At 39.6% G+C, this 71,251-nt stretch overlaps 2 protein-coding genes and 2 long non-coding RNA genes across 8 annotated transcripts in view; 2 read left to right on the forward strand and 2 right to left on the reverse strand.

Annotated features, from left to right (window-relative positions):
- The window catches only part of LOC107200570, a 3,038-nt gene extending 295 nt beyond the window's left edge, over positions 1-2,743 (forward strand). Inside the window, exons 1-2 of the long non-coding RNA XR_001519679.3 lie at positions 1-473; positions 1,905-2,743. The exon at positions 1-473 is cut by the window's left edge and continues 295 nt beyond it. This is a non-coding gene — a long non-coding RNA (uncharacterized LOC107200570). The remainder of the gene's footprint in view (positions 474-1,904) is intronic.
- A 10,205-nt stretch (positions 2,744-12,948) lies between these two features.
- STARD3NL (STARD3 N-terminal like) lies at positions 12,949-36,718 on the forward strand. Of its 4 annotated transcripts, none has more exons than XM_015618321.3 (9): positions 12,949-13,032; positions 25,170-25,466; positions 28,188-28,265; positions 30,027-30,104; positions 31,815-31,868; positions 31,966-32,083; positions 33,525-33,623; positions 35,615-35,684; positions 36,399-36,718. In XM_015618321.3, the coding sequence occupies exons 2-8, from the start codon at positions 25,242-25,244 to the stop codon at positions 35,665-35,667; spliced, it is 705 nt and encodes a 234-aa protein (XP_015473807.1). In that variant the 5' UTR covers positions 12,949-13,032; positions 25,170-25,241; the 3' UTR covers positions 35,668-35,684; positions 36,399-36,718. The 4 variants fall into 4 exon arrangements, with proteins under 4 accessions (XP_015473807.1, XP_015473809.1, XP_018861227.1 ...); XM_019005682.2 differs by lacking the exon at positions 12,949-13,032 and adding an exon at positions 13,372-13,501; XM_015618322.3 differs by lacking the exon at positions 12,949-13,032 and adding an exon at positions 13,614-13,880.
- A 2,704-nt stretch (positions 36,719-39,422) lies between these two features.
- Positions 39,423-56,967, reverse strand: MLH1 (mutL homolog 1). 2 transcript variants are annotated; one of them, XM_015618320.3, is made up of 19 exons: positions 56,807-56,967; positions 55,504-55,594; positions 55,278-55,376; positions 54,112-54,185; positions 52,947-53,019; positions 52,584-52,675; positions 51,162-51,204; positions 50,448-50,536; positions 48,133-48,245; positions 47,460-47,553; positions 46,777-46,930; positions 45,742-46,085; positions 44,842-44,990; positions 43,327-43,435; positions 42,433-42,496; positions 41,723-41,887; positions 40,744-40,836; positions 40,272-40,385; positions 39,423-39,745 (listed from the first exon to the last, which is right to left on the reverse strand). In XM_015618320.3, the coding sequence occupies exons 1-19, from the start codon at positions 56,911-56,913 to the stop codon at positions 39,578-39,580; spliced, it is 2,235 nt and encodes a 744-aa protein (XP_015473806.1). In that variant the 5' UTR covers positions 56,914-56,967; the 3' UTR covers positions 39,423-39,577. The 2 variants fall into 2 exon arrangements, with proteins under 2 accessions (XP_015473806.1, XP_033367852.1); XM_033511961.1 differs by lacking the exons at positions 47,460-47,553; positions 52,947-53,019; positions 54,112-54,185; ... (1 more) ...; positions 55,504-55,594; positions 56,807-56,967.
- An 8,855-nt stretch (positions 56,968-65,822) lies between these two features.
- LOC117243886 lies at positions 65,823-70,270 on the reverse strand. Its single transcript, XR_004495869.1, has 2 exons — positions 69,366-70,270; positions 65,823-67,523 (listed from the first exon to the last, which is right to left on the reverse strand). It is a non-coding gene; the product is annotated as an uncharacterized LOC117243886 (long non-coding RNA).
- Between the last annotated feature and the right edge of the window lie 981 nt (positions 70,271-71,251).

A 71,251-nucleotide genomic window follows, 5' to 3' on the forward strand; every position in this document is an offset into this window, starting at 1 on the left:
TGATTAAACAAAAACAGAGGAGAGGATGTTTTCCAAAGCTTCCCAAGACCTGAAATGAGCCGAGGATGGATGACACTGTAGGCTTGGTAGCAACATACCCAGGTGCTCACCACTCTTACAGGCAACATCTGGATCTGCTGCCACACGTGCTCAGACCCCAGCTTTTGGCAGAGCTGCTGCCTGGTGTGGGAAAGGCTTAAGTTGTCAAAGCCAAGTGCTGGCTTGGAGCTGAATGACCACCCATTAATTGCCTGCATGTTTCTTCCCCTCAAGCATAATCACAGAAAGAGAACAAGCCGATAATTCCCAGCAGTGAAGAATGTGAATGTGAGCACACTTGGGAAATGCACAATTGCATCATAATCCTAATACAAACAAGAGGAAAGGAGTCACTGAACCCAGGATGAAGACATCTTTTCCATCAGCCCTTGCTCTGTGAATGCCATGCCCATCACATCTTCCCTGGCCTACAGGTGTGTGGTAGGATGTAACCCTGCCCAAGACAGGAGGGCTTCAAGAGAAATTTGATGAGGTATTCCTGAGCAAAAGAGGCTGTTGTGAATGAAGCCACAACTCCAGGAACACCTCCAATCATTAATAAGGTACAAGTGCAAAATCAAAGCCTGTCCCCACAAGAGATGCAGTTTTGTGAGTTTAATACTCACAAAATGATGTTGAGATGACAATTCAAGAGTTTCTCCTGTGTGCTGGAAAGGGAATCAGCTGTGTTTCCTGAAATAACTACCAGTCAAAACATACCTCAAAAATCAAATCCAGCTCCCAGAGTCAATGATAAAGGTTGCAGCCCACAGCTACCTACACTGCTCTACACTCTTAACCTAACTTTTAGGATTTTCCACTATTATGAGGATAGTTTTTGGTTTCCATAACAGACAGAAAAAAATGAGCATTTCCTTCCCCATTTCTGTAGTACAGAGCAGAATTTGATACAGCATAGAAGAACAGCCTCTCTTCCTTTTTAAGTAGCTCTTCCAAGCACATGACTTTGCAACTGAAATAATTAGCTTTAACATAAAGCATCTCAAGCTGTCAACACTATGTTTTAGTGTTTATGTTTTAGTCTCTTTAAAATGAAAGTAGTTTCTTCTAGGAATTTAATTCATCAGGTTTAAAAATTCTTGGTTAAAAATTATTATCAAGATTTTCTTAAGCTATAGAAAAGCTTCATTATTTAAAGCTAAGGTTAAATTTTGGAATTAATGATTAATTACCTCTTTCACCTCTTTCATTTGCATTCTTTTGTCTATGCAGTGGCTATATAAATAGTGTTCTCTCACTTGTATTACTAACAATATGTGCCAGTAAAAGACTATACAAAATGCATCACTATGAGAATATGCATGATTTTAAAATTGCAGAACCATTTATTACAAATAAAATATGGTGGAATATAACCATAACATGAAAAGGAATAAAAAGGAATGTAGTCCTTACAATCACATACAAAGCATCTTTCAGTAATACATATGTGAAGAAAGATTATGCACTCAATGACTGTTTAGTTCATTTCTTTATCCAAATTAATCTGCATGAGTACAAATTATTGTGAAATGCAATTTTTCACTAACTTAAGAATTCTTTAATGTCTGTAGCACATGTGAATTTGACCAATTCCATACAGCCCTGTTTTCTGAAAATTGCAGTCCACTGTGACACAAATGATGACAATGCCTCCCCTAACAAAAAGATGGGTGTGTAACACTAAGAGTTTTCCATGTAGTGTGTTGTTTCCTGGAAACACTCCTGGACAAAAACCCAGAAATAATATTTCCTGGTCTTTTTTTAAAGTCTCTGCAAGAGGTTTTTGCTCAAATACAGCTGTTGTGGGTCAGACAATATTTTTTTTTAAATTTTCATGGATTTCTTTCTCCTTCTCTTTATAGCTCACTGTTTTGGGATTGCTAGACTGAACTCTAAGAGCAAGAGGAGCACAGTCTTTCATCTGGGATAACAACCAATCAAACACTGACAAGATATTCCACACATCTGAAGGCCTTTTGTCTGCGTGTGCTGTTCTTATGCATCGGCATCTCGCCTCCAGCATCCAGCTTCTGCATAAATTAATTTCTGACTCTCATCCTTTCTAGGATACCTTTTGCTTGCTTTATATGTGTGAAGCATAAACTTGAAAGAGTTAAAGATATTAGGAAAGCTAAGGCCTTAATTAAAATTAATTTTTGTTAAATCAAATTAAAAAAAAATAATCCTTGTTAAATTTAATAGAGAGGCACTACTAGAATTAGGAGCTAATCATTAGCCAATAACTAATTGTCTGTCAACCTTACGTTTGTTCAGCTGGGCTTGTAATGAGAAACGAGGAATCTTGTAAGGAACTTCAAGAGCATAAGACAATTGCAAACCAGAAACCAATTGGAAACATGAAACTAGGAACATGGCCAGGGGTTCATTTGTCACTTTGCATTGAAAAGGTAGAAAGGTCAGAATGTGGAAGAGCCATATCCCTTCCTCCCTTTTATGACCACTCCCCATAACGAGACCACCGACTCATTTCAAGGAACAAACTGCGCATGCTTAATTGCTTTTTCTTAATTAGCATAGGAAGAGGGGAGTGGGTGGTAACTGGGTTATGAATATGTATTTGTATTCAATATCTCGGTAAATAAAAAGTTCGTAATCGCCTGTATTCGGGGCTGTGTGTATTAAGGGGTGACCCTGCACATCTGCTCAGCGCTGCCAATAAACACACACTCTGTAACACCAATCGATTAAAGAGTCTTTGTCCGTTGTAGTTGGATACTGAGACTAGATCATACCCATATTTTGGTAAATCATGTGCTCATAAAGCACATAACCTGTTTTTGCCTGGGACAGAGTTAATTTTCCATCTTAGCTGGCACAGTGCTGCGTGTCCCGGCGTACGGCGAGGATGCTGCGGGGCAGCGCCGAGCCCGAGCTCCCCGAGTGCCCGCTGGGCTGCGGAGGCGGGAGGTGCAGCACGCCGGGCTGCCCAGGAGAGGGGGCTGGCTGCCCGAGCCGCCCGCGCTTCCACAGCCCTTCCCGGGAGAGGCCTGGAACCCGAGCTGCGGCTCCCGGGAATGACGCTGTGTGCTGTGGGATCGCCCTTTGGCCGGCTCGGGTCAGCTGTGCTGGCCCTGCTCCCTCCCACCTGCTCCCTGGCACAGCTGGAAAAGCCCTCGGCTCAGTGTAAGCGCTGCTCAGCAGCACCTAAAAAATCAGCGTTCTAATCAGCATTGCTGTCACGCTGAATCCAAACCGCAGCGCTGTACCAGTTACTAAGATAAAAATTAACTCTATCCCAGCCAAAAACAGTTTATGTGCTTTATATCCCACTCAAGCCAGATGGATCTTTACAAGGGATTGATCTGAAGAAATAGGTGCAGTGCCAGCTCCTGAATGGTAGCTTCAAAAAGAGCGTCTCGTTTTGGAGTGGCTCACATAACAAGATCCATCTGATGTGTCTGATATATCAATGAAGTCCATGTATATTATTTTAGAAAACAAATCTAAACTGCATAGGAATTGCACAAGAAAATGCCATGGAGGATCAAAACAGGAGGTGGAAGCATACATGAGGTCTTTCAGATAGGAGTTAAAAGAACAGAACACACAACCTTCCAAAAATTTGTTCACAGAAAATCAAAAGATGGATTCTGCAGTTTATTCTGGTGGTTTTGTGCATATTGTTTTGGCAGAAAGGCCTGTAGATATTTTAAAATCTGATACCAATCTGTGTGACCATGTGCTAAAGCATGGAATAAAACCTAAAAATAAAGGACATAGTTTAGTAATTTGAAATTTCCACTTTTCTTGCATAATTTTCTTTGTCCCATTTTTAATTTGCATGATTTAGTATTTTTTTCATCCACTCACTCAGAATTCCCCATCCATGTCTGGGTTTTTTTCAGAAAAACATTCGCCATTCAGACAGGAGCAATGTATTTTATAGTAGTGATGTTCCCTTTAGGTCACCTTTAAAGCAAAACAGAGAGGAGGAAGAGAGGAGAGGAAAGAAGGGCCTAAAACAATTTAGGATGAAAAGACTGGAGAGCAGATACTTCAGCACCACTTTAGATGGTTTTGAATGCCTATTGCCAACACACCCTTCAAAGTCATACTTTTGGTGAAGCAACATGTCAGCATTTTCAACCTTTCTATACCTGACACTGCTTTACACCTTATTTCCTTTCTTCAGTATATTTATGTTCAGAAAATGTTTTTGGACATAACTGGAGGCTGAAAACTTTGCACATATGCAATTTATTCATGAAACAGTTGGGGTTTTGTCAGTACTGCATCATTAGCCACCTAAATCTAAAATCTGAGAGGCATTGACTCTCTACTGAGGTGATGATGGTTGTATTGATAACACCATAGCTGCAAATCTGAAGGATGAAATGATACTTTGTTGGTCTGCTGGCTCAGGCTTTGCAGAATGAGCATTATAAATACACCCTGGGTAAAATCCAGTTTGGTGAAAATGTTGTCTTGCCTACAGTGCAGTTCTGTACAGTAATCTAGACAAGTTTCCTCTTCTAGCAGAATAAAATGTAACTAAGGGTCACACTTAAAATCTCTAGTCAAGGGTGGTAGGAGTTTTTTTCTTTTCCTAATTTTTACTTCTCATTTTTCAATTAAATATTTTAGTTTCAGTAGATTCTGTCACATGAATGGCAAAATAATGTCTCCCTTTTAAAGCTTCATGAAACTACCAGATGTTTATTTGGTCCTACAAGCATATGAACATATTCCTAAGGTTAACATTAGTAGATATATTTCCACACATTAAGAAATTTGTTTAGGTGGAAACCATGGACAGTTAAACACAGAAATACATTAAAAAAATACAAGAAAATAAAGAATATATAGGTGTTTATACATAAAAATATAGCTAAAAACGGGGCAACTATTGATGTATATAAGGATTGCAAATAGAAATTTTTCAGGAAAGACAGTTTTAGCTACAGGTTTATCATCATTTCTAGCAAAAATAAACTGTAGAAAAAGTCATTAAATGTCTGAAATTGCTTATTTTTTGCTCTCATTAAACTCACAGTCTTTAACTGTGAGTGAAAGCACTTTTCCTGAGACTAAGGAACTTGTTATGAAACAAAAAAGAAGCACAATCTGAAAAATTCATTTTTTATATATTGAACAGGTCATCTGTAGATGGGGCAGGGAGGAACTGATAAGGGGAAATTATTCAAAAATACTAATATTCATTAGAAAGATAAGGCAGTAGAGGTGGAAAAGAGAGTTTGCAGAGAGATAAATGTAAGTTTGAATGCCAAAAAAGTAAGAAATTTGCTCATAAATGGCCCAGAAGCATTCTGTGTGCTCAAATGACTTTGAAAAGCCAACAGATTCAAAATGGTCTTTTGTTTAAAAGTAAAGTACAAGCATTTCTTTCGTCTTCCCAAGTGAATAAGCTCTTATCTTTAAGACAGATTTTGTCTTGTGTTGATGACAGGCAAGAGCTCAGAGAAGAACGTTTCTGTCACTGAGCTCACTAGTGAACTGCTGTGAGTTACAGTCTAACAAAGTTCCCATTACCATCAGAGACAGCAGGATTTTTGGACTGTTCCTTTTCCAGGGACAGAGAAGTTCTCTTTAGAGCATAGGATCATAAAATAATGATTCATGTGCATGTCAGAAATTTGGATACTTTAATCATTTGATAAAACACATGTAGGAGGGAGTTAGCTAATTTCATGGAACAAAAATAATGCCTTCAGAAGCAGCATGTCAGCCTGTTAATATGGTTACTATGGTTGTTATGAAATACATTGAACAGCACTGTTCAGCTGCTGCAGTGAATATTAAACAGCAATTACTTCTTGCACTAACACCCTCACATTATCCTAAAAAAAAAAAAAAAAAAAAAAAGCCAACTCTAAAAAATAATGTGTTTTATTTCAATACCTGACAAATGTTTGTAGCTTGGCTGCTGATTTCACTTCATCATTTTCTTGCAGCAGGGTGAGCTTGAATTTCCTGCACTGGGGGTTCATTCACTTAAACTGAACCATGCCATGGAAGAAAGAATCAACAACAGGTTTAACACTGGAGTGGGATAGCTATGTGACAATTTTAATTGTAAACTTCCCTTGTAATTTCTTAGTCAAGTGATTTTTTTTCTTCCTGTCCTATTTTTGAAATACTTAATCACATCCTATCCAGATTATCCATTTGGGAAGCAATTTATTATCTATTTGGGAATCACCTGCAGTGCAACCTACTTCACTGTTCTTGCAGGAGAAATAGACATTAAGGACTTATGAGCTAGAGAAGCTGAGGTATTAGCTCAGCTAGCCAGGGATGTCATTGGTTGCGGGTTTGCAGCTTGAGAACTACTTGAGAACTACTCATGCACAGGAATATGAAACTCCATCTCATCCTGACATGTATTTAAGCAGTTCCTTTGATTTCAAAGGGGATCTGGGGGTGTAATGACTTTGCACATCTTAGTGTCTATCTTTAGGCACTAGATGTAACTACTGGAATGTGTGCATATATTCTGTTGCAGGAACCAACATACTCATTTTGGCTGTTTACCACAGCCTGAAAGGACAGGAAGAAATACTTGAGACACTTGTATCATAAAGTGGCTCACCTTACATCCAGCTACTGATGTAATGAGTCATGCTAGAGATAACTGTTGCACTGCCCACACTTACTACCTTACAGCAGTAGGTGCTGTGAGAGCAATTAGCTGATGTCCTAAAGCCAGAGCGGAGTCCTGTGACCTGCCTCAAGGGAGACACTCTGCCTTTAGACCTCCTCACTGTCTGGGTAAGGGATCACACTGAAACAATCACCCACATTTCAGCACTAGCACAGTTTGGGAAGCTCCGCATCACAGGCCGTCTGTTGGAAAAGCCAAGTGACGAGAAAGCCTTCTTGCTCCTTCCCAAACTCTCCTCCATATGTATTGCAGACTGACACATCCTTTTCCAAAGAATGGCATTAATAACCTCTCAGGTCCATTTGCCTCCATTTGGCATTCCTCTTTTCCTATTCCTGCCGCAGTATGAGGCTGAGGAGTCTTTAGAAAGTAATTTACATGTATATGATTTTACTTATTATCTGTCAAGTACCAATAGCATTTTTGAATAGGAAATTACATATCCTTCAGTCTCAAAGAAGTACTCATCTTCAAAATGAACCCTGATGGCTCTTCTCCAGAAAGAAAGAATATAAACCTAAAAATAAGCATATTCAGGACAACACTGAAATATTAACCTATATTGCTTGCTAGCTACTTGTTCTGCCAAAGAACCTATTATTGACACACATTTTTACAGAGGCAGCAGAGCTAAAGACTGAAAAACACAGACTTAAACATAAGCAGAGGAAAACCAAATGGGGGAGGGTTTCAGATATAGATTATGAGTACTGTTACTGTGCTTCTTTTTCCATTTTTCTTGCTCCAGAAGATTACAGGCAGTCTTTCCTTAATGCCCTGTAATAGGTACACGTGAACACAGACCAAGGTAACAATTTAAGTGGAATGCTGTCCGAAACCTAGGCACAACCTGCTCCACTCCTTTAGAAGGTGGAGCAGGCACTCCATTACCTGCACGTGAAACTCGGTTGCTCACATTTGAACTTCAGCATCAGGACAGAGAGACATGCCTCTGCTAGATAAGAAGTTGTGTTGGTTTTGGCTGGGGTAGAGTTAATTTTTTTCTTAGTAGCTGTGGTTTGGATTCAGTATGAGAATAATGTTGACAACAGACTGATGTTTTTGTTGTTGCCAAGCAGTGCTTACCCTGAGTCAAGGACTTTTCAGTATCTCAGGTGCACATGAAGCTAAGGGGGGAGCATGGCCAGGACAAATGACCTGAACTGGCCAAAGGGATATTCTATACTATAGAACATCATAGTCAATATTTAAACTCAGGGGAGTTAGCTGGGAGCTGCTGATTTCTGCTTAATGATGGGCTGGGCATTGGTCAGCGGATGGTGAGCAACTGAATTGAGCATCAGTGTTTTCTCTAGCTTTTCATTTATCCTTTTCCTTGTTCCTGTTACTAAACTGTCCTTGTCTCAGCCCATGGGCTTTGCATTTTTCCAGTTTTCCTCCCTATCTCACTGGTTTGGAGGGGCTAGTGAAGAAGCACCTGGGTGGTAGGAAGTTGCCAGCTGTAGCTAAACCACAACAGCAGTATTGAAGAAACTGCAGAGTCCTTCCTTACATGACCTAACCTTGTCTGTCCTTCCCTATGTTCAGATCCACTGATAGTGAAGGAAATACCTCTGCACAGACTGGAAAAGATAGTTCATTAGTCCATTCTTGTGGAGGCAGATAAGCTTGCCACAGCTTTATCCTGGAGGAATGTCCCTTGAATGAGCTGTGATAAGCTTATCTCAACCCTCTCCTGGAGAGATACCCTGAGATAGGACTATCCTCCCATGGTGAGGGCTCCAGCTATCCCACCATGCCTTGATGCCTATGTTGATTATTTGTAACCCATTGTTTTCCCCCCTTGGTATCACCCTTGCCTTCCCCTATAAAAACCTCCTCAGCTTCTTCCCAGTTCAGGAGGGAGCTATTGTTCCTGGCCACCATTTGCAGAGCTGCTGGACAATAAAGGCTACCTCTTAGGAATCACCATACAACACTCCTGTCTATCTCTGAATCGGCCTGGGATAACCTCTCAAGCAGAGCTGAAACCAGAGCTGAAATTCACTGAGCTGATCACTTGTTGCCACAGGCTGCCCCTTGCTGAGGTTACCTGGTAGCCAGATGACAGCCTGAGACCTCTAGAAATCTGTCTCCCAGGAGACCTGTCTCTGGGAAGGTCATGGTATCCCAGGTCCCAATGGGACCATCCCAGGGATCGATAGACCTGCCTGGCTACCACACATGCTCAGCTCACTTTTTTCAAGTCTGCACTGCTAAATGTCCTCTCTTTGGACAGCATCACAAACATAAGATTACCTGTGCAAATTTCTTCACAAGGACTTTCAAAGCCAACTTCTACATAATTTAAACTGCCTGAAGCCATGTCCTGCAGGGATGGTTACTGGCTGTAAATCCCCAAACCTCTCAATTCCCTATCCAAAAGCAGAAGATTATCAGCTTCCAAAATTAAGCTGCTGTTTAGCTCACTAATATGATCTGAAATTAGGGCACCCAGCAATAATACTCTGTGATACACAATGATATATTTTGACTCTTGAAATTCTCAGTAGATTAGAAAATGTAGCCTTAACATACTGTGCTAAGTACTTTAATTACTGGCAGGGTTTAGTACAGCTTAATAAAGCCTTCTCAGCAAACCCAACTTGAATTTCCTTGATTAATGCAAGATGTGATGCCATTGCAGTAGGAACTGAAACAGTTCTTCACCCACCAGGATCCCCTCTATACAGCCTGTAGAACAGGAAAAGCAGAACAAACACTTTTTTTTTCTCCCCAGGGAGATTCTGTAAGAGAGTATTTTGACAAAGCTAGCAGAGGAGAGGAGATAGGCCATGCAGAAGGAGGCAGAGACTCAAACATTTATCTGACAGGTCTTAAAATACCAGTTCTTTAACTGAAGATAGATATTTTTCATCTTTGCTAGATTTGACCCAGAATCCCTTTTCCCCCTCCCTTCCATAGTTTTGTCATGCCTTTCCCTTAAGGCCGATGGCTTCTTTTCCTAATATTTCACCTCTCCCAGGTCTCACCAGCATTCTAGAAGGGCTGTCAAGAGGACAAGAAGACTGAGGAGAGAGTCAAATTGCACAAGCAGACACAAATTACTTTTAAAAAGCATTTTTTCTATTAATTTCAGGGGTACTTCTGATGCTGAAAATTTTATATTATTTGAAAGTAGCAAAGTATTTATGGATGCTAAATTCTGACAGTGCCTGTACAGATTACAGGCCGCACAGCTTCTCAGGCTGGCCCTGAGAAAGTAGTCTGGGAAAGACATGAGAAAGAATTAAAACAATCCTCAGGAACACAAAACAACCTTGCAGGTGTTGTTTTGTGTTCCTTGTTTTCCTTGCAGGAGAAAGTCAGGGGGGTGGTGAGCCCCACTGACCAATGATGGTAATGTAGCAGTTTACTAACCAATGAGAGTTTCCTTTCTGTACTTTCCACGTATCTGTCTATAAAGCAGGCCTGCAAGTAATAAACTGGAGGATCCTCTTCTGTTCTCGAGTTCTGACTCCCTCGAGAGTCTGTGTCGTTCTATCCGGCCGTTCCCAATCGGAATGACAGTATTAGCTTGACATAACTAGAATTGTTATGCTGTGAGCAGAACTTTAGCTGAACTCTATGGCTATGTTGTATATTTCACAGATGTATTATGGTGAAACCTGGAGCTAACAGTCTGAACATTAATAATAGTAAGAACAGACAAAGCTGGAAGATTCATTATTATTTAAAAATTAGTAGCCAGAGTGGACAGCCCCTAAATTGTGGCATGTGAACTATAACAACGCTATTACATGAGCTACAGAACTGGCTGAATCCCCCCCACTGAAACCAGCCTAAGAGGATGTAAAAATGACCACATAGCAATCACTTGGTAAAAAAAATAACAAAGGGTGACAATACCACAGCCCCTAACATGGCTGCTGCTCCAAACTGCCTCATGACAGATGGGGATCTTGCATTTGTAAGGGTGTATTTTCCCAGGGATTTCTTTTTCCATGGTCCCTCTTTTCAGGCACTTGGCTGGAGCTACCAGGCATCATAACTGATTTGTGCCAATAAACCTATCTAATGGAGATAAGAGCTCAATGTCAAAAATTTCTGTAACACCTAAGTTTCAAGGAAATTAGGTTTGGGGATTTTTTTGTTCTTTTAATCCTGTGTCTATTGTATGATATAAACGGAACAGCCACAATCTAATTGCCTTTTCTTGCATTCAGATCCCCCTTTTCCCACTAAGCAGCAAGCTGGCTGGTTCTGTGAGCATATGTGGCTATCAGATCTGATAGCCACATTTTATAGCCTCAGCTAGTTATAACTATCAAATATAGAAATTTTTTTATTGGATTACAACAAATCATTCAGTCAGGAATATGCAGGAATGCTGAGGGTTCTGCTTTCTTCATGGTGTTAATGGTTACACACAACCTGCACAGGCTTCAGTTGTCTGAAATCCAGCCTCTATTTATTGGCTATATTTTCAAGACATAACATTCATCTTTTCATATCATTTCAGAACTACAGATGAGGCCTAAATAACAGTGGCTGTTCACATCTAATCACAAATTACGCTCCTAATCTGTTCAATTAAATTTCAACCACATTTTATTCCAAGCTATATTTATTTCAAAACATGCTTTGCCAGAGGATTGCTCCCTTTGCTTTGCAATGTGTTAAACATCTTGTATCAATCCTATTTGGTGACAGGTAATTCAAATACAGACTGCCAAATGAGATTCAATCTTTCTCTTTCCCTTTGCATGAAAAATAACAGTAATTTGTAAAAACAGTTACCTCGCTGAAAGCTTGAGGTGATATTTAGTACAATAACTGCAAAAAGCACAACAAAAAAACAAACATAGTCAAAATAAACAAACATGAGTAAAAAGCGTAAAAGTGATTGTATTTACCAAGTTAGATTAGGAAAAAATGATTAGCCAAAAAAATAAAATCTTGCATCTTGTAAGGTATTCCTCACACCTACAGAAATTCCTCTTCCTTCCCATTAATGAGAGGTAATCCTGAAAAGGACATTTTCTTGTGAATTCTGGGTTTGTGGAACAAGGATTAAGCAATTCATCATTCATATTCATAGCTCAGCTATCATTTACCATTATGTCTTTTTTAATAATAAATTCTTAGAGAGTACTTGTTTCCTGCAGTGTTCTAACTCCAGGCTGAGCACCCCAGTACCACCATGCTGCAGCTACTCTGCACAGATGAGCTACTCTGCTGGGCTCTAGTGGAGTGAGGAAGGCAGGATGGAGTGAGTAACCTTTATATTAATATTTCCTGGACCTATATTTCACCTTTCTTCCTCTGTTTCCCTGCTACACCTGTTTCTTATTAAAAGAGGTGGATTAAAGGAGGCCCGCAGCACTGAACTGCAGACTTTATGACGTATGGAAGCATTTGACAAGCTCTGGGCTTCAGCAAGTTTGGAGACCATGCTTCCCAAAGGAATGGATGGCTTTCTACAGTGGCTGGTTGATTGATTTTCTATTGTATTTTCACAATAACATCAATCATGCCTAGATCCCTTCTCTGTGGTGACCAGAGGCATGACCCAAGGGAATGACCTGACGTTTTGTTAGAGGAGGCTTAGGCTGGGTATAAGAAAAAGGTTCTTTACCCAGAGTCTGGGGCTGGGCACTGGAACAGGCTCTCCAGGGAAGTGGTCACAGCACCAGCCTGACAGAGTTCAAGAGGCATTTGACAACGCTCTTGGGCACATGGTGTGACTCTTGGGGGGTCCTGTGCAGGGCCGGGAGCTGGACTCGATTATCCTTCCAACTCATAATTCTGTGATTTTCTGGTGCTAATCCCTGCAAAATTAAGGACTGCGCTATGAAAAGACACAAGTGAAATCCGGGCGAACGACAGCCAACCAGTCCCTCTGCTCGTTCCGACGGCTCCAGTACAGCTTGGGAGTGTTGACGCTCAGAGACAAGAGCCTTATCTATGGGCCGCCCCCTCTGCCTCGGCCTGGGCTCAGCCCCCAGCACCGCCTGTGCCCCGAGCCCCCCAACAGCGGGGGCGGGCGGGGTGGCGGTGCGGGCCGCATCCCCGCTCCGTGAGGCAGCGGGGGCCGGGCCGGGCCCGCCGCATCCCCGCTCCGGGAGGGAGGGGAGGGAGGCCGGGCCGGGCCCGCCGCATCCCCGCTCCGGGAGGGAGGGGAGGCCGGGCCGGGCCCGCCGCATCCCCGCTCCGGGAGGGAGGGGAGGGAGGGCAGGCCGGGCCCGCCGCATCCCCGCTCCGGGAGGGAGGGGAGGCCGGGCCGGGCCCGCCCCCTGCGGCCGGGCCCCGCCCCGCCCGTCCCCGCGGCCTGCGGCGCTGCCCGGTGCGGCGGGGCCGTCTGAGGGGCCGGAGCGACGCGCCGGGTGAGCTCGCTGCCGCCTCGCCCGGAGCGGGGGGCCAGGGGAGCGCAGGGGGAACAGGCCGACAGGGATGCGGGGCGTGTTGCCGGCAGAGGGGCGGCGGGACCGCCGGTGTGGCCCGGCCCGGTCCTCCCTTCCTTTCTCTTCCCTTCTCTCCCTTCCCTTTCCCCACTTCCACCCCTGCCGGTGCCGCCGCTTTCTCCGGGGAGGGCGCGGGTTTGTCCCCCTCGGTACGCAGCCCTCTGACCCGGCTGGGGCGAGGGGGGGCCGGGAGAGGAAGAGGAAGAGGAGGAAGGAGGAGGAAGAAGGCGATCACGTGCGGGAGGCGGGCGGAGCGGGGCGGGGGTCTGTTTCTGGGAAGGGGATCTCTCTCCGGGAAGGAGGCGCCTACGGCGCTCGGGGATGCTCAGCGGGCAGGGCCGCCTCTCCCACATGCCCGGCGCCTCTCCTTTTGCTGGCGGGGCCGGAGGAGGTTTGCTTTTCTCTGTCTTTGCGATCCTAGCCCAGAAAATCCATCCTCACGGAGATACGGCGACCTGCTTGTTCTGCTGGTAACGGTGTGAGCGAGCCGGGCCCTGTGAACCCCCGGCTTCCATAGCGGGAAAATGTTAATTTTAGCGTCGGGCTGAATTTAGGCAGCTTCGGAGAGGCACTGCCTGTGTTCAGCATCCGAATTTAAAGTGGGTCATTCATTGCTGAGGTGCAGCGTTTTTGATCTGTGTTGAGGTTGTCGCCGGTACGTCTGCAGGGAGAGCTGGTTAAACCCTCAGCATTTGGTCTCCAGCAGCAGTTCAAGTTACTCATTGATGGAGTGCTAACACTCAGCAGTTCCCAATTCGCTGTAGTCAGGTGTAAGTAGACACAGTTGTCAACTTTAACCTGGAAAATATTCACCACAAATACTAAACTTGCTTAAAGTTTCTTTCTTTGTTTGTTTGTTTTTAAATTGTGTTAGTATGCTTAAAGGCATAAGACCGTCACTGTATTTTGCACAAAGTTGTCAATGCTTTTTACTGTGCACATTTGTCATTCTGGTTTACATAATATCTACATATTATTTCTATTGTGTTGAATATTAATTGCTGTGAAAGTTGTCATTTTGTGCTGGAAATCGTAGTGTTTTGGGGCATTATTAGTGAATCCAACATTTTGAGAAGGCTCATTTCTATTTATAAGTCCATAGTGGTGCTACTATTTTTAGTAGATGTTTTTCATCAGCTTTGCAGTTTTAAGTAGGCCAGATGCAAAGTGATTTAAGGCTTGTTTATTTGTTTGTTGATGGTGTTCAGGGACAGATACTTTTCATAAAATGCACCACTGATCCTCTTGTTGTGGCACAAATCCATAATTTTAAGTATTTTTTTGTTTGTTTTTCATGTGTTATTCATCATTTTTCAGGATGAATGTTGCTTTCTATAGACTTGGTATGTTGAGAAAGACATATATGACCTTTTAACCACACTGGAATTTGTGAAATACTAAACTTGGGTCAGATGGATTAGGCATTCTTTTGGGTGCATTTGGGCCTGAGTGTAGTTGTCTTGATGCAATGTGGTCTAATTTTCACAAATTCTCAAGTGTTTAGCCATTATTTTTTCAAAGTGAGTTTAGCGCAATTGTTCTAGGCCTTTATTCATGAGAAAGAACGGATTTAGACTTTAACATACTAATCTTTATCAGAGCATCAGAGCTTAATGTGCAGTTATTAAAACATCTTTGTTAAAATGTTTTACTGGGCCAAACAATTTCTAGTAAGCACAACTAATGTATTTCTCTCAGTGAATTAAGTCAGCATGAGCAATATTAACAGCGATTTTGCAGAAGGTATTGATGACATGGTAATGGTAAATCACACTTGTGATAACATGGACTCTGATTTCTCATGGTTAGGCAACAGCATCCAGGAACTCAGATGAGTCATTTTGAAGGATCACAGATTTGTTGCTTGTTAAACATTCTCTAATTTAACTGTATGTGCTAAATATCTGTTCTTAATTTGGAATCGTTAGCAACATTGTTAAAAGACAATTTGTACATTACCTCTCTGCCTTGCTGTCTTAAATTCAGCTAGGAGTAGAATTAAAAATGAAAAGTTGAAAAAAATAATCTTAGAATGAAAAAGAACCAGCTGGATATCTTCTAATGACATTATGCTTTTCATATTAAGTTCAGCTACTCAGTTATCAGCTGAAGCCCTAAAATAGCATTGCTTCAGACCTCAGGAGTTAATTTCTATCTTGCACTGACAGAAAAATTAGATAAATCATGTGAAGGTGTGTTAAAATTAGTATTTTCTTCTGAAGGTTCAGCTGTAAGTCTTTCTAGAACTTGTTGCTGCTTGGACTAGGTAATTGTTTTCTTACAATGTCCTCTAAGAAGAAAAATAGAGAGAATGCAAAACTTGAAACTTCCTTTTGTTTTGAAGCACCTTCAAGAGCTGTAAAAAAGGAGTTAAGAGTGAAAAAAAAAATCTTACAAAAGTTTATCCTGTTCTGAAATGGATGTCAGTTTCTTGAAATGCTCTTTTCTTTAAGAACTCTGAAGAATTTTCAGGGGTTGTTCACCTGGAATAAATTTCTGCACCATTTTGTGGAATAGTTTTTGAGGGAGTGACAGAATCTTAAGTGTTTCTCACTAATACATTAAATGCCTGAGCTATTTCAGGGAGAGTCCCACAATTCTGTGCTAGCAAAGGAATAGCTTTTCTTGTCCAAGTAGTATCTGGCTAGCAGCCTTGGGACATGTTTTTGTTGTTGATTTGGGAAAAAAACCAAATAAACTTGTAGGAATAGTCAGTATTATAAACCAGTATCATGCTTGATGTTTGAGGCAATCATTGAGCTGTTTGGCATCTTTAAAAAATTGTGTTTTATACTTAGAGAAATGCAGATGTGATAAAACAGATAAAACAGCTTTTGATATCTAAATGTGTTTTTTTACCCAGAATTAACTCTGAGAAACTGAATGAGTTAAGCCCTTATTGCTTATTTGGTATTTAATGGAGAAAGTTTGCTATGAAATCTTGATTCTGTGATGTAGGGTGGGCTACAAAGTCAGCTTCAGAGAGCAGGTAACAGATGTGAAGAAGAGTTTGTACCAGATTCGTTGGAGGTTTTTTAACTGTCTTTCCCTTATTTTTGTATCACTTCCCTTTTATGCTGACCTTTCCCTCCCTGCTTTTGCAAGAAATCATTAGCATCTTATTTTTTCTTTATATCTTTTATTGCATACAGGTATTGCTTGTGACTGTATGTGTATGTATACATAAAACATACAAAAATACTACATACATGCATTATAGCTGTGACGAGCTGACTGTATTAAACCTTAAAATCTTGATGTAGTTTCAGGTCTTTGGCAAGATTAGTCCAGAATGTTTAAACCAAAAGAAAGGGTTAATTTATTTTTAAGAAAACTTTAGTTTTGATAATTAATTAAATAAGAGTTAGGATTGAATGATCTTCCATGTCCATTCCAATCCACAGCATTTTCTGATTCTATGAAGTGTCTACTATCAGTTGGAATGTATAGGTTGTAAATAGGATGATACATTGCCAGTTCTATAACTCTCTCTGTGTTCGAAGGACCTGATAGTGATAACATGCACAGAATTCAGTTTTGTAGTTGCAATGCTTAAGTATGTTGACTGCCCCTGAAATCTGAGGCAGACCTTTGGAACATGTTATGATGCTTCCTTTTTGTTAGCTTTTAGTATTTTCTTAAAATAGAATAGAGTTGCATGTTAGCTCAGTTGTTCAAAGCATGGTTCTAATAATGCCAGGGCACAGGTTTGATCCCTGTACGGGCCATTCATTCTGGTTTGAGCTAATTTTGAATGTAAAAGTCTGAGATATGCTGTTAAGAAGGAGTCCAGAGGGGAGGAGATGATGGAGTTGAAAGGAAGGATTCTGATTTATGATTATGATAATTCTGATGCCAAATTTACAATCTGTTTACTCTGCCATTTTTCTCAGCTCTTGTAGAATAAGAAATGAAGTGTTTGGAAAAGGACAATAGTGTTTTGCAGGACATGGCTCAGTAGCAGGGATTCTTCAGCTTCAGGCAAAACTAGTCCAAGGTTGGAACATTTCAATTTGACTTTCTGAATCTATGAGCCTCACTCTTGGGATGGAGAAAGGTGACACTGCTGTTTCCTCAGATATTCTACTAACCTAAAAACTGTATTTACTTTTTTTTTTTTTTCTCCTTTTGACCTCCTTACAATGGTCTGAGAGAAATATTATTCAGTATAAATGTGTGCAATTGTCCTGTTACTTTTGCTAGGTCACCGTTGGAGCATAGGAAATTGGGGAAACATTTTTCTCAAGGAAACTGAGGGTTTGTTGTTTTGGTTTTGTTTTTACATGGACAAGTTACCCATGGTAGGAACTGCTACTTCAGGGTGAAGCAGAGCTAGTCTAGTTCTGAACACTCAGATAAAGCCAAATTCTTTGTAAGGAGCTCTCTTCTGTATGCTGGTAATCGTGCCCTGCCCCTCCAGTGGGAAACTTTCCCAGTCTTTAAATGTGTTACATATTTGTAACTTGTAATTCCTGCTGTGTTGCCTAATTGAAAAGCTAGGATATTGCCAAGCACTCTGCAGTATCTTCTGCTTATGTTCGGGGAATTTTGTGGGTGTGCATCAGTTTGAATTTTTCAGTCTTACTTTGATTAAAGTATCTGGCCCAGGTTTGGGGTTCTTTTGGTGGTGGTGCTTTGGTTTGTTGGTTTGGTGTTTTTTAAATATCCCTTCGTATTTACTCGGGAACATTTGTTTTGAACAGAACAGTACTTCAGACCATGTTTTTAAAGGCTTTAAAACATTAAAATGTTTCTGAGGCAATGATGTGTTACAGCTAGAGACAGAATGGGTGCAGCTTGGAAGAGATTTAAGTGCCCTACAGGAGCAGTGACTATCAGGAGGTCACTAGTAATGTATCCACTACAAGCGGATTTCAGGAAAATTAGTTCTTGCAGTTATATAAACAGAAGAGGAGCAGAGTGTGTCAGCAGAGTGGGTTTCTTCATTTATAGTGGAAAATTGTAAAAAATGTGTGCAGGTAAGCTTTGGAGGCAGTTTCCAGCTCTTTGGGATTTTTTTCCCTCCGATTTATAATCAGCATTACTTTATCTTCATAGGAATTAGTTTTATCTGTGTTGGCTCTTAATCGGGGTGTGTGCTGGTACTGTCAGAAAACACACTGAGAGAATTCTGCTAACACTCCTGAAGGTTAATACAGCTTCATAGAGAAATTGTCAGTTTCTTGGGCTTCCAGTATGGAGTCTTTACAGATAATTGTATATTCTGTCCACATGTTGGCTAGGGCAATTTGTGTCTATGCCTAGATAAAGCGTGAAGTTGGGCTTCATGATGGTGACAGAGAAAACAGAGGTTCAAGACCGTTTTTCTTTAGGTATGTTAAAATTGTCTGAAACTGTCTTTAAGTATAACTTCAAAATTTGAATGTTATATAGTGTATGTATGAACTGTTCTTATGAGAAATTTGTGCCATGTAGTGTGTTGCTACAGAATAACGGGTAATGTAAGCAGCAATGTCAGCCCTTTAATCAGAAAATAACTCCTTTGGTGAGGAACTGTCATGTTTTATTTGTCTCCCTATGAGGAAAGGTTTTAGCAAGGAAATGTTGGGGGTTTTTTGTCTTGTTTTGTTTTGTTTTGTTGGGTTTTTTTTCTTTTTGCTATGAGTGAAAATAGCTGTTTTTTCAGTGTCAGGTTTTCTACTACCCATAGTTTTCACAGTACTTGACCACTATATTGGCCATGTCAGCCTATTTTACTCATTGGGAGAAGAAGAAATATTTTCATGTTATTTTTTTAACATTCACAGAAAAGCTGTTTATGTTAGGAATTTTTGGACCCTATTTGGCGTTGTCAGGGCACATAAAATAAGTATCCTAGGTGTTCAGTATGTTGCAACAGCAGCTGTGACACAATGTTACATTATGTGCCTAGTTACTTTATGCAAACTTCTCTGATACTTTAGCCTAAATTGGCATTGCCTTTTCCAAATTGCCTCCATGTGACACTTTAAGTTTTGATTTTGCTGAGCTGCTGATAGCTTTTGAGTAAGCCTTTTTTTTTAATCACATCTGTTATCTCTTCTCAGTTAAATTCTGCTCTGTGGTTTGGTTTTTTTATTGGTAAGAAAAACGTATCATATATAGTGCTGCTGCCCATTTATGATACAGAAATTTAGTAAACAAAAATAGTTTAAACCAGGGACAATAAACTGGAAGAATATGGGTAGAATAATGGTAGAAAAGAGAAGTAGCATTCTCATGTTGTGTGTCTAAGATATGTGTAAAATTGACACACACAGTGTGTGCCATCTGCTTCTGTCAGTATGAATGAAAATTATATTAATTGTAAATGTAGCTTGAAATCATGGGCAAGCTCTCACTATGTATTGCTTAAGTCCTTATTAGAGTTTGAGGGAAGGACTGCAGTCCTAATCTTGATAATTTTAATTCCTTTGCTTTTCGCTTATTATACTAGCTAATACTATTAATAAGTGTAAAATCTGCATTTCACCAGAAATTTTGAGAATTTAATTCTCTGGAAGTTTGAGTTATAGCCATAATAATTAAGTGGTTAATAAAAAAGGCAAAAAAAGCAAACCACGCCTTTCATTTAAATAGATACAAACTCTGGGGGCTTTCTTTCCAGGAAAAATATGCCACTGTTGTCTATGACTTTGAATAGGTCAGCATAACAAACTTACTTAGCTAAATATTTTAGTGATAGATGAGTGAATATGTGCAGTTATGAAGAAAACAAAAAAACAAAACAAAAATCTTACATCTTTTGAAATCAGGGGAGGCAAGAAGAAAGTATATCACAAATAGACTAATATGGATTCTTATTTCAGAACTTTTATTTCCCTCTTAAATGTTTTGACACTTCAATAAGCTTGTGGATTCTGCCATTTCACCTGCCTAGGAGATGAAGGGAAAGTGGTGAATATCGTTTTCCTGGATTTTATTAAGGCATTTGATACTGTACCTCCCACATCCTTCTGAAGATGTCTGACTGTGAAGTGAGCAGGCAGATGGTGTGCTGGAAGAACTGGCTGAAGGGCAGGGCTCAAAGGGCTATAGGGAATGGGGCTACAGCTGGCTGGAGACCAGTCACCAGTGGTGTTCCTCAGGGCTCAATCCCGAGGCTAGTTCTGTTCAAAGTTTTTCTCAGTGATCTGGAGGCAGGAGTCAAATTCACTGTTAGCAAGTTTGCTGATGGTGCTAAAGTGGGAGGTGCTGTTGCCTGTCAAGGGACAAGAGGCCTTGCAGAGGGGAATGGATGGATTGGAGTGCTGATAGTGTGAAACTGAACAAGAACAAATGCCAGACTCTGCACCTGGGATTGATCAATACCTTCCACAAGTACAAATTTGAAGAGGAGTGGCTAGGGAGCAGCACCACAGAAATGAGTCTGGGGATGCTGTCTGACAGCAGGCTCAAAGTCAGCAGTGGCAAACCTTCAAATACAGCACAACCAGCTGGTCAAAAGGAGTGATCATCCCACTCTATTTAGCACTGCTGCCTTTCTCTGTGCCTTTCTGGGCCCCAAATTTAAAAGGGATGTGAAGGTCCTTAAATGTGTGCAAGAGGAGGGCACTGAAGCTGAAGAGCTAGAAGTAATGCACTGTGAGAAGCAGCTGACGAAAGAAGGCTGAGGGGTGACCACACTGTTGTCTGCAGCTTCCTGAGAAGGCAAAGTGGAGAGGGAGGTTGCTGATCTCTTCTCAGTAGCACCCAGTACAAAGGCATGTGGGAATGGCTGAAAGCTGCTTCAATAAGGGCAGGTTCAGACTTCACATGAGGAAGCATTTCTTTATCAAAAGTGTTGTCAAACCATGGAAGAGTTTTCTTTGAGAAGGGGTTGATGCCTCAAGCCTGTCAGCATTTAAGAGGCATTTGGGCATTGGCCCTAATGCCATACTTAAATCTTTGGTCAGCCCTGAAGCGGTGAGGCAGTTGGATAAGGTGACTGTTTTCTGTCCTTTTCAGCTGAATACTCTATTCTATTCTGCACTCATGATGAGTCAAATAACAATAAGACTGTTATTTGCTGAAATGCCAGGGATTTTTTTAGCTTTGAAAACACTTTCAAAAACAAGTAACACAAGAGATATAGTGGAAACAGGATTTTATTTTTCTGACTCTTTCAGAACAGATGTTCACAAGCATTATCACAATGTCAGGTGTAGCCAAGAGCAGGCTTGTTGCTGCTGAAGATGAATACATCACACGGACACAGGTCGAGGTGTGGTGAAAAGAAGAGAAAGTTTATTTTTCCTCCCAGGATTTATGGGCTTCTGACCACGGCCAGGGATTGGATGGTCAGGATAACACTTTCCCACTGCATTGGCCATAAGAAATGCCCATCAGAAGACATGTAACAGAAAGAATGTACACATATCTATGTTTGCAGTTACTGTCCTGGGAAAATCTTTAGAAAACCATGTCAGCAAGCTCAGAAGCTGAGTTTTCAGGGTGACACAGGCTAATTCAATCCTCAGTTTAGCTTGAAAAACCATCACTTGAAGTCTGGCAAAAGAAAGAGAGCTACAGAACATTTGCAAATCCCCTACATCTTGTGGAGAGCCATTTGCTAGTGGGACTGCATGAGGAAAGCAGATTTCTGTCTCACTCATGTGTCTCTTGTGACAAGGAGTTAATGGCACAATTTGTGTCCCACACATTTGCTATGAGCTCCACCTCTCCAGGCAAGTTTGCCCATAGAGTTTCTTGGAATATTCTGAATTACGGGCTGTTTATCTTCCTGATGAGTGTCCTTCACCCAGGCTCTACAGAAAATGAACATGCTGATCTCTAAACATCACTTCTTCATAGGACATATTTGTTTTGACCACACATCCTTCCTGAACCCTGCCATATAGAATAGCCCAAACAATGGAACTGCCTGGAGCCAAAAGAAGTTGTGCCAGGTGAACCCAGCCTCCTTCAAATCAGAGGCAGACACTGGGTCAAGCCACAGCAGTCTTGAAAATATGTTAGTGATATTGTAAAAGCACCCTGAAAATTATCTAAAATATTAACCTTTACCAGAAACAGAAAAGTTGATAACTGACTGGTGCACAAAGAAGGCTCTTTTTAGGAAAAAAAAAACCCTCGAAGTTGTAGGAATGACTTTCTCTTTTTATTTGATAATGAATTTTTTTCAGGCTGAATTAGCATTTGGCTTTCAAACACCCAAACCCCAAACATTCTCACACCTGGTTTATATTTTTTTTTTCTCTAATTCTCAATGACTTTGGTTTTTATAAAGAACAATAGCCAACATCATGTATCACTTTGTATGCAAAAACACAAATAATGTGGCAGCATGAATTGAAGCCAAGCAGTTCCTGCTTCCTGAAGAGCAAGAATAAGGATCAGTATCAGTCACATGCAAAGGAATTGTGTGGTATTTTCAAAAGTATGACACATCTTAATGACACGCCTCTTTTGCCCTCCTAAGCTTGTTCCTCCACATGGCCAGGGATGCATGAAAAGCACTCCTGTGCCTGCCTGGTGCTTGTATTGCCCACATGGAGTGCTGAAAAGTGGCAGCTCCTCATGGGGCTGCAAGCCTGGAACCTTTCCAAGCACAGGCTGTTTTGCACAAGCAAGAACCCCGGAGAAATGGAGCCATGGGGAGAGCAGAGCTCACTCCCACTGCAAACTTGCCATAGACAAGAGAGCCAGGGCATGATTGGTGCTTTGGAAGTGCAAGGGAGGAGAAATATTGCTGCTGGTAATGTTGAGATGGGTATGAAAGTGTCTGGCCTTTCCAGTCACTGTACAACACTAAAAGGGAAGTGTTGTATTTTAATAGTCCCCACATGCCTATAAGACAGCTGCCAAAAAGGATTTAAGATTTTTTTTTTGTGCACCCACCTGAAACCATCTGAGAATGTTGCTGTGATGAAATGACTGATTATGTAGTTCAGGTATAAAGGAACTTTTTATTTTAATTAATGAAAGAAACTTTGGGAAACAATCCTCTAGCACACAGTGATTAATTCAGTTTTCAGAGCTCTTGCAGAAAGCAACTATGTCTGTTCAGTTAAAGAATCACAACATTTTGATGCTAGTTTAGTTTGACAAGAGAGGCCCTGCCACGTACCAAACATGGATCTCACAGTCAGCAGGAAGAACAAGACTAGGGACAAATTCCTTTGCTGTGAGTATCCAGTCTAGAGGTCTTTGAGGCAAAAAACAGTCTGTCAGTAGCAAGGATTTCAGAGTACACGGAATTTATAAGCTGAATCTGACATTTTGAGTCATGCTTGAACACAAACTGGTAGCCAGTGCATTTAAGACCATGCTTTTCTCTTTGCAGAGGGCCCCACAAATGGATGCTGAACTAGCACATTCTGAAACAGTTCACTCTGGCTGTACTAATTGCATTCCCATACTGTACTCTATTTAGTAGTAATCCAGACTGGAAGTAACAGCTTCCTATATAATTGGCACTGAGAGCCACATCAAAATAAATATTTTTGCCAATGTAGATGGAAATTTCTTTGGAGGTTCAGGTGTTACTTGTAATATTTTTTTTTGTTTTTATTTTTAAGTATGGCCACTGATGGCCTTGAGGTTTGTGTCTCGTCCCAGATGTTTTAATATGGGCTGCTGTTACGTAGCAGAACACTTTAGTGTGAGGGTTTTCAGTACAAAGCAAGTGCTGTTTACAGCACTGGAGTGCAGCGATTGTGCTCACACCCTCGGGTTCAGGTGGCCCAAAGTTCACTGTGGTGCTCAAGGCACCTGACCAAACACACACCCATACATCTTCCTCCTCTACAGCCCTTTGCCAGCCATGTTTTAGGCAGCTGCTGTGGAAACAAAGAAGGAAGATTTAAAAGTGCATTGTGCTTGTCCACCCTTGCCTGGTGCTTTGAGTTCCCTAAAGGCTGTTCTGTGTGACTTGACCTTAGGCACTGATCATCCCTGACTGGCCTGTGTCTTCCTCAGCTGGGGGATGTGTGTTCTGGCAGCTCCCAGCACCACCTTTACTTTTCCTCTGTGTCCTTGTATCCTCCCTTGTGTTTGCTTAGTGGTATGTTACAGGGCCCCTGTAACACAAAGCCTGTTGGGCTTTGACTGATGGTGTTCTTGCATCCTTGGAGTTGAAACGCTGTTGAAAGACAGGAGTGGGAAGAATTTCTCTATCTCTTGCCATTTACGGAAACACAATCCACCCAGGAGGAGGCAGACTTTTGTTCTTGAATTTGAAAAAGCTCTTCCCCTCGGTGTTACAAAAACTTGTCTGATGTGGTTTGTACTGCAGGATATATAGCTTAATCATCTGAGCATTTTGAATAAAATTAAATTTTCTATGTGTTTCCATTAAACTTTTGTGACCTTCTGAGTCCACCCTTTCTAGAAGCTTTAATTGGAAAAATATTCTCATGGAGGATTTGGGTGAATCATGCATCAAACTGCTCCAGTTTTATAGGAAATTCAGCCTGAAAAATCTTTTAAAAGCCTTGTAGTCAGAAGAGACTTAGGGTAATTGCATTACCTTTAACCATTAGTTACACAAACTTTTTTCACGGAGAAACTGTCTGGAAATGTAAGTTGCTATAGCAGCTGAATCTACAGAGCAAATATCAGTGTATATCTTTTATAGAATGATTACTACACTGTTCAGGGATTTTAATGGACTTTTAATCTTTTGTTACTGTCAGCTCTGGATGAGCTATTAGCTAACACTACCATTTTTCAGGAAGTGTATGTGGAAGGTCCTTTAAGTTGTCTTCCTATTTATTGGGAGCATTTAAATCAGTATTGAAAATCTTAAGGGATGCATAACATCATTCTTTTTGTTCATTCTATTCAATGATCTCACTCTAACAGCATGGAGAAACAATCCTTCTAAATCTAGACAGTGCTCTCTTATTTCAAATGGCCTTATTGAACATTAATTCTCTTGCTTCACAAATCCTCTGAGATGAAGAGGAACTCGAGTCTGTGTCAGAAACAATTTTGGGGGCCTACTTGCCTAATTCTCTTAGTCATCAGTTTAGCAAAAAGAGAACTGACCTTGTAAGGTGAAAGTATCTCTCGGAATTATGGAGGTTTGGTGACTAATTTTTTGTTTGTTTGTTTAGAAATTCTTCCTGTATGGATCAGCTTTCTAGTGATGGTGAAACTGGGAGAAGACCACTCTAAGCAAACGCAGGATGAATCGGGTCCCAGCTGATACAGAAAATGCTCACAGTAGCAGTGTGGAATCTTGTCCTTCCTTGCGGGATGTCCACTCCATCAACCCAACGCAGCTGATGGCAAGGATTGAGTCATATGAAGGCAGGGAGAAGAAAGGCATATCAGATGTCAGAAGGACTTTCTGTTTGTTTGTTACATTTGATCTTTTATTCATAACCTTACTGTGGATAATAGAATTAAATGTGAGTGTCATTTCAGTACCTACCCTTAGACACTATATTAAGTACTTATTCACTTCAGAGATGGTTAAAAAGTTGCTCCTTTCTATCCAAAATTATGTTATTTGTATCTGTTTAAGTTTTAGCAGCTTATTACTTTAAGCTTCCATGAATACAGTACCTACTCAACTGCATCTACTTTTATTCATTAGCATACATGTTTATCTTATTATGAAACCTTTAGATATTCCTGTAGTCTGTGAACCATGCTGAAAAAAACATTGGAAATCCAGTACAGTCATCAGGCATCAAATAAACAAAAATGTTAGTGTATGTCTTTGAATTTAGTAAGAAGTGTGAATTCTAACAGGATTGAAGGCTCTGCCTTCTGAGTAACTTTAAGTCAGTGATATTTCACTGAGTTGTTAGTCCCTTTTTATGGCCAAAATTTTCTTTTGTTCTGATGTATTTTCTTTGATGTAAACTTGGTGTGTTATACATTATGGATGTCAGGGTATATTTAAACAACAGAAACTCCCACAGTTGCCACCTTTTAACTCCAGCATTTGTAATCTGGAAAATGAGGCTGTTCTCCTAAAATTTCCAGAATGCAACAGGATAGATCATTTGTTATTTCATAAGTAGCATCCTAGTTCTTGAGCTGAGTTTTAAGCTATAATCTAGTTTGCATTTAAGAAAGGACATACTAAGGAGGAATTCCTTTTTGAGAAAGAAAGTTCTTGAGTAAATGTTTTTTATCAGCATTTCTTTACGATATGAATAACCTTGGTTATTAATTTACATTATGACACTTCAGGAGCTGTCTGTTTAATAGTGTACCGATACAATGAAAAATACTCATTCTGATTTAATTTGAGAAAGCAGATTTTGCTTGCCTGAATGATGTAATTTTGGGACTAGATTTTCTGTTTTCTCTCTAGGTGGAAATATGGTTGTAGCTTAGTGTTCTGATGCAGTTCTTTTTTAGGCCAGTTTCTCAACAGCTTGCACTACCAAGAGGAGTAGAGTGGGTTTATCTCTCTTGTTGAAGTTTCAGAGTACAGATTTTCACTTGAGTGCTCTTAGAATATTGAAGACTGAATAGAAAATGCTACCAATTCATGATACCATGTTGTTTAATTTTGAATGCTGCAGTATTAAGGGACCTCAAGATCACAGCAATTGTAAAGAGCTCTATTTTCAGGACAACGTATTATGAACTGGTGTCCTATACTGCTACATGTCAGCAAGAATAAAAACAAGGATTTTGTCATTGAAAGCCAATGATATTAGAAGCTAAAATTTGATATCTGGGATCTGACATGTGCTTAGGTTTTTTGTTCTGTTTTTCTTTTAATTGCTTTGTTTGCTGGGAAGTTAAGTAGTATTGTGTTAGGACTGTAATTGGTACATAAATAAAGGGTCAGAATTGCTATGAGAGTTCCTGTAAACACTTTGTTTCCACTTTGTTGCCATTATCCAGTTTCCTTAGGTGTAGTGTAGTTTATCATTAAATGCTTCAGGGAATAGTTCCATGGCATTTTGAGGAAAAATCAAGGCTTTCATGGTTCTCTGTTTGTCCTTATGTTAACATGGTGCTCACACAGTCACACAGTGATGAACAGCTTGCAGTGGGAGAAGTTGATCTTCCTTATTTATGCTGGAAACAGATAATCACACTTGATGCAGCAGAGCAACCAAGGGAAAGCTGTATTTAGAAAGTGGTTTGTTAGGTAGCCATAGAAGGGAGGGAGAGGAGAAGAAATAGAAGAAATTCTGAGTTGGAGTTACTAGTCTAAGGAAAACTGTCCAGCCGTATAGTTGGAAAAGTATGGAAGTGTGTAGAATTGTATTGCTTTGAGATAGTGAGCATATGTTGTTGGTGTTCTTTGGTAGCTCCTTTCCTTAAAAAGATGAAAGTAGTCAAACTCAATATTAAAGCCTTCTGTTGGTGTTGTTATACATAACTATTTCAAGCAGTGCCTAATTATGGAATTTCATATTAAATACAATGGGAGATGGACACTGAGGTTTTTCATTATCGAATAAGATAGATACTCCTCTTGTTCTCTGAGCCAATACACCTTAAATTATTTTCTTACAAGGTCAGTTTGACAGTAGAATCCTTCTACTGGAAAGAAACATGGTGGCTAAGGAAGATGTAGTTTTAAATCTCATCAGGAAATGGAAGAATTAAACTTGAATATTAGTTATTTGTGTGAGATTAATAGTTGCAGCTTTTGCATTTTTTACTGTGGATCTTTTGGCTCAGCTTTCTTAACAAATCATGTGAGGGCTGATAAGGAAGAGATCTGAAGTATGAATTCAGTTTCTGTTCTGTTTCCCATTTGCTAACACATGACTAACTAGAGCTGGGTTATGGTTGGCTTTTTGATCAGCTGGTTTGATCCTCCTTATAAGAGGTAAACTGTTTTGTGAGTTTGTGTAACAGAACTTAACATTTAATCATTTATTCCTCCCTCAATAACTTGTTTGCTTTTATTTTGGGACAGCCTTAAATGTAGCTTGCCTAGATCAGATGATAATCCTAGATGTTTTCACTCAGAAAAGTCTATGTAAACTTGAAAAACAACAGTAGTTTTGACATTATCATTTTTGACAGACTTCTCTTCTGTATTTAGTTTAATTATCTTTTTGTATAGCAGCAGGGAATTATTAGTTTTACTCTTGGTATTTGTGCATATTTTGTTTTCTGAAGCTGTATGTATTGTTGTTCCTTTATAGGTAAAAGGAGGCATTGAGACTACCTTAGAGAAAGAAGTTCTACATTATGACTACTCTTCATCATATTTTGATATATTTGTAAGTGTTCTCAAAAAAAGAAAAAGGAGCAGCAAAAGTATAGTTTTCTCATTCCTCCTTTCACAGATGTTCCTAGTTTCAGTCTTGTGAAAGGGTTGATCTTTTGATTATTTAAACCAGGAGGGGAAAGTTTCACCCATCTAGGGGTTGCCCAGTCCTGCTCTGGCTCACGGAGCCTGTGGATAGAAATACTTATGGCTAATCAATTTGCATCTTTAGCTTTGGGGTGCATGGAAAAGCAGATGGAAAACCCAGTGAAGAATGTGACTTTGATGTGACATAAGGTCATCTCTAGCTCTAAAATAGTTTTGATTAAACTGAAGTTTTTGTCCTTCCTTGGGCAGAAGGTGGCTGCAGTGAGGAGAGACTTGTTCCCAGGGTGGCCTGCATAGGGCAGGTTTTTCAGAGTTCTGTGTTTTAACTCAAAAAGTAAAAAGAGCTGACATGAAGTATGATTCTCCTTTGCTATGTAAAAGTACCTTAAGCACATAAGAGGAACTCTATTGCATTAGAAAAGTTTTTCTTTAAGCAAAGCTGTAGCTCCGTAGTTGCAATGCATTTTGCACTGCACAGCCCAAGTAAAAGCTGTTTCTTTACAGTTCTTCTAAAGGGCAAGATTCTTGACCTACCAGATCTTCTTTGCCTTGCAGAGATGGTTTGGTATCAGCCATCTTATGCTGATGACCATATCCAGAATCCATCTTTGAAACTGGTATAAAACCCATCCTTCTGCATTGGACATCTGCTGTGTCAAATGAACTTATGCACTAGATTCAAAAATTTTATAAGCCAGCAAACTGTGCTCCTCCTCCCTTTCTCATTGTTTTGCTGGCAGGTTCTCTGTGATATACCATATTGCAGAAGGCAAAAAATGTTATCTGTAAATGTTTATGCTCTGGAAATTATTTTACCCTGTAGGTGAACCAAGGCTTAAGAACATGTAATGGAAAATAATGGACTTTAATGATATTATATTCCTTGGGAAGGGACTAGAACTTTAAATTTTGCAGAATTATTTGTGGGTTTTTATAGGATTTCCTCTGTTTATACAATATGTTTGCATAAGATTAAATGGGTTTATCATACTTCTGGCCATGGCTGTCTTTGATTTATCTTCATTTTTAAGCATTTGTTTCACACTTTTTCAGTTCTGAACACATCTTTTAAAACAAGTTGGAGACAATCTACTATCAAAAAATAAACAGGGAAATTGAAGCCTGATTTAGAGATCTTGTCTGTCTGCTATTGATTTAATTTTTTGGCCTACAAATACCATAACTTACTTTTCTCTACTGCCAGATCTGCTATTGTAGGCAGCTACATAAAGAATAATTGATGCAATGTTAATATTTCACAAAATACTGGAAGTATAGTATCACACCGCTAAGATCAATAAGATGCACAGTGATGCGCAAGGTATTTGCTGGATTAACTGCATCCAGATTTAACTATTTAGATTCCAGTCAGGTAAAATGATCATGAGCACACTTTGTGTATAGCTTTCTTATGTTTCTAACTTATTTGTGGAGTGGCACATGCTTGCATATTTGAGCCTGTGTAGGCATGTGGATGTTGCCATTTGCTTTACAAATGAGAAATTACCTTCTGTTTCTGTTTTGTAAGGACACATTCAAATTTGTTTCTTGGTAACTTATGCTGTCCTGTTTTTTTACAAGTAGTCAGTATTTTCAGTGAGCTGAGAATATTGTGGTTCTTCTGTGTTCTGAATTAACCAACCAATATTTTTTCCTCTCTCTATAGCTACTGGCAGTCTTTCGGTTTAAGGTGTTAATACTTGCATATGCAATGTGCAGACTGCGCCATTGGTGGGCAATAGCTGTGAGTAGTAGCCAAGCATAATGGAGTTTTTCCTAGAATGGATCAAGCAGACAAAAGTTTAGATGCCTCTTAACACTTGTATGTTAAGAATCATCTTGATGGTGTATATATAAAAATTTGTTGTACAGTAACAAATTAAAAAATTGTTTTCTGGAAGATTTTCAGCCTAAAGGCAAGATTTTAATAGCACAGTGGGTGTGGTTCTTATTAGGTATCATGTTAATACAAATTGAAGATTTATTTTTCCAGTATGTATGACTAGTCATAACTGCTTGTTACCTCTGAGACTTGTTAATTAATGTTGGAAATATATTTGCATTTGTAATAGTGAACCTTCTTCAAAAACAAGAATTAGCATTATTGTGCCAGAGATCCAGGTGTCCATTAAGTCCCACATTCTTTAGAAAGTTTTAGGTGCCACCCATTGAACACTAGCACCTGCATTGCTTCATGCTCCAATAAGAAATGCTGAATATGCATCCCTTCTTAAAAAGGAAGGTCTCAAGAACTGTAGGCAACCACAGCAGGTTTTGGAGCCAGTATCTTTAATGCAGCTGTACAGTGTGGATGACAAAGAATGCAAAATTTGGTGAAAAATGTATGCTTCATCAATACTATAGGTTGTAATACAATAGGTTTATTCCTGGCTTAGTGCTTTGTAAATCAGACTTTTTTTTTTCTCCTTACACTGTAGTAGGTGCATTTAGAACATGTTCATGTGTAACTTTCTTCAAGTGAGTAGCATGCAGTTTGCTTAATTCTCTGAGACTACATCCCAAGATTTTTGTAGAATGTGTTACTAGCATGGCACAAACACATTTATAATGGTAGCCGCCGCTCTGATTGTGCTTATATTTAAATGCATGCCTCTTAAAAGTCCTTGCTCTTAGTTGTGTAGTTCTAGAGTATTTCTTAATCCTCCACCTTGATGTCTTTGTTTGTGAGGTGGTGAGAGTGAGCCCATCATGGTAGCAAGTATTTAGATACATAAAGCTTCACTGAGGGTTTTGCCAAAGCCTTGAATCTTAACATCCTACCTGTGATTGACAGAAGTTGGTTCTGCGGTTTTTCTAAGAATTGCTGGACCCAAATGCACTACAAGATATAGAGGCCTTGCTTATATGAACAGTACTTGTTCACTGCTTTTTCAGATTTTGGGGATTTTTAGGTATTTTATCCAGCATGATAATTCTTTAAAATATATCAGGGAGTATCAAGTCTTCAAAAAAAATACATTTTTCAAAATACCACTTCATGAATTAAAATATTTATTCCAATTTACTCCCACAAGGATGTTTTGTTGTTTAAAATGGATATTTTGATTTGGATGGTAGTGAAAAGCATTTGGAACAAGTGCTGTTTGCTTTTTTCCCAAAATACAGAAATAGTTGGGGTTTTTTTAAGGGACTTGATGAATAAAGTACACTATCTTCATTATACAGTAAGATCACAATTTACATAACTCAGGCAGTTTAGTTTCTACACAAACTTTATCTGCTATGTGGAAATCAATGGAGGTGTTTGTAATAAAAGTTATCTTTTATAAGGTTATTTTAATAGCACTTTAAGTTGATTGTATCATGTTTGTTACATTTTATTAATCTGTGTGATCTTGCTGTTGCCAGTAAATATTTAAAGTTGCAACTAATAGATAATGGCAGAAATAAAAAACTAAATCCATTTATTGGTTTTTCTGTCTGTCTTTTTCAGTTTACAACAGCAGTGACCAGTGCCTTTTTATTAGCAAAAGTAATTATTTCACAGGTATATATTCTAATCAAATATCTGTTTTACTTTTTTTTTTTTTTCTTAAAAGCAAGATTCTTCAGAGTAATTTTTGTAATGTTTTCTTTTTTTCTAGCTGTTCTCACAGGGTGCTTTTGGCTATGTGCTGCCCATCATATCCTTCATACTTGCCTGGATTGAAACTTGGTTCCTGGACTTTAAAGTGTTACCACAAGAAGCTGAAGAAGAAAATAGTAAGCTTGTGATATTTCCCATCAATCACTGCAGTTGGCAACATTTGATCCCGTTTTAACTGGCATAAGAATGCTTTAAGCTTCTCAAATTATATCAAATAACATGATTTTTTCCTCTTTGGGAAAGGAACATATGCCTTCAAAGAAGTCAGGTTTTAATTAATTCAGGGGAGCAAAGTTAAAAGTTAGAAGGGCCAGATCAGCAATTTATGAAGCACTTGGGAATGTGTTTAACTTTGTATGCTTGAGATATGAAAATTTAACTGGCTTGGGCTTGTAAAACTTTATTTTTTGGGTCTATAAGTATCTGGCTTCTCTTTTAGGAAGAGTAGGCACAAAAACTAATTCAATGTCACTAACTCTTCTTTTGAGGTGGAAAGGGAAAAGCAAAGAAGTGTTGTGGACAGTCTGTTTCATGCCTAGGCAGAATGAGACCAGAACAAGTATGAATTTCAACCTTTGAGATGAGGCACCAGGTCATCTGACACTCAATATATTCAGCTAAATGGAAGAAATCCACTGTTTCGGTTGAAAGAGTACTTACAGATGTTTGTGAGTTTCAACAGCAGGAGAGTAATTATACAGCCAACCTGTTATTTATGCATCATTACCTGAAATACAGTCTGAAACTCTTGGAAAGGCATGTTTATCTGTTAAGTAAATCAAAAAACTTTACATGGGCATGGATGCCTCCACTTTTTGTGCTCTGAATTCAGTCTTTCTACTTTGATCCCTTCCCTCTTCTTTTTAATTGGTCTGAGCAAGAAGTTGGTTAAATGAGAACAGTGGATTTTGCCTGGAGAAAAAGAAATCTGGAGTAACGTTTTTTGTCTTATGAGGGGATGAGAAAATGCAGCTGCATCACAGAGTTATCACAATAGATAAGAAATATAACCAGTTCAGAGACTTGAATTTTCTCATATTGAATATTCATAGACAAAATATTCCATACATACACATGCAAATAGTTCATGAAGGTTGCAGAAGGTGAGTATGGTGAGACAGACAGGTGAAAGTAAAAAAAGCAGGCCATTAGTGAAGGGTCATAGTAGCAAAGAGAGAAAATAATTCATTTGGTTATGCATGGCATCTCACTGATCATTAAAAATATATTTCAGAAGTCTTAGGCAGTGAATATTGATGAATATGACAACCTAACCATGTAAGTGCACATAGTAGAAGGAAAGATTCCTTAATTCATGTGTGCAATATCTCTGTTTTGCTGGAATATGTCACCTTAGTTGCCAGCATTTAAATAGAAGATATAAATTGATTGTTGATGATCTTTTAAAATATATTTATTTAAAGAAGTAACTGGTTAGGAATGCTAATATAATACATCAGTCTTAAAGATTCTTCATCAGTATTTGATCTTTAAGATTTTATATGCCAGCATCGAGGAATTATTTTTGGTTTTCTTGTTTGTTTGTTTGTTTTTTAGGATTTTTGATAGCACAGGATGCTTCAGAACGAGCAGCTCTTCTTCACCCAGGAGTCCTCTCTGATGGGCAGTTCTATTCTCCTCCTGAGTCTGTAGCAGGTAGTTACATTTGCTTAGAAAAAGATTTTCATATTCACTTTACACTCCTGCGTATTTCACACCCTTCAAGAGGGGAAGGGAAAAAATACATTTTTGTTTTTAAATAAAAATTGTGTTTATCATCCTAAAATGCAAGATTCTTTTTTGCTGAGTAATTCAGTTTCATTACTACCTCTCAGATGAGTTACAATACACATGATTAGTATATATTCTGACTAAAATCAAGGTAAACCTGAAATAACCACAACTGAAAGGAGACAGTTATGGTTTGCTTCTGCTATTGATGATCCTTATGGGTCCCTTTCAGCTTGAAATGTTCTGTGATCTCTTACTTCCCTGCAATAGCACTATTGAATCTAGCCTAAACATGGAGCTTTATACTGTCTTAGGATAGACAATGAATCTGAAACTTCTATAAGTCAAACTGAAATTTCAATCAGAGCTTTTTTTCTTTCCTCTTAACCAAAAGAAAAAGCCTTCTATCTATAAAAAGGCTCACCTATCTGGTTAAATCAAATCAGTGGGTAATGTAAAGTGCATCTTAACTCTGCATATCATGTGCTTTGTCTAGTTGAGATATGAGCTGCTTAAATCAAAAATAAATGTAAATACTGCAAGATTCAAGAATATGTCTCCAGCATTTCAAGGAAATAAGTAGTTTCTTAATGGATTGAATCAATTTGAGTCACCTGAGAATGCACTGGGAACCCTGAAATCCTGTATCAGTGTTTCTGCCCTAAAATGTAAACCTCCTTTGCAAAGCTATGCTGTATATTGCCATATAATTAAAATAATACTTTCTAGTTGCTACAGGTAAGTTTGTCTATCTTGCATTATAGTTACACATGTTGGTGATACTTTACATTTTAATATCTGCCTCTGGTTTCTAAACTGTGCCGAGTATCTTGGTTCAGTGAATGACTTCGAGCTCCATCTAGGGGTCACAGAGCATTAGTGTCGAGTATAGCCAATGATTCAGAGTGAAAATGAATTTTAGCTAAAACTATGGGTCTGCTTTAAGGAATAATGGAAGTATTGTACTGGGCTCAGCTGTTCAGCCTGGGTTTTGTGAGGTTTTTTATCAACAGAATACAGAGTGTGAGAGGAAGTGTAAGTGGAGCTACCATGTTTTTCTAGACATTGTGGCTGGGTCAGTGTTGTTTGTGCAGTGAGGTGTTGTGTGTCAGCATGCACGTGTTGACTGTAGGTGTGCCATTAGTTTCAGCTTTCTCCAGGTCTGCCCTGACTGCCAAGTATATTTTAAGCACCCTTTATGGGTATGAGACGCAAAAGAAGCAATCAGATTAATATATTTGGGCTAAGACACACTGGTAGTCACCAAGTGAACCAAGTGAAATATAGATATTGGATAATGTAGAGTAAAAATATCTAATAATTAAAATTTTTCTTCAAAAATCTGCATTTCTTTCTGAGAAGACAAACTGTAAATTGTTCTAAGAGAGCAATTTTTGGTCACTTTGCCCATACATATTGATTTGACAAATATTTAGAGATAAACTATCCCCTGTGATCATGCAGCAGGGAATAAACCTCTCTGCTGACATGGCAACATTTCTAAAATCTTTGCTTTTAGGAGGTGATGTTTAAAATCAGCTCTGTTGGAATTTTCGGTGTATTTATCTCTTTCTTTAATTTCTTGAAGCTATAGGTATCTGGGGATATACCCTGGAGCCATTTCTTTATATGGGGTGACCCTTCATCTTTGACGTTGGTTACTTGGTAACCAAGTAACCAAGTCAATTCTGGACAAATTGAGGTAACCAAGTCAATTCTGGAGGTAGCAAGTGAAAAATCAGGCTGGAAAGAGTAAATTTATTCAGTTTCTGTATAATTTGAGCTTCAAAATGTGGCAGATACGCTATTCCAAGAAATGAAAGGCATTAAGATTAATTTTTCCAAAAAAAAATAAACACTTTTGTATCTTTTAACTCTCCTCAACTAATCTACAGCGTTCTTGTCTTCCTTTTCAGGTTCTGATGAAGATTCTGAAGAAAAGCAAGACAGTGAAAAGCCAATTGTATAGCAAATAAGAAAAAGCAGGTAAGTTCCTTTGTGTAAAACCTGAATATTGCTAAAGATAGGGTTTTTTCTTCCTGGTTCCTTTCCAAACAAATTAAATGGTGTGTTAACTCTTAAGAGTTCATAATTTTTGAACTCAGTCTGTCTCTCATAACAGCGTTCAAGAAGGAATCCTGCCAAGCTCTTGAGAGTCTGGAGTTGGGCTCTACATTTATTTTCTGGTTGTCCTGGAAAGAACATTGGTGGACCAAATGTGTAAAAGCTCCTTTTCTTGGCAGCAGAGAGATATACTTCTTTGGAGATGAAAGCACATAATCCTAGGAAGAGGTTTTCTTTGGTTTAAATCTAGGACAAGTATGCCTGAAGATTTAATAGGCAAGCGTGCTTAGATATTCTCAGTCTGTTTAATACTACAAATGGGTTACACTGCAGCAGCCTCATAAGATTTTTGTAGTGTACTTTGTTTAAATATGAGATTATTTCCTTATTTTGGAAATCACTTAATTTACTTCTGGAATTAAAATGAAAGCCCCATGCTTTCACTTCACTACTCACAGCAAAGCTCAAGCTAGGGGAGGTATTAAATGTTCTTGAGAAGCTGAAATTTCTGATTTGAAGCCTTCTAGTGCTCACCTGGAAGAGTGAGAACACCTTTTCTTTTCAGCCTCCCTGTTTATAGTATCTGTTTTCTTTACTCCCATCTTCATTCATCCTAATTTATGTGATCTGTTGCAGAAAGAAAATCTGCAGAAAGTTGCAGTGTGGAAACTGGCAACAGAGTCTGTGGCTGACTTGCTGGTAGAGCTGCTGACAGGAGTATATACTTGTTAGAAAGTAAAGGGAATGGTTCCCATGTACTGTAATACCTCATGAAGATGTACCTTGTTGACATATGTATATTAGGTTGCCTCCCAGGTGGTATGAAAGTATTTGTCCACAATGTATTTTATTATTCAGTGATTCCTGAAGTTGATCTTCTAATGACTAGGTAATTACTGCAAAGTGTTGTCTTGTGTACCTAATCAAGAGACTGGTAATATAATGAAGTAAAACTTCTCTGTGGTGGAAGTATATTTAATAATTGTTGGGTCTCACTAGATAAAATTATTTTATGTTATTGCAATTTGCCATTAGTTTATGTTTACTTTTTTTAACTCCATGCATTTTTTTTTAATGGATATGTTCACTTTCTAAAATAAAAATGTTAAAACATGAGAAATGCATTATGATATTTCATCGCTTTGTCATTGGAAAAATCTGCATTTACCACTCCTGTATATGTGGGGCAATAAGGACTCCGGTTTGCATAGATTTTGTGCAAAATGTGTTACAGTATAGTTTGCCTGTAGGGAGGTTATGTTAGTGATAATGGCACATCACTTCTTTCTTGCATTGGCTTCAGCATACTCTTCCTAAAGTTCTCTTCTCTAATTGCTGAATGAAAATATAAGCCAGGACCAAGTTTATCCCTTACATCACTTCAGACTAGGCAAGACCTGTTTCAGGGGATGCAGGTAAGAATAAACTATCAGAAGAAAGAGAAATTCAAGCTGTCATTGTCAGTGTTGGAACATTCCTAACCAAGGATGTGGAGCATCTCTTATGAGGAGTGACTGCAGGCACTGGGCCTGTTTAGTCTAGGGAAGAGAAGACTGAGAGGGGATCTCGTTAAAGCAGATAAAATATCTCCAAGGCAGGTGCTAAGAGGATGGTGCCACTCTTTTTGGTTGTGCCCAGAGATCAGACAAGGAGCAGTGACTATATTAAAACACCAGAAGTTTCAGCTCACCATGAGGAAGAATTTCTTTCCATTGAGGGTGGCAGAGCACTGGATCAGGCTGCCCAGGGAGTTCACGGAGTCTCCCTCTCTGGAAACATTCCAATCCCACCTGGATGTGCTCCTGAGTAACCTGCTCTAGGTGACCCTACCTTGGCAGGGGTGTTGGACCAGAACATCTCCAGATGCCCAATCCAACCCTAATGATTCTGTGATTAAATTCAGTGAGAAAAAAACATCTGAGATAGGAGGTCAAAGTTCCATTAAACCTATGAACTTTGTGTAGGTGCATAACTCATGACTTTACTTGAACGTCTTCTTCAATCTGCAATATGAAATTCCTCTACATATCTAAGAAATTCAACCTATTCTCAGTGCCTGCTTCCTCCTGCAGTTCAGTACTTAGGAAAAAGGGAATACAAAAACTGCAAAGCTGAACAAGCCTTATGCATTGGTGACAGGAAATCCTTGGGGTGGTGGGTATTTTGGTACTACACATGAAGTTATATTTGGTAGATGTCAGGTAAGAATTTTGCAAGCCTCTCCTAAACAAACATGTTTCTTCCTGTGGTGTATAGCTTGGATGCTCTGCGCAGTGAGTTAACTGAGATGCCATGTTTTCATACATGGATAGTTTGCCAAGGAAGTTGGAATCCTGCTTGTTATGTATCTGTGACAGGAATGTTTTGATTGATGATTTATTGCAATCTTGACTTCAAAGTATACTTTGCAAAAAAAGACTTCCTGGATTTTTTTATGCAAAGGAAATCAGTTAAGCTGTATCAGATTGCTTAATGCTCTGGAATTATATACAGATTAGAAGAAAAAAAAACCTATTTGAGCTTTATTATGAGAATTTTTCATATTGTGACTGAAATTTTGCACTATGTAATCAAGGTTTCTATTAAACACCAAAAACAAGAAATGAGCGTAACTCAGAATATAGTTAGAGTTTTGGGAGTTGTTAGTTTTGTGGGGGTTCAGGAACACACACAGCATTGTGATGAGGAGCTGACATTTGTTACATGGCATAAGAGCAGACTGCTGCCACACTTAACATGTAAAGTAAGCACGCCTGTGGTGATCTAGAGACGTTTCTCACGTATACATATCAGAGTCCAGGTTCTTTTGAATGTTCCAGAGAGGGAGCTTTTAATGTTAAATATCAAATTTACTTACTTATTAGGCATTACATGTGAAGAGTGATACAGTGGTATGCTGAAATCACAAGACTAGACTCATATCAAACTGCTGCCCTTCATGAGTATTTCTCAGAGGCAGGGTTTGTGACCTCAGCAGTCCAAGAGGATTAATGCTTCTGCTTGTACCAGCTGCTTTCAAACGAAACAGAAATCTTTACAGTGCAAAAATGAAGCTTGCTTTCTCTTTTGGTTTGGATGTTAGATGCCTCTTGGACTTAGAAAAACACTTTCCCTGTGGGGACACAACCTTGAAAGTACATTTCCCAAGCCCTACTCATTAAATTCAAGACAATGAATATTATTGTCTGCATGCTCATTTACTATCTGCCAGCACATTCCTGTTTTTATTCTCTTGACTCCTTGATTAAAAAGGACAGGATTGGCTTTATTTCAGCAAGGGCTCTGAAATATTGCAAGACTAACACTTGCAGTAACATGATTTTAAGTGCTTTGCAGGTACACTCACATTGCAGGTACTGTCAGACAGCTGTCATGCTTAAAACAAGAGAATGCAGGTAACCTAGCTAGATTTCTATAGGCAACTGAAGTTAAAGCATTCACATTTCAACTAAATTAAGCTCCATCTTCTTCCACAATCACTTCACAATCACAAACCCAGTATATTTTCTTCAGCAGCAGTGTATTCTGTTAGCAGATTGGTTAATAGGGAAACTCAGAGTCTAAGTGGAGATTTTATTTTAGGGATTTTCATTGGGTTTAGACACAGCAAAAAGGATTTTTTTTATACTTTGATCAAGAGAAGGAAAATAGACAATTTACTGTGGTGTTAGCAGTTTAGTAGGGTACTAAATCCCCTCTTTCTTTCCTCCATCAAGATTCCAGTTTTACCTTCAACTAAGTAAAACTCAAGGTAACATGAATGAAAACGGAAGGTGCCCATCTAAAAAAAAAAACAGTCTTTAATAACTACTTGCTCAACATCTTTCAAAAACTTTATACAGGTCAGGCAGGTTAGCAAGCTGCAAAATGTTGCCATCTTCTGCAAAGTGTTTAGGAGGTAAAAGATGAGTCCTAAAAGCTTTGTAAAGCACATGTTCCACAGTCCACTTCCATGTTATTGACCCAGAGTCAGAATCTTCATTCTGAAATACAGGAAAACAAGAACAAACAAACTGAGGTTCTGTTTAACTAGAGGAGAGTGTGCCTTAAAAACTTTACTATGTAAGACTACAGCAATTGTAAAATTCTGCTAGTATTAAAAGAGTTCATTCTATACAGTCAGTTCTAAGCTCTGTAAAGTCACTTGCAGAATGGGTGAGCTTAGCTGATCAATTAGGCAGATATTTAGACACAATCAGGTTGTACTTTTAATTTATATGCATCCTTATTCTTCTATAAAAATATAGCATAAAAAATACATTCCTAACTCAGAGGCCAAGGAGGCTTGTAATAATATTAAGTACACTGCAATGCCCAAGGTTAAAAGGTTCCCTCAATACCTATAATACTTCAGAAAATTTAAGCCACACACTTTCAGAATCTTGCCACACTGCTACTTGATTCAGTTCACTGAAAGAGCTGGGATTAGAAGTCCATATGTGAAAGAGCAGAAGTTTCCTGTATGTTGTTACTTATCTGGTCACAGGACTAGTTACAGTATTCTCATACCTGAGAGTTTGTTGGGTTAGATTCCTCTATTATATACTGCTTTCTGATGGAGTAGAACATGGCTAGTTCTTTACTCAAGCTTTCAAAACACTCCTTTTCTTCATCCCAGTTTACCTGTTTAAAAAAAAAAAAAAAGTAATTTTATAGAATCTGGGTAGCAGAGAGACTCCATAGAGATTCTTAATATGGAAAATTTATATTAATGTATTGGCCATTTTTGTCCTGGTAAAGTAAAGGTACAGAATGAAAAACAGGGTAGGAATGCAGGCTTTTAAGTCAAAATAGATGCTCAGACCATCAGTAGTTATGAATACAAAACCAAAGAATAACTAATCAGTAATCACAGAACAGCATCTGGAACACATAACAGCACATTTAAGCTGCACCAGAAACTGCAAAAGCAGACTGGAATTACTTAAAGTAAAAAAAAAGTAATTATGCATCAATACAAAATAAATTTGAGAGACTATACCTCTGTGGCCAAGCGCAGGATAAACATAGGCAGTCCTTCCAATGGTGGGACATAGTTGTCTATCAGAAGTGGTAACCCAGTTAGATTTCCTTCCTGCAAGGCAACACTGCTGCTTCAGTAAAAAAAAAATTTCTTTCTTGCAGTAAATGCACCAAAACTCTTACATATTTTAAGACTGATTCTTACCAAACTCAGTGAGCCTTACAAGTTTTTAAAGCCCAATGCCAGACAGACATTGCATGAAGTGATTTATTGGTGTTTGCTTTCACAAGGTGTGTATTAAGCCACTTAGCTCAGGGAGTGGCTGAATTCAACCTTCTCCTCTAGCTCCAGGTTATATAGATACCAATTCCCAGGCAAATATCCAAATGAAGTGCTTGAGCTTGATATAGCTGTTCACTTTTGTATAAAGAAAGGGTTGCCTTAAGACACATTGAGAGCCACAGTGGTGCTGCAGCCCTGTCTGACTTAAGACTTGGTTAAGATGCACACCTTGCTGGTTAAGAGATCTGCATTCTAGTTATAGAAGCAATGACTTAATTATGGATTGCCCAGAGAGGCAGGGGGTTCTTGAATATCTCCCTCACTGGAGACAATCAAGAACCATCTGCACATGATCCGATGCTATGTGCTCCAGGACGACCCTGCCTGAGCAAGGAGATTGGAACAGATGACCCACTGTGGTCCCTGCCAACCCAACCCAACCCATCCTGTGACTGTAGCACCCTTCTTAAAGGCAGCCTAAGTCCTGAGAGTTTTAAATGAAAGGGTTATGCTACCTAAAATCTTACTGGAATTAGTTCTTAGTGAGAGTAAGCACTGCAAGCAAGGTGCTGCAGTTATCTGTCACCAAAATATACATAACGTATATATTACGGAATCATTTAGAGGAAAAGACCTTTAAGATCTAATCCAACCATAAACCTAACATTGCCAAGTCCACCATTCATTTACTGTCAGAAGTAATAGCTGCAGTCACCTCATCAATTTCAAGAGAGAAATAATCTTTCAACATTTCAGTCTTCTTTTTCAAAAACTCTACAATGTATTCAGCAAGCCCTTCTTTTGGGCCATCTTCTTCTGTCCAGCCACTTTCAGGATCCTCTAAAGCAAGCATTGAAAGCTCATATAAAGGAGCCGGCTCCTAAAAATGAAGAAGGCAAAACTTTGGTTAATGATCAGCACACTCTATAGGAAATCTGTAACTTCTTCCTTCACATACTAATTAATTCTAATACACTATTTCTGGCCTGCAGAACTAACAGTTCTGTTTATCAAAACCAAGCTCAAAAGGTATGAATTTCTTTCTTCCTTCTCTGCAGCCCACAATCCCACTGAGCACTGTGATACTTTACAGGATAGACACTGGCAATCAACACCGTATTTCTGCAGACTGTATATTCCAAGTAATTATTTGTCCCAATGAGCAACAGCAAAACTTGGTAAATAACTACAACTGACACTAATAACAAGCAGCCAGGATGACAATTTAACAGTAGCAGCTACAAAAGTACTAAGTTTGCTTGTTTACTGTTCTTACTGAAAAACACAACAACATTCCTATAGTGGACAAAAGACAACCTGAACGTGCAACCAAAACTATGCATATATCTGAAAGGGCAGACCTACTGTAAATACATTTTCTAAAAAAATCTTTTTCTATAGGATATAATGTAAAATTATACTTACAGACAACCTTAAGACTCCAAAGTTTGCAAAGTCATAAATAAGTATCTGGTAGAAGAGTTCTTGGCTAAATTGAAGCACAAAAATTAATTATATGGACAGGATTGCATATCTACAAATTACCATAATTAAGAGGGGAAAGTAAGGAACATCAGACATATATATCCAGTCCTATTACTAAGGATCTTACTTTAACTCAAGAGTTCAAGGGTTCACCTGCATTATCTAGATATTTACAATTAAAGGTATTTCTTGGTTTCTGACATCATCAGCCACACTGGTGCAGAAATGTTACATACTCAAGTATCCAACTGCTATCAATTTAATCCTTGATAATTTATATTTCAACTTCTTTATTCCTTTACTGCACTGTAAGAAATGCAAAGAAACTGGGAAATTAATAGATGTCTATCTTAAGTCTAATCTCTGAATTCTTAGAAAAATTTAAGTAGCTGGCCCTGTAAATCTGCACAGGTAAAATTACAAATTTAATGTTACAATCATGTCCTGCAGATACACTTAACCCAAGTGGATACAATGTTTTCCAGAACTTTTCTGAAGCCTCTGCTTTATACCATCATCCTGAAGTGAATCATAATGATGATCATAGATCATCTAGATCATCATGAAGCAAGAGAAAGTCTTTCCCTTTCCACAGAGTGTGAGTACACAATACAGTAGTTGGTATTTTAATTACACTGATTTCCAGCAACTTTTCCCAAGTGTGCCAGACTTGTTTCCACTGTTCTGAATGAAGTGCTTAATCTTTAGCCCCATGACTTTTCAGACAGACAACAAGAGAACAATGTTGTTTTCCATGTCATTTCCTTCCTTCTTCTAATTAGCTTCACAATTGGTACTTATTTCAGCTGCCAACAGGTCTAACAACTCCTTTACCTGAGTTTTGTTGTATTGAGAAGGTACAGCTTTGTCTGGTACTGGGCCAGAGCCCACTGAGGACTGACACAACCAACAAATGAGTGCTCATGTAGCATCTCCTGAAGTTCTGAAACAACAGAGAGGTGGGGAAGAAACAAAAGAATGTCATTTCATAGTTGCAACCCTGCCCTCATTTATTTAGTTGAGTGGTTTGTGTATTTTTAGCATGAAAGTCTCAGGTTACTGTTCAGTCACTCCTACACCCCTGCTTGATCTTATATCCTTGTATGACCAATTATTCACAAGTTTTGAAATATTAATAACCTTTCTGCATACTCATACTATTAAAGCATAAAGGAGAATAGTTATTTAACATTTAAACTACAAGTGCAAATTAGAAAAAAATAAAAGTAAAGTCCCTGTGTATGAATAGCCTTTCAAAATTAATTTCCAGCCACAGGAGATTGGTGAGGAGTGCATACATACTTCAAAAACTGCAGGTGTAAACCAGCTTTGCAACACAATCTGGGTATTATCAAACTGAATTCCAGAGGTGTGATAGAACAGGTCCATAATTATGTTTTTCATAATTTCTTTACTTTTCTCTCACAAAGTAACCTTTATTTAAAATATCTATTTATATGAGTGAGAAGGCTGGGAAAGGTATGAGAAGTCAGATTTCATAAAAGAGTTCATTTTAGGCATTCCACAAAAAAAATTCACTAGTTGCCATACATGGGAGCAGCTTTGTTACTGATGTTTGGCACTTCAGTCACGGCATGAACAAAGCACTAAGCTACTCTAATTCCACTGTTATGCTTTCTAAAGGAATATAACAGACTGAGAAAAGATTTCTCTCTTTCCAAAGTCTCTTTTAGGCACTTCTTACAGAGGTGATGATGAGACACAACCTGAGGCAGCTTCACAAGTATTATCATGCATTTTGAGAGATTCAGGGACAACCCTTTGATTTCAGTATTTAATCACTGACAGACAGATATGGAATTATTGGGTCAGAATTACCAGTCTTCTGCAAAACATTTATTGGAGCACAAGTAAAGTAAAAGTTCATGCTTTCTAAAGTTTAAGATTCTTATCAATTTATAGAAAAGTTATTTATTACAGATGTCTGTGTGGAGCGTCCCAAATTCTTACAACCAGAAAAATCAAAATAAATCCAACAAAACCTCCAGGATGTGAGATTCCTAGCATTTAGACATGTGAATAATAAGGGTATGAGTCAGTGTAAGTTGCATTCAGACACTGAGTTAAGAGGGAAACACCCTAGAAAGAATCACAAACCTTTTATCTTTGTCTAGAACAACTCTTAAAAAAGAGAGTATTTTACAAGTCTCACCATTTCATGTAAGTGGGACAGATACAAATAAAAATTAAAAGCAAAAGCTTTTGTTAAAAACTTGCTTAGCAGCACAGTAAGTTCACTGGGCCTCCTTTTAAATACCTTTTCCCATTTCAAACAGTCATATTTAGCTGGTAGAATAATGGTAATTTTGAGAAACAGGTCTTGCTTACTTGCATGTGCCTGGTTACTAATTTCCTCCTGGAGAGTCAACACACTGGTCAAGTTGATAATTCTTCTTCTAGGGGTGCAGGCAGCAGTCATATCCTTTCTGGTATCATCTTTCTCCAATTCCACGTCCATGTGTTCCCGTGGTCTCTTCCTGCAATACCAAAACAAAAGGAATTATGTTCAATTCTCCTATCACTTAGACCAAACACAGCAACAGATGAGATGCTCAATTCACATGCTGTATGTTAACACAGGAAATGCAGTTTCCCAGAAAGACAGTTTTATTTTTGCTTCTGAGGAATAATCTGTTAGGAAAGGGTAATTCAGAATTTTAAGAGAGATTGTGACACTCTAATACAAATCACATCAGGCAGCTGTTGCTTAAGCACCAAGCAGATTGGGCTCTAAAGGACACATCAAAAATGTTTGTATTTCTAACTATTTTCTTTTTCATGCCCATTTTTCTGTAATACTGGGGAAAGGGAGTCAGATTCCCTCAGAACAGCTTCTGCAAGAGCTATAAAGTTTATAGCACTTTAGCCTTTACTAGGATAACACCTGTCAAATTCAGTGATGTAGTTTCTACACCTCACAAAAGGAGGGCTTCCAGGAAGAGACAGACCAGTATGATCTCCGTAAATTAATGCCATTATTTATGCTGCTTCCTGCCTTTCAGTAAGCACAGAAACCATATTCCAGTCACAAAATTTATCACAAGTTACATAATTTACAGATCACAGATTAGGTTTAATTTCTCAATAAAATGTCATGAAAAGTTAATCTAGAGAATTTTTCCCTTCTGGAAAAGAAGAAGTCCAAAGAGATCAGAAAACTATAGTTTCAGGACTATGCCATGAAATAAATAGTTAGCCTTGCACCAGTTTAGGAAAGGTGGGACTAACCGAGAAAGCACAGTCTCAGGAGACAAGCATCCACTCTTGCTCGGCCCCCCTGTATCCTCCTGAACATCAGCCATTTCAACCAGGTCACTGACTTCTTCCATTTCAGCATCCTGGGGCCTGTCTGCACCTTCTGGAGGTCCTGCATTAACCTCTGTTGTCACTTCAGTTGGGCCTGCACTTAGGGGGTTGTTCACTGGCTGAAGAAAAGCATCCAATTTCTGCTCTCGGGAATCAGTGCGGACCATCTGATGCGCATAAACTTTATCGCTGGTTCCCTTGGTAACCACAGAAGAGTTTGCTGCTACAACCTCACTGGAAGAGCAGTCAGCCCCTGGAAGCAATGTCTTCGTTCAGACATGAGGAAGCAAAGAGAAGAGATTGAACAAGAAAAAAAGGAGCAGAAACATTAGTCACACTTCTCACAGTATCTTACTGCTCAGAGGCAAATTTGAAACCCCTAGCAACAGAGTGTCAGCTGCTTAAAAGGCCACCAGCTTTGCACTTGCTTTCCACATAGAGTGAATGTCATCATCTTGGCAGTTGAAATCAAAAGAAAAAATCTTTAAGGTAGAAAAATGACAGGAAAATTAGTTTGTATAAAAATCCTAGTAATTCTTATGCTATGCTTTACATAAAGAGAGAGTAGAGTATCTTCTGACTATTTTTCTAGTAAGATTAAATCCGAAGTGTTATCAAATACACAGAACAGTTTCCTCAATCGCATCATCTTCACATAAATCAGGGCAGAATAAAAAAACAATGTACCACATGTGAAGGCTAACATACTTATAAAATCAAGACAACTAATCAGGTACTTGACAGAAATGTACTTAAAATCTTATCATACTTCTTTTTCTCTCTTTTGCCATACTGTTAATACTGATATATTAAAGTGACTTGAAACAGAGCAAAGTTCTAAAGATACCAGTACACTTGTAAGTGTCATATCTGCAAAGATTTTACTATTGAACAGAATAAATTATCCCTGATCATTAAAATAATGCAGAACTGCCATCACTCCATAGATGTTCTCACCTGAGTGAAGTACATCCTTGAGGAATTAGAGCCCAATAACTTGCTCTCTACATGCTGTTGCACACGCTCCAGAATACTGTCTTCATGAAGAAAATGGACCTCGTGTTTTGTAGGATGCACATTCACATCTACATTCTGGGGGGCTATTTCCAGGCTGGAAAACATTTTAAAAGTTAACCTAAAATAACCCATGGATAGCAAAGGAAGCAAAAATTGGTTCAAATCTGACAAAATTTGTCAGGCTTGGTGACATTATTCCATGCAAAGAAGTCAAAAAGATCCTGAAACCTGCTGAAGTTATATTACAGTCAGACTTGTTTAGATAATTAAAAAATAATACAAAATCACTCACCAAAATGAGTTTATATAGATAAGCTTAAACCAACCTCTTCCACTGTCCAACTACAAAAACCCACTTTTAGAAGTATCGTTTACTTGCAGTGTCTCATGAATTAATAGGAAAGGACTTCAGCTGAAATTATAGATACTACCTACTTCTAAAACTAAGGTCTGTCTTCTTAAGATTTCCTTAATGTTATTTAATTATCTCCTGCCTGGTGATGAACTACCTCAGTGCAATGCTTAACACTGTCATGAGGAACCGAAATGTCCTTCTAAACCTACTCACCCTAGTTCTAACCTACAAGAAAGTATTAAAAGGCTACTTCTTCCTATTACTTTACCTTAAGTATAGGAATGGGTGCGTGCTTTTTGGCAAATAAGCAGCGTACACAGTTTCTATGGCTTTGCGCATAGCAGCTGACTCTACCAACCGATCTGAAACACAGAACACAGCGCTGTTTCCAAAGAGCCCAGCTAAAACACACTGCACAGTGCCCAGCTACTCCTTCAGACAAACATCTTCACGCTTTGTGTCTTCAAAGGGAACCAGTTTTACCCATTTTCTTCCAAGACATATTTATTCTTCATATACAACCAGGAATAGACAGAATTTTCTCAGCATGTTTTACATTTAAAAGTATTTTTTTCCACAAATACTGAAATAACCAGACTACCTTTTCATTATTTCATAGTCAGGGTTTGTTGCAACCCGTGCCAGTTTTGCTGGAGAATGGAGAGACCAATCTGTGCAAGCTGGCAGGACACAGCCATAACCTCGATACTCTGAAGTTTCTTTAAGTCCAGTCTTAGCTGTTTTCCACTAAATACAGTGCCAAGTGTGATGCACATTGCAAATATAAAAACACTTTAAGATTTACAATTAACTGTAATATTTATTCTTAGAAGTGTTTTTAAGAATGCTCATGCACTTTGTAGATCTTCAGAAAGTTTTGTTCTTCTGATTATGTAAGCAACATATGAATGTACAAAATGCTGCCTTTTTTTTAAACTTACGGTTTATGAAGAGTAAAAATATACATTTCTTCACAGAGTAGTTTGCATTTGTGATGTAACCTTTCATTTTAAAGGCCAGATTTGCATCTTCACAGTCCACTTCTATGAGTTCCCTATTAAGTTTGACAGAAACACAAACAAAAAATTAGTTCTGTTGATGTAAATTTTGAACAGTACTAACAAGCAGTGATATTCTGTTTTTCCAGTTGGCAGGGTCAGCACAAAAGACAGACACCAGCTTTATGGAATTAATGTAATTAACTTTAGTTCAAAAGAGCAAAGAATGCCTACAATGATTAAGAAGATACATTATCAGTGACCCTAACACTTTACCATCACCCAGATTCAAACATTAGCTGGGGAGCCCCAGCCACAGTGAAGGACTGGACAGCCACTCCTGGTAAGTGGGAAATCCCACACAGTGTGTCCACATGTAGGTGAAGACTCCACCTTCACTGGGAGAGTGTCCAGCTTTTATTTTGTTTAATAAAAAAGCTCACATAACTCTAATGTGGAAACATCTGGTTTCATTCTCCTCTTGGGTTCCAGCCAAAGCCTGGCCGGGGTTAAAGGAGGAGCCAAGGGAGTTGGCTTTGACCATATACCTCCAAACAAGCTCAGAAATCTGACTTCATGGCCTTGTCCATCCTCTAAATTTGGGAAGATAAATATGTTCTTATCACACTACATATTTTGCTAATGATCATGTGTATTTTGCTAATGAGTAGATACAAATATCATAAAACATATGGTTGGAAGGTTCATCTAAAGGTCAACTTTGGCTCAGGGCCTATTGTTCAAGTCTCACTACTTCATATAGTGATTTATTTTCTATCACAGTTAATGAAAATATTAGAATTATTTGAGAGCTCAAACACTGACTGCTGGGTCACAGTAATTATTTAACCTGAATTGCATAATTTCCTTTTCTTAAGTGTAAACTGGTAATATTGTTGGAATCTGTAAAATTACCCCCATTATCTTTTTAGTACTGTAACACATCACAGTATCCACAGCATTATAATCTGCTGGTAATTCTAATATGAATTTCATTGTTTAAGTCATTGACAGTGATTAACAAGAACACTTCAAAATTTTCTGCAGCCAGGGAAGAACAAACAAATTTTTTCTTGGACTACTTTGTCTACTTTTACCAGTCTAATATGTCTTGGTAGTCTGTTAAGAAGTCATTAAAATGTAAAAACCTCTCTTGCTCATGCACATAGATCCTAACATTAACTATTTTCGTAACAGTTTTAGTAATTTTCATAATGCATTAGTCAAGGAAAATCCACTTTGGTAGTTTGTGAGCACAGCTCTCTAGGAAGCCATTATGCCAACTTTTAAAGTTAGCACAGAACAGACTTAAGGGCTACTTATTTCCAATTCAACCTCGATATATACCAAGTGCCATTTTTATTTGTGTTCAGTTTTTAACACCATCTTGAACTGGGTAAATTATTATTAGAAAAGAAATTATCAAAACATTCACTTTGAAATGGACAATTTATCCCGAACCATACAAAGGAAAAACTCTTCAAATGAGTATCCATAGCAGAAATAAACAAATGCACAGCAATGAAATACATAGAACACTGCAAACCTCATTACTTAGCAGTTTCTCTATTTTGCTGTGCTTCCTAAAGGTGTTTTCATGAATTAGAAGTTACATTCATTTAATGTTAAGCTTGACTTCAGTCAATAACAGAACAGAATCAAAGGGACACCCAGCTGTTCATGGGACAAATCCATACAATGAATTCTTCACAGCTGAAAGTCTTAAAAGTCTCATAAAGAGACTTTTTCCTAAAATGGCAGATACATCTTCAAAGGATGATCTTTTGTTTTTTTAACTTTTTCTATCTGATTTCCACAGTTTCAGCTAATGTAGCTGTTGTCAAAATAGGAAACCATAAGATTTCAGGAAGAAACAATATGAGTAGCTTCAAAATTTGTAAGGTAGCAGACAGTAAGAAGAATTTTCATGGTACAGGAAGAGGCTAGGAACTTGTAGAGAACACAGGTTCAGCTTGCTGTTTTTACATGAGGACACAGGAAGTTACAAGCAGGTGGTTCCTTTTCAGTGCATTAAAGGAACACCTTTGTAACTTTCCTCTCCCTTTTGGTGCACAAAAAAAAAAAAATCATACATTCTGAAAATAAGCGAGAGCTCTCTAATTGCAGTACTGCCTCTTCTCTGAAATTAACCATGAAGGAAACAAGAAAAGTTATCATAGGCCACAGTCTTTAAAGAGAAAAGGGAGGGTGATTCAATGGAAAGCTTCCTATCAAAAGGAAACTTGATATCAATGTACCTGCTAACAGCATTTCCGAAGATGGCCCTAATGTTGTCCACTGTTGAGGCGTTGGATAAGGTTCTAACATCTGACACCGTGTCACCTTGCTAAAGAGAGTAGGATTGAGTATCAATCAATTCACTTCTCTAGAGGAACTTTTAAAAATACTTTAAACAGTAACATTTCTAAAAAAAAATGCAGGGAACAACATATCATTATATTTTTTGTATTCCTATTTACATATTTATGTTCAAAAGAGCAATGGATGGTAAATGGCACATGTTCACAAGATCAGCTAGAGCACATCAGAGGCGCTGAGGCTAGTAATTCCAAATTGGAAAGTGAGGAACACACTCAAGTTCAGTAAATACTTATCAAAAATGGCACAGAACAAAGATAATCTACCCCAGCCTCTTCCTTATCCCCTCTCTTACTTGGTAATCAGGGTCTTCAGAGAAGCTGAAACAATACATGAAGCTAAACCAAATACAGCACTGACCACACAGAATCCTCCAAACTCCTGACAAATATATTTTTGTCTTGTTTACTTCTAAATGATGTGCTTTCTATCCAAAGTGCACCAACATACCCTTCATTTCAGTATAAGGGAAGGGTCTCTGTGCTGTTCCTGTTACAAAAGATACAGTGCAAACTTTCTGGCATTTTCAGATATACACGTTATGTATATATACACAGACACACAGTGAAGTTACAAAGACTTTATCTACACACCTTTTTAACTGAAAAGCTGATGCCTGAGTTATGGATGGCATACCTGAAAAACAGATCAATGTAAGTCTGCAGTATGTGGAAGAAAAGGTAATTGCTTCCCCGATTGCTGAAAATCAGCTAGTAATGGGACAAGCAATTTCACTTCCTGTTAGGCAGCAATTTGAGCCAAGCTGCGCTTTTGAACACTGAACAGCTAAAAAAACCAAAACAGGTGTGTTCTATTTATAACTCAACTGTAACCATAAGAAATTCAAGGATTAGCTTAGCTTATTTCTCAAAAAAAAAAAATATCAGCTTCTACAGACCTGTTTTTTCAGTTTCACTGCACAGGTTTAACTAAAAAGCCCATGAAAACATCCTCAGTATAATAGAATCAACTCTCAACTACTATGGAAAAGCATCTGAATAATGGCTGGCCCACCCTTCTAACTTCCCCTACCCAGACAGTTCAGCTCCTACCCAGACAGTTCAGCTACCTGTGATCCCATGGCTGATATCTAATTCACTACAGCTGCATAATCTTGGCTCAAAATTTGAGGGAAATTACTGCATTGAGAGAAAAAACACACCATAGAACCTTGCAAGATGAGAAAGGTAAAAATGCAGACAAAGATTAGACTGCTGTGACTGAACTGAAAAATTTGAGACGAAAAAAAACCCAAAATCAAGTAATAGAAAAGTCCTACAGAAAAATAACAACCAATGAGCTGGAGGGCTGTAACTCAGCAAGATTTCAGATCATCCTGTTCAACAGAGCAGCAGGATCTGACCGTCTACCTCCTGGCTGAAGTCTGGCTAACCCAGTAAAGGTTCTTAAATAGTTTATTTGGGGAATAGACCAAACCTTGGTATACAGTCTTGCAACTCTTTGCTACTTTTTGTGTCTTCTGAAAGTGAAAAGCAATTATTTTGCTTAAATTGTGCAGATCCTGCTTGCAAAACCTCTGCACACTATGGGAGACTACAGCAGTGGCAAAAGATGCAACCAAATGGCCCAAGAAGGGAACATCCAGTAGCTAAAGAGATATTACTCCTTTTTGGGGATGTTAAACTTCCATTCAACTTTTCTGTACTCAGCCAAATCTCAATGTTCCTGGGAAGTTTTTACATGAATTCTATTCAGCCCAGGTACATTTAGAGTTCACTCATCCAAGTCCATCACCATTTCTTTGCTCAAGTTCTTACAAATAATTAATAGCCACAGACAGAATACACTGCTTCCTATTTGGATTTTTCACATCAAATTTGATGGACTGTTATCTGACACTGCACATCAACAAATAGTTTTAAAAAAAGGTAACAAACAAAATCACCACCAACAACAACAAAATGACACCAAACACAGAGTTGCCAGTCCCTCTGAAAAATCCTGGTACTCCCCATGGCAGTATATAAAATTAGGAGCCTCCCTTTTGAGTTTACCTGCTAACAACTTCTAGTATTTTTGCATATTCTTCATTTGGATTCTTTAGAGCCTTCCTCCTTGTATTTACATTGTAAAAGAGATCTTCAACCTACAGAGAAAAGGTTCACAATTAAAAATAATTTTTAAAATTCTCTCATATTGTAGAATTCATCTAAATCCATCGTGTTAATTTTTATTTTTTATATAAATTTTCTGAGAATATTTTGGTTTATGAAAAATCAACATTCAATTTATTCCTTAACTCCCTTGGTTCACCTAACAAACTGCAACTTCAGAGATGATGCTGTTATGTACCTTACAATGTAATTGGTGAAAGGGGAACAGAAAAGGAACAAGAGAGAACAGGCACAAAAACCCACCGTGATCTGAGTTCCTTGGTTTCCAGCACAGGGCTTTGGAGGGGCTTTGATTTTTCCATCACTGTAAGTAGCTCTAGGCAGAAAATAAGAAGTTGTAAGACATCCAGATTTACAGGAAGGCAGACATGGACAGGTGAAAACAAAGGATGAAAACAAAAGAAATCCCATCATTGTCACACTCCTCCCTCCAAAGAATTTGGGACACTGAGAATTAGTCTCCTGCACCTTTCTGCTGGAGTAAAACTGTCTTCATTGACTGTAAGAGCCAGAGGGGCAGTGGGGGAAAGAGAATAATAGCAGAGGAAAGGAGGCAGATCATGGCATATGCATTTTGAAATTGTATTACTGAGATTTTTTCCTCTAAAGGCAGGATTACTGCATTTTTTTCTTTCTTTAATAGCTAGACACAGCCTAGTATCAATTCTTCCACTAGACTTTACACTTCAGTTATGCTAACAAGAAATTCTTGACTTTACTCTAAGATCTATTTCCTTCAACACTAACAAGATTTTGAGTGTAAGAGATTTCTGACCCATGTAGGTCTTTCAGCAAGTTGTAGAGATGCATAAATTCCCTTTTTCTTTCCCTCTAACATACCCTGTGTATTTAATGCAAGAAAGACCATAGTCACACAGTCTTTTGAAAAACCAAGATCCAGAACACCTCCTTTCTCACACTCCCTTTTTTTAAAAGTATTTAAGAAATTAATGGAAAAGCCTGTAATTTAGATGAAGTTTTCAAAAGTATATTCAGAACTCTTTTTGGATAGGATAAAGCCCCTATTGTATCGTAAAGACACGATAACAAACTAAGCTGTAAGTTCCTGTGCTGAGACTTGTGAAATTTGCCAGATGTGATGCCCATAATATAAATATACAACTTTTTATCCTGAAATGGAGAAAAAGACAAATGTTTAACCTACATTAGCTACTGAAAAAGAAGTTCTTTCAAGATTTCTTGTCTCCCCACCCTACCTCCACCAATTTTAAAATACATTATTAAGCTAAAGCTTAGCTTTATAATTTGAAAAAATACATTTTCTCATATTCCAAGTCTTTTTGATTTCTGCCCTTACCACACCCTCCTCCGTAACAGGAGCTCTGAAATTGATACATCTGTTTGCTACTGCATGCAGCAGAAGTCATCTGGACAATAGGTAGCATACCTGAATGCACACTTTGCATCAGCTGTTTTAGTTGTTACTGTAACATGGGCAACATGACTGATGCTAGCCAAGGCCTAGGAAAAGAGAAAGCATGTTTGTAAACATTGCTCTGGAGAATGCTGAGGCATGTTCACACTTTAAACACCATCATTAAATTTCAATATACCTACCCCTTGCAAGTAATAAATAAAAATCCTTACAAGGAAATTGCAGGTCAGTAAAACTTAAACAAATTCTAGTATCTAAAATACTAAACTTCCAGTAATTTTATCCAGGAGATCCTTCTGGCTTCCCTAATATTTCTCTATCTCTGATGATGCAAGTGGTTAACTATATAGCATAATTAAAAGAAATTTGCAAAATTATTAAAGTTGTGCCTTTTTGTTTTTTGTGTTAACCAGAAACCAGCTGGAAGGTTTTAGCTGTTACTCTCAGACTCCTGCCCAAGTCTTTCTCTTGACTGTAAGTAATATTACAAAGTTAGGTCACAATGGTTTTCCTGGAAAACTCAAAGGACATTTCTACACAGACAAAACCAGCCTCAGGACCAGACTCCACTGTGAAGATGAATATGTTTAAAGTGTGTAAGGAGAGGACCCAAACAATCTCTGCTCTCAAGTATGTGAGGATCTATATATTTGAGCACAGGACACATACTCATATACCTTGTTCATCCAGAGGGGAAAGCTAAACTCATCCTTGACTGCACTTCCAGAGTTTATATGGAAACCACGAGAGTATGAAGAACCAGCATATCTGAAGGGTCAGCAAAACTAACTTTGTCTAACAGCAAAAACAAAGGAAGCCCACTGTACAATTTGCACATTTAGTTTTAAGTGTGGTATTTAGACAAATGTCTGACATCAAAGATTCACCTTCCACTGTCTTTTACCTGTACATTCCTGAACCATCATTTGAGAAGGCAGGCTTTGTTTCAATTTAAAAAAAAAATCTTATTCCAGAAAGCAAGAAGAATATAAACCTCCCTATAGGCATCCACCTAATCTTGAAAGACACAGAAATGTATTTTGAACTATATTCACACAGCAGACTCTCTCAGAAAACAGAAGCTTCTGCACAGAGTACTGGAATTGTGATACTATGTACAACTCAGTACAGCAGAATAACAACAATGAACAGTTTCAAAACCTTGATGAATAGCTTACCTCACCCCTAAAACCATATGTAGAAATACTAGCCAAGTCTTCAAATTTTTGCAGTTTACTCGTAGTAAATCTCTCACATACAATGTCCAGATCTTCTTTCTATGTGAAAGGGACAAGCAACAGTCACTTTCCAAGTTTTTTCAAGATCAGAAACACTTATAAATTAAAATATTTTTAAAAGGTAGTATTAAACAGCAGCATAAACCTGTCAACTTTGTTTACTTACTCTGATACCACAGCCGTTATCTTGAACCTGGATGAACTTCAGACCACCTTCTTTAACTACTACCTGGATACTCGTAGATTTAGCATCCAAACTACAGAAACCAAGAAACCAAGAAAGCAATTTCAATCACAGAGTTCTGTTTAATACCTTTATCCATGATCTGGATGAGGGGATTGAGTGCAGCCTTATTCAGTTTGCAAGTGACACCAAGCTGGGCAGGAGCATTGATTTGCTGGAGGGTAGGAAGGCTCTGCAGAGGGATCTGGACAGGCTAGATTGATGGGCTGAGGCCGATGGTATGAAGGTCAACAAGATGAAGTGCCAGGTTCTGCCCATGGGTGACAACAACCCCATGCAGCGCTACAGGCTGAGGGAAGAGTGTAAAGCTGCCATGTGGAAAAGGATCTGGAGGTGCTGCACCTCTAACAGCAGTTGAACATGAGCCAGTGTGTGCCCAGGTGTCCAAAAAGGCCAATGGCATCCTGTCCTGTATCAGCAATAGTGTGGCCAGCAGGAGCAGGGCAGTGATAGACCCCCTGTACTTGGCACTGGTGAGGCCACACCTCAAATCCCATGTTCAGTTTTGGGCCCCTCTCTACAGGAGAGACATTGAAGTGCTGGAGCCTGTCCAGAGAAGGGCAAAGGAGCTGATGAAGGGTCTGGAGCACAAGGCTGATGAGAAGAGACTGAGGGAACTGGGGAAGTTCAGCCTGGAGAAAAGGAGACTCAGGGGAGACCTTATTGCTCTCACTTCCCTGAAAGGAGGATGTACCAAGGTGGGGTTGGCCTCTTCCCCTAAGGAACAAGTGATGGGTCAAGAGGAAAAGGCCTCGACCTGCGCCAGGAGAGGTTTCAATTGGATACTAGGATGCATAATTTCACAGAAAGGGTGGTCAAGCAGAGAACAGGCTGACCAAGGAAGTGTTTGAGTCATTGACCCCGGAGGTATTTAAAATTCCTGAAGATGTGGTGCTTAGGGACATGGCTTAGCGGTGATTTGGAGTGGTGAGTTAGTGGCTGGACTTGACGGAAAGCAAGCAATTCATGAATTTCTCAAACTATAACAAAACAAGCCGGAACACAAACGCAAACAGGAACGGGGCTTTCCAAGCGGAGCTGCCTCCCATGCGTTCCGCACGGGCACATCTCGCCCCTCCTCGGTACCCGACCTCCCGCCGGCCCCTCGCTGCACGCCGGGGCCGGGACGCGGGGCCGGGACGCGGGGTCAGCAGCGGCAGAGCCCCCCACCCACCCCGCCCTACGCAGCGCGGCCGGGCTGCGGGAGGAGCGGGCCGCGCGTTACCAGTTCTCGATCATCTCCTTGATGGCGTTGGCCGGCCTCTGGATGACCTCGCCGGCGGCGATGCGGTTCACCACGGCTTCATCCAGCCGCCGGATGACGCCGGCCATGGGCGCCGCGCGGGACGGAGAGAGCCGCGCTCGCGCCGCGGCCGGGCGGGGAGCGGGGCGCGCGCGCGCCGCCGGGAAAGGGCGCGCCCCCTAGCGGCTGGGAGGCCGCGCCGCGGAGGCGCTGAGGGAGGGGAGGCCAGGCCAGGAACCGCCAGGGCCCGCAAGGGATCCCTGGGGATCCGACCCGGACGTCCCGGGACACAACAGGCTGGGCCTGAGCCAGCAGGGCTCTTGCGGCCTAGAAACCCAGTGAAATCCTGGGGTACACTGCCAGCAGGTCGAGGGAGGTGGTCCTACCGGTCTACTCAGCCCTGGTGAGGCCACATCGGGAGTGCTGTGTCCAGTTCCGGGCACATCAATACTTGAGATGAGATGACTGAGATTGGACTTCATTAATGTGTATAAATACCTAAAGGGTGGATGCCAAGGAGATGGAGCCAGGTTCTTCTTGGTGGAGCCAAGCAATAGGATGAGAATGGCAAAACTGATGGTCAGGAAATTCCACCTGAATACGAGGAAAAACTTCTTTACTGTGTGGGTGACTGAGCACCAGAACAGATTGCCTGAAGAGGTTGTGGAGTCTCCCTCACTGGAGATATTCAAGCACCCTCTGGATGCAGTCCTGTGCCATGTGCTCCAGGGTGGCCGTGCCTGAGCAGGGAGGTTGGATCAGATGACCCAGTGTGGTCCCTTCCAACCTGACCCACTCTGATTCTGTGAATTGCTGTGAGCACTGTGGCATCCATCAAGGCTGAGCTCTCCCTATGGCAGCAGGATTGCACTGGCTGTGTGTATGTCTCCAATCACAGGATCCTTTCCAGGGTGTCCCTGTATCCATTGTGATATATGTCTCTGCAAAATTGCAGTATACATTGTTACTCAGCAATTACTCAAAAATATAAAGCAGATCCTTAAGTGTGCAATGGCTAAAACTTGGCAGCTACTTCCAAGCTTTGGGGTCTCTTGAGGTTTGGAGACACTTGTTGAGCAGAGCTCTTGCTTTGTCTGCCAGTGCAAATAGGGTGGTTAAGTACTGGAATGGACTGCCCAGGGAGGTGATGGGGTCAACATCCCTGGTGGTGTTCAGGAAACTACTGGTTGTGGCACTTGGTGCCATGGCCTGGTTGACAAAGTGGTGATCAGTCAAAGGTTGAACTAGAAGATCTCAAAGGTCTTTTCAGCCCTGAATGATTCTATGATTCTGTACAACTCATGCATTGTTTGTTCTGGCACTCATGGAGCATGACCAGTGTACAGGAGACAGCAAGCTGTTCCCTTCCTTGCAGCAGAGGAAGAAACCATAGCCATTATGCAATGAAACCTGTTGGTCTCACAGTGGTCCTGAACAGAATGGTTGCACACAAAGGAGTCAGTGGAACACACATGAATTAAACATCCAGCATGGCTTCAGGCCCGTGTTGTGCTGCACAAACCCCTTATCCCCACAGAAGAACCTCAGCCCATTGTAAAGGAGAAAGTTGCCGGCTGTCCCACTCCATACCATGCAGCAAGGAGTTCTCATGTGCACATCCTTTCTGTTTGACAGCAGAAATGAATGGATTTTCTTTCATGCAAGAAAATCCTAGAACAGCTTGAATGACCAAAATGAGGTAACCCTTTCTGCAGACAGTGTCTGTATGATGCAGTGTACTTGCACTGGAGGCCCATTCAAGGCTTCACAACTTAAGGCCCCCAGTATCAATAGGGATGTAAGATTATCTCTCTTCCTTTTATTTTTATATATTGTTTTAGAAAAGATACTGTCTCTGCCTTCATTTTTCCATCTCGAATAAGAGATGGTACTGGGATGATAGCAGTCCAGCATCTCCTGGTGCAAAACAGCTTTTCACTGCATTTCCTTAACAGTAACCACTGCTGCTTTCAAGCAAGCTGTGAGTGGGGCTTCAGAGAAGCAAAAGCTTCTCCAGGATGGCAGTGTCTCTGCAGTGCCTTGTGAGCGTGATGTAGAAAGTGTATTGCTGTGTAAAACACCAGAGTATATTCAGGTTTTTTATTTCTTGCTTGTAGCTGCAGCACCAAGGAATGTACATCAACCACTTGAAGATGCTCTACAACTGGCATCTCCTAATCTAGTGTAATGTAACTTCATCTTCTTCTCATCCTCTTCATAAACATCTGTCTTCATTTTTGAAATTGTACATTAATTGTAAAATGCTGGAAGCAATAAACAAAGCAGTTTTCATTTTGCAGTAGGGGAAAGAAAAACTTACCCTGAGAAGTATCCTTCCACAGGTGTCACTTGAAACAGGACAATCCTGGCCAAGGGCAGGAAGAAGGTGCAGTCTCTCTGAGGAACATGTAGAGCAAGAAGCAAAGCCACTTCTGAGAGTGTTAAGGACTAAGTATGTGAGACCTGGACTGTTTTCACCTTGCTATAAGGTGCTTTGCCTTCCCAGGACATCTTTTCCTCAGCACTGTCTGGGATGGTTGCTACAAAGTTTCACTCTGTCTAATTCTGTAAGTACATACCTACATACATACAGGTGACATATGTACAGGGGGGCCTGCAGTGCCCCCCAGGCATGACAGATCTCCACAAAAGCCCCTTTTGAGGCTGACTTCAGGTTCCCCAATTTTTGACCTTGGCAAAAATATCTTGGTGGAAGACAGCAGTCCTGCCCCACCACCTCCCTTGTCTGTGGCTTCCTGAACCTCCAGGTTGCAGTGACAACTATCTTGGCCATGGTGCACTTTTGTTTTGACTTGCAGGAAAAGATTCAGGAGCTGTTGGGATGAGTGGAGCAGGGAGCAAAGGGTTAATAGGGATAAAGAGAGGATGACCTACTGTACAATCACCTTGACTGTGTACTGTCCTGGGAAGCACCAGGAACGTGGGGAGCACTGAACTTCAGACCTGATGAATCTGGCGCTGCTCCAGGATCTGAACTTAGAGGAGGAATCTGTTTTCAGTGGCCTTAGACAGCCACAAGTGTCACCCAGAGCAGCTGGAAATGGGAGGAGGAATCTACTGGATCTCAGCATTCGATCTGGGACAGAAGACATGTTCTCTGACTTTTCTTTGCCCATGCTCAGCATCTGCCCTGGACCAGCCAGGAGGAAAATCTTCACATTAGTTCCTTATATCTGTATTATAATTTGTATCACAGAGATGCAGCTCATTTTACTGGATGTCACTTGCATGAAGATTAAAATTTTTTGTTGTCTGTGCCAGAATCCTAATTTCTGTATAGAAGCTGGTGTGGAAAAGTCTATTTGTCTGGCTGCAAGCAGCCACCAAAAGACTTCATATTTGCATAGCATCTGCTCCAACTGGAGGTCAGCCCTGCCTGCTCATATCTTGCAAGCTTTGCTGTGACCCATTCCAGTTTGGAGTGTTTTCTCTGACAGTGTGTTAAAAATGAATTTGTTTTTATTAAAGCATATCAAAACCAAAGTAGATTCAATTTTAAATAATTTAGGAAGATATAATCAGTGTATTTTGGTGTCAGAGCTCAGAAGTAGTGTTAGGTCAAAAGAAGTGGTGACGAATTAATGGATAGAGCCTGTTGGGATCTTAATGCTTTTTAAGATGCCAGAGATGAAAGCTGATATATTTAGCAATGAATGCTATGAAATTTCAGAAGGCAAGAATTAGTTTCTTAGAAAGACATGAAACCGAAACAGTCCCACAGTCATCAAAAAAGTGTAGTGAGTTTTTTTTCCTTGAGACACAGAGGATCATTTAACAAAAAAAAAGAGTAGAAGAGTTGCAATCTTAACAAAATCTTTCTTGTGCTGGGAAGAGGTGGCCTAAGTGTCAGTAAACAATATGGATTTTTGGATGCTTTGTTTTTTATTAGAAAATCTATTTTCTTAAATGCAAATATCTATCTAGTTTTGGGTCTGATAATATTAATCTAATACATTATTTTAGACATAAGAAAGAAGTCTTTTATGATGAGGTTGGTAAAACACTGGAACAGTGCAGGGAGGTGGTGGAAGCCCCATCCCTATAAACATTCAAGATCAGGTTGAATGGGGCTCTGAGGAACCTGGCCTAGCTGAAGATGTCTCTGCTCATTGCTGGGGAGACTGGGCTAAATGATTTTTAAAGCTCCCTTCCAATCCAAACTGTTCCAGTTCTATGATACTTGATACCATTTTGAAGTCCTAGCCACTCATTACCTGCATCATGTACTTACTATTCCAACTCAAATATATCAGGAACCTCAGAAAATATATTTGAAACTTATTTGTAAGTTGTTATTGACCCCTTCAAAGTCCACATTGCTTTATTTGCCTTGAGCAGTTAAAAGAGAGTATTAAGAAATAGTAAATAAGGTTTAAGAAAGAATTGGAGCATGGGATTGATGGGATTGTAGCACAGGGGACGCAAATAAAGCCTGGCTGGCACAACACTGTCTACTGTGCAAAACTAGAATCCAAAAACTACGTCCTGTAACATGAGACATGGCTGAAAATAAGGCAGAGATCTGCTACACTGAAGGACTGAAGATTGATAAACTCAATTTGAAAGCTTAAGATTATTAGGGTTTTAGACTGCAGCTCAAGCAGAATAGGAGGTTAAAAGATAAGGATTGCTTGAACAAAAAAAGCTTGATTTTTTTGTTTGTTTTTAAAGAGAAGCAAGTTGAACAGCATTCCAGTACACTACTACTTTAATAGAATTCCTTGTAAAAAACAGCTGCATTTTTTTTAGGTGACATGCCTGTATCTGGAAATGTATTTTCATTTGTCCTTGAATAATTTCCCATGGTGCGCATGTTAGTGGAAAATGGCATCTTTCACCCTTCTTATAGTTTTTAATGCTGAACTTCAGCACAGTTTATGACAGTTTCTCAAAAAATGTTTCCAGTTGCCAAGGAAGAGATAACTGAAAGAATGCAAACAAATAACCTTGATTCACAGACCTCTGCTTCTTTTCAGCTTGTCTTGACAGGCACACAGAGTGTCCAGGCAGTTCTTTCAATCCTTATCATTGCAGAATGCAGACCCATGCCTCTTGCAGTGAATTTCTTGCTTCTTTAGGATGTAGAATAAAACATTAACATACATAATTTGTGCAACAAAAGTTGGCTGTATATCAACAGCAGTAGAAATAGTACTGGCAGAAAACCTATTTGCAGAGAAGGAGCTGCTTTGAGTTAATGCAGTGCCTACCTAACCCCCACACACAACCCCCCCATCCCGTGACAGAAAAAAAGGTCTCAGACTCATGTTCCACTGAATCAGATTATCCCATATATAATTCAGGACAGTACCTGACACAGGATCATTTGTTTAGCCACAGTAATTTTATTCATGATTTGGTCACTGATGGTCCAGGGTTTGGTGAAAACGTGCTTCTATGAGTAGAACAGCTGCTCAACACTACGTGTCACATACCATTATAGAAAGCCTCAGGCATTTGCATGAGGCAAGAGAAGTTTCTGCTGGACAATATTACCCCAATAAGGATTTTTTTTCACCCTAGTTTATAGTGCATTTTTATGAGTTCTGAAGGAGAAAGCATGTTCTGGAAGATCGTGATGAGAAAATAACTTTGAAGTATTTACCATCCCCTCATCACACCCTGTGTATGCAGTCCTCTCAGGTAAGGAGTTATTATTAAGTCCACTTGATATGGCCCTGGAGCACTCAGATGAACAGCATGATTTATGCAAGATCCTATAGGACATGCCTGATAGAATTTGGAATAATTATTTTTTGTCAGTATGTTAACCATAATATCACTTCTCTACCTAGAATATGGGCATTTATTTCTATGGACCATAAAACACTCATAGTTGCATTTCCTAGATAAAAAGAAATACTGTGCTGTACAAGCTGAAGTTTTGTTACCCTCCAGGTCTTACAGGTGAAAAAATGGTGAGCACTACATACGTGGAGTTCCCTTAATGCAATGTGTGTATGGGAACTTCCTCTCCATTGGTTTTCAACTATTCAAATTCCTCTTCTTCCTTTTATACCTGAACTGGTTTTACAAGATTCTCTTCCTGTAATGACCACTGTGGTTTGTTCTCAGCCTGGGACCATCCCATTTTTGGTTCTTTTACTTTCAATTTTGTTCTAGGATAGCAGATAACACAGTTAACGGCAAATAACTTCCTGTTGTCACAATCACCTAAAGGGAACCTAAACCAAACCTGACCACTGCTGCATGGTCACCACTAAAATCAACCAGAATCAGCTTGGGCTAACATAACCCAGACAAATGCTGAAACCTCCCCTGTCAAGCTGATGCAAATCCTTCAGGCTTTCATTTGTAAAAGCAAAAATGGTATTTACTTGACTGCACATGAAGCCCTGATTCTTAGAGAGGACATTGCTGCAGGCAAGACAGCTTGTATTTGTCTTTGCAGCTGTACCAGAACATTACTTGTTATCTCTTTGTCTGGCATTAAAAACTGTCACAAGTAGAATGTTTATGCAAATTAATCATGTCACCATGAAGGCAGCATTTTCCATGGTCCTAAAATGGTATAAAGATGGAATTTTCAAGACCAAATTTATGCCAACTTTTTCCCCCATTACAGTAAGAGCATCATTCCACAGTGTTTAGATTTTACCAAACTACTGTTCATGACGATGGTAATTTTTTTGATAGCCTACTTATATTTTCCTTTGAAACAAAATATCTTTTTGACCAATCAGGAAGTATGAAACAAAAGGACTGTTTTATTCCTTCATTTTTGTAACTTATTTCTTGTGTGACTGTGTATTCTTCAGCATGTAAGAGTTACTTTTGTGAGTATTGTGAGGTCTGGATGGTGTAATGCTTCTGCATAATGTTGTATGTACTCTGTTACTGTTTTTTCCTCAGGGATTTTGTACATTCCAAAATATCAGTTTTTTTGGCATAGTATTAGAGAAATCTTAAGATGAACTTAAAAGTACTATACTAACTATATAGAATTATCATATATTACTGGGAAAAAAGTTTAGAAAAAAAATTAAATTATATACAGGTGTCTTCATCTTGAGATATAAGAAAGGATTTTTTTACAGTTAGAACAACCAGTCAGTGGAAAAACCTCCTCAAGCTTGTGAAGACCACCCCATCACTGGGGGTTTCCAAGGTGCAACAGGACACAGTGCTAGATAATGTAATCAAGGCTCCATTTCCCACCAAAACTTGGACAAGGTGAACTTTGGAGGCCCCTTCCAACCTGAGCTCTTCTATGGTTCGATGTTTATTGCATTACTGACTATGAAAAAAAAAATAAATAAATTGTTTTCTAATATTTTCATTTCCAGTAAATACTGGCAGTGTTTTCACCAAATTTTTATTGACTGATTTTATTGATTGAATTTAGATTAATTTTGATTTTGCTCTTTAACTTCAATACATTACAAGAATGGACAAAACAGATGTGCCAGAGTTTCTATACTTTGGTCTTTCCTGTAGCAGGTGAAGTAACTCTTGAGGGACATCTGAGTCTTGAGCAAAGAAATCTCTAAATACCTCCATTTTACTGAAGTTCTGAGGTAAAATAAATAGAAAATGAAACAAAACAAAACAAAAATTTATTTCCAGAAAGAAGTGCAGTGGGGGATAAGCCATTCACAGCCAGTCAGTGATCTGCATGCTCTAAAACATACAAGTCACATTATATTTTAGGACATAGATGATTCAGCTACTGGGCAAGGTCTGGAAAAATTTTACCACCACTGTTTTCCTGGAATTTAATGTCTTTTAAATTGACATCAAGCATAACAAAAGCACCACGGACTTCAATCAGCTCTGCCAAATTTTCACTTTTGTGTTTAACTTGTGTGGAGACACCACACTCCAATAACAAAAAAGCCTAAAGCAAATAGCTACAAACCCAGACAGAGGGAGATCCCTTACTGCAATATGGACTCTATTTCATAACTGTAAGAACAGCATGACTTCCAGATTCACATAAAATCTGAGTCATATTCTGCAGAAATTTCTGGGCATTTCAGATAATATTATTTGCAGCATGTAACTCAGAATTGGTTTCCTGCTTGTGCCATAATGAAAAATATAATGAAACATTTCTAAGCCTGCAGGAGTTAAAAGAGCTGGGGAAATCTTTCTGTGACCTTTGAATAAGTAGTATTCAGATGCTAAATTAAAGAGATCCCTGCTATTTTTGAAGATAATCAGAGTATACCACAGCTATACTGTCTTCCTCTAGTGGTATGACAGTAACTGTGTAAAACAGATGTGCCTTTTTTCAGATAAGGCTCTTTTTTTTACAAATTGGAATGGACACATAAGCAATGTTTTACAGCACTTCCTTATGTGAGTGAGAGGGTTGGGTGTAGTGCTTGGTAACAAGTACTTAATTCAGGAAGAGTAAATTCTGTCAGCATCCCCAGAACAAGACAAAAGTCTAGACACAGACCAAATAAACATTCCTACAGCTGGAGGAAACATCCTGCACAGATGCTCAGTTATGCAGGAATGACCATGTCAGCCATGCTGTACCCCTAGGGTGGAGGGGATGACACTGGCTCCATTGGAAGGTCCTGGAGGTTGGGTGGCAGAAGGTGTCCTTTTTAGTAGTCTCTGTCATGTGTTAGTTGAGAGTTTGAATCACAAAAGGGGACAAGAGAAATTTGTAAAAACTGTTTGCACTTCTGAACCCATGATGGGTGCCCACTGTAGTCACTAAAAACAAATACCTCCTGCTTAAAACTTGGCATGGACTCATTACAAAAAAAAAAAGCACAGAAAATCCTGCCAATCTCTCCTGATGCATGGCCAGAAGTATGCTAGTGCTGAGATCTGGATTGGAACGTATTTGAATTAGTTGTCCTAGTAAACTTGCACAGATTCTCGACTAGTTTTCTGATACATAAACATCTCCTGAGCTTTGGGCATCTCTTCCTAGGAGTGATCATCTTCCTTTGTGTCAACAATGTTGCCTGATCCGAAGAAAACACAAACAACCGAAGTCGTTTATGCGGTGCTTTATTGAGGGCCCGGGAGCCTGTGGACTAGCGTCCAAAGACAGAGCCCCATTCCACAGAAAAATTACAGGGTTTTTATATGTTTATTACACGATTTCTTCATCATCACAATTTCTTACTTTCCTTTCACTACTTGGTACGATTATCTCTCTGACCTTTAAGTTTTGCCAAAAGGTACATTCCTAGATTATCTCCTAGCTACACTGCTTACATTGCAATATCTGCTATATAGTTCATCTGCAGGTTACATGTGGCCTACTAAGCCTTAGCATAACTACTACTAATGTCAACTAATACTAACTATTAACGTTTGCTACTATCTTAATAATACAGTTTATTGAATCAAATGGCAACAAACAAGACTGTCACCTCTGTTTCCCCGTGAAGTAAGGCTCAATGCCCCTCTCTCTTGCTAAAGTCCTGTCCAGTCCTTGGTGTTGTAGATGGACATGTTCTTTGCTGGTTAAAACTGCTCTTCATGCTCCAAAGCACCTGATAACCCTCTGCTACTGTTATTTTCACAATTGGCTTCATACAGTCTTAGTGATCTCAGAGAGGTGGCATTGGAATAGCACACCACTGTGAAAGACTGAACTGTTAAGGGATAATGACTCAAAACATTCCCTTTGTGGAGAAGCCAGGATGCTTTGCTGAAATGGAGGAGGTGAGCTTTTGGGTGTGTAATGGCTAATCTCTGTTCTGATAAGACAAAGGGTAAATGATGGGCTATGAGTGAGTTAGGAGACAATTCTTGGAGACTGGATGGTGCCTCTTGTCATGCTAAGTTGTCCTCCCTTGCACAAAGGCTGGGTTGTAGGGCTCCTCCTCCTCCTCGGATTTTCCTGGGGATTTTTCCCCACCATTCCTTTGGGACTTCTGCCCCCACCCAATGGATCTGGTCTGCAACCACCACTTCGACCAAGACTGTGGAGCAACCAAATCTTGCCCCTGGGACTACAGGCCTACAAGGTACCCTCTTGTCCTTTCTCTCTCTTTCTTTTCATTTGTGCATGTCCTTGGGTGATGAACATTCATATTGCAATGCTTCCATGTTGTTATATAACTATAGATAATAACAATAACAACCAAAATCGCTACATATCTGGTTTTCTTTGCAACCAAATTGTACTATAATAAACCCTACCTATATATATTTACAAACGCCAACCATTTAGTGTTTCACTCTGAATGGTTTTTTCACTCCAATTCACTCCAAGGGATCTATTAACAAGAGCTTGGGTTACCCTTGCCTTCTGTGGCTTGTAACAATGACACATAGGTGTCTTCACCCCATTAAAACATAAAAGCAACAAGGACATGAGTCTGAAGTTATTGACCCAAAATTTACCTGAATAAGAAAATGGGAAAAATGTATGCATTTAATTCAAAACAAAAAGAGTGAAAACATGCGTATCTTTGTTTTATTATTATTTCAGGTTTCTTCTTCTTTCAGGATGACTCATCTCTGACCACAAGCCTCGTGTTTTTGTTTGTTCTGCTGCTGCCAGCTGTTGGGTGCCCATTCTCCAGATTCCTTTAGGCACCACTACTGGGGAGATTTGTCAGTCCCAGCCTGCACCAGTGAGCCTCAAGAAGTGCCTTTCCTTAAATCTTCATCATCCCCTCTCGTCTCCACTTTTCTCTTTCTTCTTTTGCCCCCACTCCTCCTTGCTCAGGTCTTTTGCCTTCAAAACAAATAGGTTGAGGTGACAGGAAGCATGTTTCTTTGCCCTGGTCACACTTACTGCTCTCCCTGCCCATTCTTCATCCCTTGCTTGGCTCTGTAATATCATTCGAACTGCTCCCACAGGGGTGACTGCACTTTATATAAGCAGTCTTGAACTGGCTGGGTTATTCCAAATTGTTTAGCAGCCAGAAATAAAAATAGCAAAGGAAGGTAACTATTTTTGTGATACTAAGTGACTTTTATGCTTGTGCAGTTTTAATGCTGCTAGCAATAGCTGGGTTAAAGCCTAGTTAAGAGACATTGCTAGAGTAGACTTACCATGCACAACAGTTTCTTTCTTAACAGGATACACAGTGATTGCTGTCACAGAACTCCAGTCCCCACTCAGGACATACTGTGCCACAACTATTTTAAGTGGGTAAAGAATCACACTGGAGAATGGCTGTGTTGGTAGCAGACACAAGAGGAACAAAAAGCTTTGTCTTGGAAAGAGCACCAGAGATTGTGTGTTCATCACTGACAACTGTACAATCACACAGACTCCTTTGTGGGGGACAAGCAGTCCTTCAGGTGGTTTACAAGTGTACTGGCATATATGATGCTGGTTAAGCAGTCAGGCTTTAATGAAGAGGAGTAACAGAAAAGGATAATATGCAAGAAGCATTAGAGAGGAGAGATGTAAAGGGATATTTCAGCATTAGGGCAACTAGCAGCAAAATAACAAATAAGGCATGTATTTGACATTGGTTTCACTGTCCTTTAATTATTGTGTGTTTAATTTCATGTTCTTTTAAAGCTATTATTCTGAAGCACCTGATTTCTCAGGAACAGAAATCTGTTTCTTGACCTCAGAAATAAACAAGGGCAAACAGAAGTCCATCACCAGTATTACTACATCAGTTGGAGATAGGCTTTTAAAGTCAATTAAACATCCTGAAATAATCATAAATTCCACATCATTTGTGGAAGCTACAGCTTTCCACAAAACCACACCTACACCACAAACTTTTGCCCTCATAACTGTAATAGCTGTAGATATTGTTTATGGCCAGCATATATTTGTTGCCTAGCTGAATTGTGTGGGGTAGTTGTACCAGGAAATAAATGTTTTTCCATGTATGGAATCAGGGAGCAGCAAGGGCCAGTTCCTTCCCAAGGGTTGGGAACACATATAGATGCCCAGGAGACAGGCCAAGCAGAGGTTTCTCCAGCCAGGCTCCATTCCACTGCCTTCAGTGAGGGAGCTGGCAGGATGAGAGGAAGCCAGGCACAGCTCCCAGCTCAGGGCATCGGGCAGCCCCATGGGGATGGGCTGAGGCCAGGCTGGGATGTATGTTTGCCAGCATGGGTCAGAAATAGGCTTGGTGAGGGGAATTAGGGTCAGATAGTCTGACCCCTGTGATAGCAAGGCCCATCTGTTACCTAATCTCCAAAAACCAGAATAAGACATCTTAGCATCAATTTTTTTCTGTGTTAAAGAGGGTGTCATTTATTTAAGTGCCTGGAAGGCATGGGGGACCACTTCTCCTAACATCCCCCTGATTGTTATAATCGAGTTGCTAATATACAGTCACTACATGCATATTGTGACTTGCCTACTACCATAAAAACCCTCGTCATTTCCCCCAAGTTCCCAAAGTTAGTCCTTATTTTGGCTGTAGCTCTATTCCTCAGCCAGATGTCCCATCTTTATCTTCTAACATCCTTGCATGGGGAATAATATCTTCATGCCTTGTTTCTCTGCTAAAGGTCTGCAGACACAGTGTCTTCTCTGCTAAGCATTCAGAGTCACACTGTGTTTCTAGTAAAAGCTCACAGATACAGTAGAAATTGAACTAACCTTTTTGGTATCACATGGGCTGAAGGGTGCCCCAGGTGAGGTTGGTCAGAGCTCTTGATGGTTGGTGTCCCCAGATCCTGATGTATGGTGTAGTTTGTCCTCAGAGGAGAGGGAATGATGTTTGCTCCCCAGTTCCAGTTGTGCTGGTGTCAGGAGCATGTTGCCACTGCAATAGATGCAGTGCCTTCAGTTCAGAGCTGACTCTGCCTCACACCAGGTGCAGGTCTGTGATGAGATGCAGCAACATCTGATGCAGGCTTGGCACTGTACTTGGAGCCAGGAGACACTGACTGAGGAGAGGAAGAGCTTTTGGTGGAGTAAGTCTCTCAAGCTCAACATGACTCAAGGCCTGTGACATGCACTGCAATTCTCTTTCCTGGATGTGTTATGAAGGGTGTTCTTTCCTTCAAAGTGAGGTTTTCCCATCATTGAAAAAGAAGCAGGGGCAGAAAGAAAGATTGTAGCACTATGCAAAGACCCATCCTTTCCATGCAATGGATGTACCTGCATCATGAGCTCTGATGTGCAGGTACATGTGTTGAGTGACAAGGAATTTGAGTGATCTACTACTCAATCTCCCATGCAAAAGAAATGCTTTCCCTTGGAAATGTATCCACACAGACACCTATACTCTATAGTCACAAGGGAAGGGATTTAGGAGCTATGCATAAACAGCTTCATACATCATTTTTTGCCTTACTGGGCTTCATCAGCACCTCCTCCCAGTGCTTGTTGTCATTTATAGCACCTCATATCAACCAATCCTTACTGCTTACACACAGTACTGCTTCCCTGAATGGGTCCACCCTTTCAGTTTCTGCTGCTTCTCCACTCATACAGATCAGGAAATGCAATAATTTGCAGACTCAGTAATTCATTGGCAGTACATGTGACATGCTGCATGAGAAGGAAACGCCCTGCTGCGCACCAGAGAGGCTTGCAAGCTGCCAAGTTTCATTTTCACAGCTGAGTTATTAAAAAAAAAAGTTTCGTTTTCTGTCTCATGACTGTTTTGACAAACACACCCATAGCATGCCAACAGATGTAGCAGATTAATGCCAGTGTTTAGGTCAGAGTCCCTTCTGAGTCAAAAAGCAATGAGTTCTGCTTTCTGCATTGGTATTAAAGTGGGTTGGTCCTTGGTTTCTCTGTGCTGCACTGAAACATCCCTAAATAACAATGATGCACATTTTTTTTGCACATGCCAGAGACTGGAAAGATTGATGTCTTGAGACATTTTGGGGTGGATGTGTATGGGGGAAGGGGCAGGTCAGGCCTTGTCCTGGCAAGGCAGTGCACTGCCCTGTACACTCCCCTTGCCCTGTATCCCTGTATCCCAGCCTGGCAGTGGCAGCCAATCTCTGGCACCACAGAGGAAAGGCTCCACACCCACCTCTGGAGCCTGAGTGAGCTCCTTACTGACCAAATGAGCAGAAGTCCCACTTGGGGGACTGGCCCAGGAAGGCCAAGGTGTATTTAGGCAAGCATATGTCTTCATCCTATCTCCTCTTGGAACTTCTACCTGAACACTGCTGGAACTCAGTAGTGGGTAGCTGTATGTGTCCCTTTCTATACCTTTTCTGTCTTTCTCTCTTTCTCCTTCTTATTTCCTCTTGGAATTATTGATTAACTTAAAACTGAATGGGCTTAGAGTTTGATAAGTTGGATGGACCACTGTCTTGGTTCTAGAAGACAGGTGTCTGCTAGGGAGAGCAGGAGCCTCCCTTGGGATGAAAGAATGTAGACCCCCTCTCTCCGAATTATTATAAATTTGAAATCAAGGGGCTTTCAGGCAGAGATCTGGGGATAGGAATAACAGTTCTTTACTAGTATAACCAGGCAAACAAACAACAATAACTACAGCAATAACAAGAACACAGAACCAG

The sequence above is a fragment of the Parus major genome, chromosome 2 (assembly GCF_001522545.3).
Source record: "Parus major isolate Abel chromosome 2, Parus_major1.1, whole genome shotgun sequence".
NCBI lineage: Eukaryota > Metazoa > Chordata > Aves > Passeriformes > Paridae > Parus > Parus major.

What these genes read in the sequence shown, in the direction of transcription:
- MLH1 (XM_015618320.3), bottom strand. Translation starts at nt 56,913, where the DNA reads ATGGCCGGCGTCATCCGGCGGCTGGATGAAGCCGTGGTGAACCGCATC. An exon ending in TCAGCTTTTCAGTTAAAAAG is followed by an intron (nt 50,537 to 51,161) that starts GTGTGTAGATAA and finishes TACTCTCTTTAG; the next exon opens with CAAGGTGACACGGTGTCAGA. An exon ending in CCTGAGACTGTGCTTTCTCG is followed by an intron (nt 44,991 to 45,741) that starts GTTAGTCCCACC and finishes TTGGTATTGCAG; the next exon opens with GAAGAGACCACGGGAACACA.
- STARD3NL (XM_015618321.3), top strand. Translation starts at nt 25,242, where the DNA reads ATGAATCGGGTCCCAGCTGATACAGAAAATGCTCACAGTAGCAGTGTG. An exon ending in GCCATTGGTGGGCAATAGCT is followed by an intron (nt 30,105 to 31,814) that starts GTGAGTAGTAGC and finishes TGTCTTTTTCAG; the next exon opens with TTTACAACAGCAGTGACCAG. An exon ending in AGAAGCTGAAGAAGAAAATA is followed by an intron (nt 32,084 to 33,524) that starts GTAAGCTTGTGA and finishes TTTGTTTTTTAG; the next exon opens with GATTTTTGATAGCACAGGAT.